The following is a 62,454-nucleotide window of genomic DNA, read 5'->3' on the forward strand; positions in this document are numbered from 1 at the left end:
TGGAGTGCATTTGCATTGTTCTATTTTTTATTAAGGCACTGTAAGTTTTATGATGATTAAATGGCCTGCTAAGAATCAGACTCTCTGGCATCTTGAGGTAGAGCTGAGAAAGAACCCATCTGAAATTCTGGGAAGCCAGTATCAGTCACTAATGTAGGCAATGAAAGGGACCAAAACTCTGTTGCAGCAACTTCAATAGGAGTGTGCAAGCAGGTACTTTCAGATCACACAAAGCAACAGTGAGACCCAAAAGCGTGACCAGTGCCTTGCATGAACTGAGCGTGCACTTAAGAATACATGCCAGAATCCTCTCTGCAGTGCACACGAGTTCCATGACAAACAAGTCAATATGAAAAGACGACTCCAAAAAGAGAAAGTTTGAAAACCAGTCGACTAAAGGATACAGGACAGGACTAGTACCTTTGGGGTTAGTGCCTTAACAAAGGAAAGATGGGGGGGGGGGTAGAGAAGCCTTCAAATATTGCAACACTGTATTCTACAAAATGTAAATGTGATTTTGCTTCTCTTTTAAATCAGAATTATAACAGGCCATTCTATCCGCTTCCCCTCCTCCACCTCCCCTGCCTGCCCCAACATTTGCAAAATTAATTTGGCAGAATCAGGATATACCTTACATAGATTAGTGATAAATCTTGTATTTTTAATGAATATCAATAGGAGAAACCCCATGACATAGCCTGCTATCTAATTTGATTAAACTGTGCTTAAGGCAAACCTACCTCTCTGGCTAGGGAATACCCCCATAATGACTTTGTGAGGATTATTGCAGGCAGTTTTAATGATTTAATGAACTGCCTCTATATTTAGTTCAATAGCCTTAAAATGATTAGTGTTTCAGAAAAAATTAGCTCACTTTGATTTTGATTCTGTTTGATGGTAAGTTTAAATAACCCAACCCTTCTTAGCACAGTGGAAAGGAAGAATAAGATCCTGGAATTACAGCCAGCTAATGGCAGGGAAATTGTTGGAGCAACTGGGAACAACAGTTTATTAATGTTGATACAGTAGGAGTACACCAGCCTGGCCATTCTTTGTGTGCTTTGGGCTAATGGCCAGAATGAGAAGTGGCAAGGCCAGTCTTCTATATATATATTTTTTTAAACTGAGCACCTTAGGTAAGTAACCTATTCAGGATCAGGGCATGAATTACAGGGGCCCAACCCCAGACTAGTCCCTCACCTACCTACCTACCTACCTACCTACCTACCTTTCATTACAATACTGAAATATACAATACTTTTGTATTAATTTTGTATGTAATACAAAATTACAATACTGAAATATAACATCTGAATTCTCTCTCTCTCTCTCTCTCTCTCTCTCTCTCTCTCTCTCTCTCTCTCTCACACACACACACACACACACACACACACACACACACACACACACAAAGAGGCAGAGACTGTAGCTTTTCTAATCCTGGAAAAATATTAGCATATACAGGTGCAACCTATTTATCCACGGATTTTTAATCTGCGGATTTGTCTCAGCAAGAATAGGGTGGGGGTACTGAAAGTCACACACACCTTTGCCTCCTTTGCCCTGCGCTGGCGTCTTGCTCTGTTTCCAGGTAGCACAAAACACTGCAAAAAGGCTCTGCCTCGCCTAGGCAGGGAAATAGCCCTGGAGCCCTGGAAGAGGTTCCCCTTGCAAAGGAACAGTAACACTCCTGGATCCCCTGAGCCAGCAAAGAGGTGGAAGGGGGGGCAGAAAACCTCTGTAGCCAGACCATGTGCAGCAAGGTGGAGCTCTCTCTCTCTCTCACTCATGCACACACAGGGGCAGGTGTGGTAGCAACAGAGGGGATTGCTTTAAAAAAACCCAGGAAGTGTTTGCCCAATCCCCCCCCCCCCCGTGGTGCAGGCAATCACTGACACAAGCAAGCCTTCCCACAAAGCAAAGCATGAGATTTAGCCTACAATCCTCTCCACACCTTCCTGGGAGTTAGCCCCATTGACTGGAATGGGGCTTACTTCTGAGTAGAAATGCATAGGGCTGGACTCTTAAAAGATCAGCATTCCAACTGTGAATGAAACCAGCAGCGGGCAGCCAGCGACTGGGAGGGCTGAGTACGGAGCAGAGGGGAGGGGACTGAGAACAACTGCCTTAGTTTCCTTCCATCCGGAAGCCTATTTGCGTAACTCTATGCAATTTAGTACGACGTGTTTTTTGTTAATTGCGCCGAGTCATGGAACAGAACTAACATGCATAAATAGGCTCTACCTGTAAAATAATGCAGGTTGGAGTACCACTATCATAAAGATATGCAAAATTTAAAAAAGAAAAAGAATGTAAACTGTGACTCTTCTGAATCACCTCCCTACATCCTTCCATAGGAGTTTGTGGGATTGTCTTGCAGTAGTTTAAAATATAACAAGAAATAACTTGGGAGTAAAGGAAAAGGGGAACAAATAGAGAAAACTTTATTCTCTCGGTGTTGACCTATTTTGTTCAGGTCTAACAACTCAGATGCTCCCAATTCCTTGAAACATGGATTGTAAAGCTATAACACTCCTCAATTACTTCTTGTTGGCCAGACAAGCTAAACCTGTTATTTGACAATGCATCATGATCTAAGGCAGTAAACTTTATCTCACAGGGGTCATGAGAAAATGGCCGCAGGTACTGCTTGGTAACCTTTGTGAGATAATTTTTCACAGTTATCATCCAAGCACTTTAAAAGCATGAAAAGATATGTTATCTGCACGCTCGGTTTATTATAAGGTGTGGGTGAGAATCCCCTATAAAGCCACTTAGAAGTAACTGTTGCGTGGTGTTCCTTTACAAAGAGGCAATTCCGCAAAATGTCTTCTTGACAGTGTGAGTACCAAGAATGAAAGGGCAGGCTCCAGTCAAGGAGCTAACATATTTTCAGTCCACCCATGCATTTTTCTCTCTTTCCTGCTGTTACCCTCATAGGAACAGGATGTTTATTTCTTATCTTCTAATATTATATTGCTTAATTGATGGGGGGAAACAAAATTTTGACTGACTAAAATGGTGCCTCAATGGTGCCTTAGACAGCAGGCTAAGGCAGCAGGTTAAAAATATTTTTTTAATGCACATACTTATAAAAACTGCAGGTGGCAGACCACCATCTTTGAAGAGGCACCCATCACTTCCCAAAGACCTGGTCTAAATGATACTTCAGGCATGTGAGTTTTGTCAATGTAATCACTTTTATTTCCTTGCCATTCCACCTGAGGTATCTACCTCAACTCATCCATGATTTATTTGCGCAATTTGTCAAGTGACATTTGTATAGTTTAGACCCAGTCTCAGACAAAAGAGGAAATGCCTGCTTCTATAAGGAAGCAAACTATGACTCTCTCTCTCTCTCTCTCTCTCTCTCTCTCTCTCTCTCTCTCTCTCTCTCTCTCGCTCTAAGGAAAAGTGACAGCTGCAGAGTTAGGGTGCAAGACTCCCCAAATCCGCTGCCCCCTCAAACCCTCTTAATGCACTGCTGCAACCACCATAAGATGGCCTCATGGATGGGCCGGCAGTGATTATAGCAGCTAAACTAGTTGCAGTTTCCAAACAGACTTCAAAGGCAACACTACATACAACATGTTATAGTAGTTAATCCTCTTAACATAGTTCTCTTCACTTCTATTTACATAGAAAACTAGATGTCAGGGGCAAGGGCTCCAATGGAGTCTTGTCTCTGACACAGCAACCCTTGTCAGACCTTTATGGCAGCCCTGTTTGGCTGTTATATAGGTGGACCCTGTCTGTGATCAGTTACAAATGCCTGACAAGCCTTGCTGTTGTGCTTCCCACCCAGACCATTTCCCATTATCTGGAGTGCTTGGGGCCAAATGGGGAGAAGGATAACAGAATCAGGTCAAATCCACAAGCAGCTTGGGCACATGCTTGGGTATGTATGCATGTGAAAAAAACACTAAGCACACAGTGCTCTCGCCACATGATCAGGATCGCTAAAAAAGCAGGATTCCCAAACTTGGGAAGAGAACCTTCTCCAGCCAGACCATTGTACATGTGTAGGCTCTGAGCAGCCCAAAGGAATGTGTGGATGTTGGAAACGGAGACAGCAGGCATGGTCCCGCCATTCCCTCCCCACCATGTGTTCATCATCTGAAGGGGCTGTTGGTATTCTGTGCATGGTGATTTTTAATTTTTCCCCACGAGGGAATGTTCCGACACGCTACTTCCTACTAGCTCCCCCTGTACTCTGAAGCAGTCCAGTCTCACCTTGCCTGCTGTTCCTGTAGGCTGAGCCTGTATTCACAAAACCAGGCTGGGGAATGCCTGGCACTGCTGAATCCGTCCTCTCACTCCCTTCAGTGTTAAGTATTTTACAGTTGGGTCCTTGGCTGATGCAATACAGAAAAGCATCAATGATCTGGCCTTTCATCCACTGTTTTATTAGTTGCCCTCTCGTTACACCTTCCAACTCCTGCTGCTTCTTATGCTAACCCCCTCTCCAGTGCTCCTAATCACATTCTGAAATGTAAATAACAGAGTCCAAACACTGGGAGAAGGGCCTCCGTCAGAACTGCCCATTATAGAAATTAAAAAGTGACTACTTCTTCGGAAGGCATCTCATTTTCATTTGTTCATGTTGACTTTCTCTTACAGGGCTTTTCTTTTTTCCCCAACAAGATGTTCTATTGTAGCGTTGCCATCATGAATACTGCAGCAACGTTCTCCAATGAATGGCAGCATTACTAGCCAAAAGTTTTCACAGCTTCATTTTAAAGATGACTCTTATTTATCTGCAATCCTATAAACAATTTTCTGAGAGTCAGCCTCACTGAACGGTACTTATTAGGATATTAGCATCCTGGTCAATGGTATTCTTGTCACTGTTTCCTGGTCATTGGCATCCCTGGACATGTGTGTCTATTTTTATTTATTTATACAGGTATTTATATACCGCCTTTCTTTGGCCATCAGATTTCTCCTCAGATTTTTAATCCAAGGCGGTTTACATAGGCAGGCTGTTCTAAACCCCCGTAGGGATTTTTACAATTGAATAGTTCAAGTCTTTCATAGAACTCCTTGTTCCAGCTGGATTCCTTCCCTCAGCTCATCAGTATATCAGCATGTCATCAGTTCCCAGGTACTTCCGGTTGTTTTGAACTGGCAGCCTCAGATCTTCAGGCATACAAGGTGGCAGCTCTACCAACTGAGCCAGACCTCCTGTGTCTAGGTTTGTTTGTGTGTCCTGGTCATTTACCCAGCATAACTGGGCAACAAACAAACTATAACTGGGCAACCAACTCCATGTTATATATTCTAAGCCTCTTATCTCAGCCCTAACCATAACCCTATCTTTTGGTTTTCAAAATAAAATGTACACTTATATATGTATACATACATTGGGACACAAATGTCCAAGAAAAAGGGATGCAAATGTTCAGTAGTGGAACTCATTTGACTGCGACACAGTTGTCCAATCCTGTCATTCCACTGAACATCATAGAATTTAGTTCTGAGTAGACATGCCTAAGATTGCACTGTTAGTATATTTCTTGACTTTTGCAAGTGAGGAGAACATACAGTTTCCTTTGACTAAGCAAGGAGCAAGACTAGATTCAATTATGTGGTAGCCTTTGAGCTGTAAGGGCATGAAAAACTGTCATGTTGGATGGAGCAAATCAATAGTCCACCTTGCCAGTGGCATAGCTAAGGGGGGCTGGGGAGAACTGCCCCAGGTACCACACCTTGGGGGTGTCAGGTGATACCTTCCAGAGGCGTTCTGAAGTCCAGGGAGGCTGTGCTTGGCCTTCCTGAGCTTTGGAAGGCCTGCCAGAGGCCTTAGAAAGGTACTTCAAGTTTTCAGTTTACTGGTTTTTGGTTTACCTTCTGAGGCTCAGGGGGATCTCCCTGTGCCTCAGACCATCTCCTGGGCACCTGGGGGGTGTTCTGGGCATCTGGACCGTATGGGGTGTTAAAAAATTTTCTTCCTGTGGGGTGCCAGATCCCTTAGCTATGCAATTGCACCTCACTCAGCAGTGTGAGTTTTTCCACATTTGACTATTCTCCTTACTTTGTTTCTGACCAGACTTTTGTCTCTTGGATACCTTTCAGCTGAGCCGGTCTTTTTCTTTCCAGCACCCTCACTCCAGTGCAGCAGGTGGCTCCTAATTAGTTTAATAGCTAGAGATGCTTCTTTAATGGGTGTTGATGGCTAGAAGATGCTTGCTTCAATAAATATTGATGTCTGCTAGCTACTAGGTGCATGCTATGTGTGGAGGTAAGAGCTGAAAAAATCCCACATACAGTTTGGAGCAGTTGAAATGTAGCCAGTGAAGGAGACATAAGTCTGATTGACATTGCAGACTGAGGAAAAAGTGGAAGGTATGTAGGTAATCTGTCTCCACCAAAAGTCTTGGGTCTTCAAAAAGGGATATTATATCTGGCTGGATATTTAATGTATCGGGACTTAAACCTGCAGTATGCCTTGAACCTGTGAATTGAGATAGCGACTTAAACTGTCCACAGCCACTCAGCTCTGGCTAAAAGAAGCTACAAAGGTTAAGAATGGCCAGCCAAGTAAGCTGTTTTGCTCTGGTGGGCTGCAGCAGGTCAGGTCATAGTCTGTGGCCTCTATAAGAACATCAAACTTGTTCACTGGTGAGAGCAACTTGGATATCTGCTCTGACTATAGCAGGGGTCAGCAACTTATGGCCCATGGGCTGGACCTAGCCTAGCACCCAAAGTTATCTGGCCCACGTGGCACAGGAACTCAGCAAGCTTGGCAGGTGGCTCTGCCATGCCCTGTCTGGTGCATGACAAATTGAGTGAGAGGATTTGCCTCCCCAGCAAAGCTCTGCACAGCTGCTTCCAGAAGCTCTGGAAGAATGGCGATGACATGATGATGTCATTACCTAATGGCTGGGCCCATTGTCCAAAAAGGTTGCCAAAGCCTGGCTTACAGGCTCATCTTTGCCACCTCCTGCCTGGATTGGGATCTGGACCTAGAACAAGTCAGTTTGCTAGGGTGGAAGAAAACAACCCCGTCCTGCTCTAGGGTTGGAAAAACGAAGTGCTGTTGTGTCTTTCATCCCTAAGAAAGCGGAGCTATTCTTTTGGTTGTTGGCTGTTTCCCCCTGTTATGCCAGAAGAGGGAGCAGTCTAGGTATATTCATTGGAAAACATGCTCTTGTTCGTTTGGTGCTTCCAGTTAAGGCAAATATTTTTTTAAAAAAGGACTTTAATTACTTATGTCACTAAAGAGGAGTCACCCACTGGGTTAAAGCAGACTCCAGAGCAATTACAGAATAGGTGCAATGAAAACAAAATAAGAGTCAGGAAGGATTATGCTGTAAAGATTATACTTTAATTAATGAACTGGCATTTGCCTTGGCAGAACTGTAGATTTTTGTAAGTTAATGGCCTGCAATAAGAATTTGTATATTTATTAGTTGAGTTTCCACCCCACTCTTCCTCCAAGGAGCTCAGGCCAATGTACAAGGTTCTACCCCCATTATAAGGTTGTTCAGCTTTGAAAGTACTGGATGGGTCAAGGTCATCCCGTGAGGTTCATGACTGGGTAGGAAATGAAGCTGGGTATTCACAATCCATATCCAAAACAATAACCATTGCAACATGTTGGCTGGCAAGAGTGCCCAAAGTTCCCAAAGAAGGGATGTGGATGAATGTATCTGGCAGGGATGATAAACAATATAATAGACCTTAATTTAACAATTTAAGAATTGTCTTTTGCAGGATCAGGTCAAAAGCCAACCTAGTTCAGCATCTCTTGCCCACAGTGGCCAGCCTGATGTCTCTCGGGGGCTCACAAGAAGGGTATGAAAGCTACAACCCTCCCCTGGCAGTATGATACCGGAGTTTTTCAGCTAGACTTATCTATTTCTTTTACAATTTGTACACAGATAGACACATAAGCATACACAGGGGTGAAAGCAGAGCTGTAGTCAGGAGGCACACGATACAGCAGTTTGCCTCTGAATAGCAGTTAGAAGGGAAGAAGGTTGTTATTGAATGTGCAACATCTGTAATTATTTGCAAAACTTTTCTTGGACTTTGCTTCTTGTTGGGGTCTTCTATCTGAGGAGGGAAGATGATTGTTATGTATGTTAATTGTGCCCATGTAAAGCTTCAGCTGGGTTTCACAGACTAGCTGTATATGCTAAATCTGCTGTTCTACTATCATTCTATATTCTATTAGCTTTATATACTGTGTTTGTTACTCAATAAAATGCCAAGTCATGAACCCAGCTTCATGTGTGTATGCCCACCCTCTGGGTTGCTTGTAAGATTTCCAGCATCTTACAAAGAGAAGGAGAAGGGTATTGTCTTCATCTCCTAATTGTTGGCTTCCCAGAGGCTTTTGGTTGACCCCTGTGGGCAACAGGATGTTGGGATAGATCAGTGCTTCTCAATCATCTCTATGACCCACTTTGGCTTCCAGACAGCACCCCAGAATGCCTTGTGGCTTCTGGGTAGCACTGGCCCAACACACTTCATTGGCCATGTTGCACCCCAGAATGCCTTGCTGCACCACAGCCACCTTATCAAGCAGGGTCTTCTTAAGCACTTATCTTTGCTGAAGATAAACAGATTTGTATCTGGTCAGTGGATGGAATTCTACCTGGAAACCCTATGTATATTGATGAGTTTCATCTTGGAAGAAAAGTGGGATTTATCAGTAAGTTTATATATATTCAGGATTCCTATGGAAATTTCTCCGCCCAGTTTGAGGATGATTACTGTGTGTAGAGGGACAACTTCCACTTTTATCCTCCACAATCTGAGGTTAGTTCAAATTTGTGAAACTTGATGACCAACATCATTCCATGTGGCTTAGCTTGCTCCCTCCCTATACCCAAAATTTCATATTACATGTTTTAACCTATTAGGCATAAAATGCCTCAGTTTCTAACATCGCATTGACACTGTCTTGGATAGTGGAAAGAGCCTAGTAACTGTGATACCAGCCACCTTTCTAAGTATGGTGGGGACTGGCCAGGACCTCCCAGGTGTCACGTGCTCCTCCCCCCCACCTGGTGATGTGCCAGCCACTGTTATTCCCATTCCCTGAATTGGAAAGAAAAGGGGGTGGAGAAGAAGTAGAAGTGTGGAGGAAAGTGGCTGGGGATGTTCTAGATCACTGCTGTCCTTCCCTCCACACTTCCCCTTCTGCTCCTCCACCCCTCTTTCTTTTCTAATTCAGGGACGGAGAGGAGGACCACTAGCAGCAGCAGCAGCAGCAGCAGCAACAGAAGCAAGTGGGCTGGCATATATGGCGGTTTGACACCTGAAGTGACCGACTGGGAGTTTGTGCCTGTGTGTGCATTATTTACAGGGGTAGTGCAACCCTGAATGCAGCCTGATGCTGGCTCAGGACCATGGCCTCAGCGCTACCAGCGCTCACCCAAAGCCCTTCCCACGTGCCTCATGACAAAACCAAAATTCTTACCATGCCCCTTGCATGCTACCATGAAACCTGGAAGTGCGGGACTTCTGGTTTCACAGCGTAAGCATGGTAGGAGGGGAACGATCTGCTTCCTGCTTGAGCAAGGGGGAAGCCGATCATTGTGGCTTGTCTTGGTGGCAGTTTGGAGGGAGGCGGTGGCAGCACAGCCAGGGTGAAAGACACCCTGAGTCTGCTGCCTCATCAGACCCTTCACAATCTGCTGCTGATGCAACTCTCTTCAGATGGCTGTAGGGATGGGCTGGTCATGATTGTTTATGCCTCCGTTTGTACATAGATTTCTAGCTACTTGCACATTTTTCAATGCTTTCTTCTAACCTTGTGGAAAGAAGTCTTCACCTTTCCTGTCACAAATATCACTAACATTTATTTCTGTTTTGTTTCTAAGGACAGTAAAATCAGACCTTCGTTCAGCAATGGCAATCAAGATAAGTTTCTTAAAAAAAATTAATTTAAATCCTTTCCGCGTATTCCCTTCTCTAGCAAAGGCATCCACTGCTCTGCTTATCTGACCACTATTTTCATTATTAAGACGCTTAGGGATAGATTACTCTTTGACTCCGGGAATATTATATTGGCAGTGAGTTCTGAAGTGATCCTCACTTTTTATATTCAGTGCGTTCTGCATTGACTATCAGCCCTGGGATTTACAGTGAACTCAGAAAAGTCTCTCTCATTCTTTGTCAAAGATTAGAAATTCTAGGGGTATGTTTCCCTACAGTCACAAGAATTGGTTTCTAGCAATCCCTTTATCATGAACGAACTCCGCTTGGTTAAAATTAGACTTAGCTTATCATTATTTGAGCATTTTTCTCAGCCTCATCCAGCCAGTATCAAAAAGGTTATCAATGAAAGCTAACTTTTTAAAAAATGCCCTACTATTCTCTCCCTTCTCTCCTCTCCCCTCCCCTTCCCTCCCCTCCCCTCTCCTCAACTGAGCCTTATCTACAGTCATGGCTAGCAAATAGCATAAAAACTAGACATTTTTGGAATAATTAGGTCAACTGTCAATGTAGAATCCAAATTCATTTTTTTTGCGTAGCATGCTAATTATTTTCAAATGAAGATAACTTGTACTACTGTATTGGGTAGCATTGTTTGTTTTTTAAAAATAAATGCTTACCATGGCTAGTTTTCACAGAACATTTTGGTAAACAGTCTGTGTCCAGGGCACACTGGATTTTGTGGATATTGCCTTATAAAAGCCCAGTTTTGAGTTCTGTTTTATTTAGATTGGTTCCATTTACATAATTCAAGAATGAAGTGTCACCTGTTTTCAAAAAGGGATAGGTGCATTCATGGTGGATACGTCTATAAACAGCAATGTTAGTTAAATAGTGTATCCATGTTCCAAAGCAGTATTCCTCACAGGGATGTGCAGTCACTGAAGACAGGAGAGGCTCTGCATCATCTGATCCTGACTGCACCCCCCTGATGTGGTCATGTTCCAAGGGTCTTCCAAGAAGCTCTTCTAATGCCTCCAGAATGCCTTTCTAAGGCATTCCAGAAGCCTTCCAAGGTCTGGAGAGGCTGCGCACAGCCTTTGTGGCCCTCGGAAGGCCTTCTAAGACCTCCAGAAGGTCTCTGGTACCTAGAAAGGTACTTAGAAGGTCTCAGGTACTTAGAAACGTACTTCCAGTTTTTCTGAAATACTAAGACCTCTCTGGCCTGCCTGGCCCTTGGAACACCTCTGGACATGACTGAGTGGAGCCTCTCTGGTCCTCTGAACACCTCCAGACACAACTATAAGGGTGGCATCTGGAGGTGACTCAGGAGTGATGTTACCTCCAGAAGTGAGGTGAATTCTGGGTCACAGGGCACCAAGACTTCATGTGCCTCACTGGCACAAGACATCACAGCATGTCTCTGCAAATTCCTCTGAATACTTATTGCTAGGGTGCAATAACAAGAGAGGAATTGTGCATCTGTGTTGTTTGTGGATCTCGTGGATGCATCTGGCTGGTCATTATGAGAAGCAAGATGATGAACTAGATGGATCCTCGGTCTAAATCAGACGGGACTTTTCTTATATTTCTTTACTTTTTAAACTGGGTGTTTAATCATTCTGAGCATACTGATATGGTTAGGTATTCTCCACTTCTGCAGGTAGTGTAACGTTCCAGGTCAGTTTTAATTACAAGATTGGTTTTCCTGACAAGAAAAGTACTGGAGACTTATGGTGTTCTCATATTATGTGTTTATTTGTTAATCTACAGGTTGAGCAAATGGGAATCAAGTAGCTACATTGGCAGGCTTTGCCAGTCCAAAGGCAGGCCAGCCCTACAAAACTCTAAGAAGCCTACCAGAAACCTCTTGGCATCCTTTTTCAGCCAGTTTCTGATGTATTCTTTATCAGAAAAATTCAAATTCCAGACCTCTTGATGTATTCCCCACAGTTGCACAGATGGGATGAGCTGACCATCCAAAAGACCACAGCTTCTGCTTTGAGTATCCATGACATTGCATTATACACACATGTTGGAGAAACTGCTGTGGCTGAGGGTTCTACATTCCAGTTTACAGAAATATCCCAGAGATCTTCACCTCCTTCCAGAGAGAAAGAGCAATTCACTTTGTGTTCAGCATGAAAGAATGAAGGCAGGGCTTTATTCTACACAGACATTTTTACCTGGGCTTGGACTGGTCTCCAGTATTCAGATCACCCTACCTCAGGGGTGCCCAAACCCCGGCCCTGGGGCCACTTCTGACCCTCGAGGACTCCCAATCTGGCCCGCAGGGAGCCCCCAGTCTCCAATGAACCTCTGGCCTTCCGGAGACTTGCTGTTAATCTGCTATCCCTTTTGTACTTCCAGTCACTTCCCTTTTGCACTTCTAGTCACAGCTATAAGAGGGCAGACTTTTCTGTTCCCTGCTTATTTGCCAGCCCTTTCGCACGTCCAGTCACAGCCACAAGAGGGCAGACTTTTCTGTTCCCTGTTTATCTGCCAGCCCTTTCCCACTTCCAGTCGCAGCCACAAGAGGGCAGACTTTTCTGTTCCCTGTTTACTGCCAGCCTTTCAGCATGTCCAGTTGCAGCCACAAGAGGGCAGACTTTTCTGTTCCCTGTTTATTTGCCAGCCCTTTTGCACGTCTGTTTACAGCCACAAGAGGGTAGACTTTTCTGTTCCCTGTTTATTTGCCAGCCCTTTTGCACGTCCGTTCACAGCCACAAGAGGGTAGACTTTTCTGTTTTCCCACTCCACCAGATCCAGAGCATTCGTGCAGGGCTCGGCACCGGGCTACACGAATGCTTTTACCATTGCGGGGCAACTTCTCTTACCCTTACCTGGGTAGGGTAAGTTGAAAGTCCCCTTCTCCCAAAGTGCCACCTGCGGTAGCCCGAGGTGTGTAGGATGCGGCAGCAGCCGTTTGCAGTGCCACCGAAGCTGCGCGCCACAGGAACTCAGGATTGGGCTGTTACTCAGCAGCTGCCCCTTAATGAGCAGCACTGATGGCTGCTGCCTTAATGAAGATCTGCTTCCCAGGCTCTCTGATGCAATACTTCATCCCAGCCCAGCCCAGCCCAATCTTGACGGGACTTGCATCTTCTGCTCTTTACCTGCATAGTTTTTCTAGCGCTAATATTATTTTATTATTTTCTTCTTGATGCTGATTTCCATGTTTGTGTAAACAGGTAGAATACAGAACAGAAAGAGAACTCTGCATATTCCTTCATTTTCATGCCTCTGGCTGTGTTGTTGTCTCATCAGAATTTGTCCCTTGCTGAGTGACTTGTAGTTTTACTTTGGGAAACTGCCTTCAGTTCTGTAGAAGAAAAGCTTGGTCATTTTCTCAGGGTATTTGATGAAGCTAAAAGAACGGAGAAAAGCAAAATGCTAAACACAGACTTTTTGAACTCCTACTCATCCCAAGCCTCACTGCCAACAATAAACAGATCCCCAAAGCTTACTAAGAGAAGGGCATAATTAAAAGCAACCCAGTACCAATTAATTAGTGCTGTTTTCTAAATAAATGGCAAAGAATGAAATATGGCTTCATAAAATAGTTGAGCGCTGAGTTGTTAGCCACTTGCCTTTGAAGAGCAAACTGAGCCACCCCAAGGGGCTTTAGCCTATCTAATTCTCATCGATTAAACAAGAGCTCCTCCAGGAAAACAGAACGCTTCAGGAGTGGAAAACCTTATCTACAGACACATTCCAACCATTTTCAATGGTTTATTGGAAAGAATAAGAGCAATTCAGACTGTTTGAAAGCAAGGTACAAGCATTCACAATAGAAAGTGAACACTTCCCCTTTGATTGTGCTATCACAGGTAGCAGTTGGACTAAGGGGAATACTTTTGGATTTTTTTTTTTAATATCTAAAATCCAGGTGTCATGGAATCTGCATGGTTAAAATCATACAGAAGAATCTGAACTCTTGCTGCTGCTGGAGAACCTGAAGAATCTGAGCAGCTGATAGTCTAGTCCTTCTTATTTGCAGAGAACATCTTTAAATCACTTGGGGAAAACACAAGTAGGAAGAATCTGTGTGGAGCTCCTGGAAGAAAGGCATTCAAAGATCTCCATCACATACGTGGAGGACCCAGTGGAGGGACCTGACCAACATATGTAGAAGAATGCACTTGTAGTTCAGTGGCCCTGGTAAATAGATTTTGACTCTTTTTGTATGATTACCTTCTATAACTGGTATCACATCTTGTTATGGAGGGAGTTTCCTTGTGGAGCTTTTTACAGAGCACATGAGACTTGACTTTGCAAGTGATGTAGGACATCCATTCATGCTTATGGCTCCTGTGATAAACTAAACATGGTTGCCAACATGATGCTGCACATGCCACCTACAAACCAAGTCAGAATAGTGCCTGCTTATAATTGTTTTAATACTACATCAGGGGTTCTTAACCTATAGCAGGGGTCGGCAACCCGCAGCTCTGGAGCCGCATGTGGCTCTTTCAGCCGTCTGCTGCGGCTCCAGAGTCTGGGTGAAAGTGCACCTTTTTGATGGGCTTCCCCCGCAACAAGCAGTCGCCACTTTCAGTTCCACCTCCCAGCCCGGCGCCTGCCTCCCTCCCTCCCCTCGAAAGTGCAGCCACTGAACGAGGGTCCCCCCAGCCTCCCCCGCCCAGCCCAGCGCAGCACAACCCCCCATAGGGCTCCTCTTCTCCCCCCACCACATCCTTTCCCAGGCAGGCTTCCTCCTGCACCAGGCAACTCTGGCTGACAAGTGCGAGGGCGCAGTGAGCCCCATTGACTCTAATGGGACTTACTTCTGAGGAGACAGGCAGAGGAGGGGCTCTGAGGATGCAGTCCTCTCCACACTTTCCTGGGAGGAAGCCCCATTGACTCTAATGGGACTGACTTCTGAGTAGACAGGCACAGGATGGGGCTCTTAGGCTGCAATCCTAGGCACTTTCCTGGGAGTAAGCTCCATTGACTAGAATGAGACTTACTTCAGAGTAGACATACCTAGGATTGGGCTCTTAATTCTGGCAGAGATATAGATCTGCACCCATTTTCACATGCTAAGGGCAGGTGAAAAGGGATTCTATGTGTGTACAATGTGCTGTCCAGCCTTGCCAGAGATCCTCCTCATCCTTCTCCCACAAGCATGCCCTCTGCCAGCCAGCATTTGCAGCTCCTCTCCAGAAATGCACAGCAGCTGCTCAGGGCAGCAGAGAAGATAAAAAAACTATATATGCAGTGTTATCTTCATTTTAGATGTCAAAAGGGTTTTGTGGCTCCCGAGGTTTTCTTTTCTCCGGAAAAAGGCTCCAAATGGCTCTTTGAATGTTTAAGGTTGCCTACCTCTGACCTATAGGAACTGCACCCCTAAGGACAGTGGTTCACAAATTCCCAAGGAGCACGAGAACTGCTGTAAGTGCATGCTGGGGAGTGGGGAAGGCAGCAGGGGCGGGGGGAAGGCAGCGATGCAATCCCCAGGATCACATTGCTAACGGGGTGCAAGGGCTGGCATGTACTTACCAGTCCCTACAGTAGCCTCCTGGGGGTGCGGGGAGCCCTGTGCGACCCTCCACAGGGCTCCCCAACATTCAGAAAATGAAAGTGGTGTAATTGCGCCCCACCTCCAGTTTGCGATCACAAATCGGAAGTGGGGTGCGATTGCTCCACTTTCAATTTCACTTTCAATTGCACACAAGACAACAAGAGACCTGCATCCTGGTGCCCTCCCTTGCATCTGGCATTCTGACATAGCCTGTTTCTAGAATCAGGAGGTTGCTCATACATATCATGGCTTGTAACCCATAGAATCGGCCTTCTTCACTGCCACCACACATTGGGTCGACAATTTCACCGAGCTGTCCACCACCACCCCAAGATCTCTCTCCTGATCTCTCCTGATCTGTCTCAGACAGCTCAGAACCCATTAGCCTTTATGTGAAGTTTTGATTTTTTGTGAGACAGCAGGGCACAGTTCCTAGGCAAGTGAACCTTACATTGAGTACAAATTGTTGTTGTTATTCTTAATAAGAATACGAATATTTATATACAACAGCAATACTGGTAATTAACAAAGCTGAATACATAATAAAATAAATTAATAAATGGTTCCCTGTCCCCCAAAGGCTCACAATCTGAAAAAAACATTGCACATCTCCACCTTACTGGCCCAACATCCCGGGCAGGTCTTCAGTGAAGAACAGGCCTAGATTAGGTTCCACCACCCTTTTAACATCCAGTCCTCCAAGTAAGGGGAAGCTGAAGTCTTACAGGATTTGTGGATTTGCTGCAGTTCACTATGCTTTCTCAGGATGGCTCCCAGCTTGAATGACCATAGGAGATTGAGCTCCTGTACTTTTAGCAAAGTAGAACAAGGGATATTGATGTGCAGATTGTTGGACAAGAGTGAGAAAATCTTCATTTGCTGATATTTCTTCATCTACATAACCATTTAAGTTGCAGAACGCCCATCTTCCACTACAACTGTTCACCCTAAATCTCAGCAACATAGCACAAGTTTGCTATTCCAATGACTGAGGACCCAATCCTATCCAATTTTCCAGTGCCGGTGCTGCAATGCCCATGGGGTATGCACTGCTTCTTGTGTTGGGGAGGCAGTCACAGAGGCCTCCTCAAGGTATGGGAACTTTTGTTCCCTTACCTCGGGGTTGTGTTATGGCTGCACCAGTGCTGGAAAGTTGGATAGGATTGGGCCCTAAATCTCCTCTCTCTAGTGCTCTTTACACACACACACAGAGAGAGAGAGAGAGAGAGAGAGAGAGAGAGTAGTTTAGGGTGCTCAGATAATTATCAGCCACTTTTGCCCTTCAAGTTTCTCTGCAAGCAGCAATCAGAATTACATGCAATCCCTGCATGGAACTAATGAATTCATGACCAAGGCTACTACTAGGCATGTTAACAAGATTCTTGATCGGGATATTACTGTCCAACTTTAATGCTGAACAGCAGGCCTTTGGCCATGCCTGAACTATAATGGAATAGACAGGCTAGTGTTGCAAGGTAAGTAAGATGGCACACAAGTAAGTAAGATGGCACACTTGTTAAACATTTCTCATTATGAAAAAAAAATTACTGTTCCTGATTGCAAACATTAAAAATGGTGATTTTACTACTTTCCTATCAGTAAGCAGCCAAGTGAGCAAAATGTGGGGCCTCTTTTTCTGCAGCATGTTGGGGATCAGGTTTGCTACTGAGTTGGAGTCAAAACACTATATTGCTAGGGGAAAGGCATGGGATGCCACTGGACCTTGTTTTATGACTGCTGGTCATCATGAGGACTAGAATCTCATTTTATATGAGAAAACTAATTCTCACAGTGCAAAGTGCAGTGCTCTACACCAGGTTCAGCACCAGTTTAAATACAGACAACAATTTCTCTTTAGGAAATGTGACCAGAGATTTATTATATTCCAATAATAACTTCCTATGCTTGTTGCTAGTAAAAAAAGAAGATATGTAAATGGATTAATAAAGTTTGCTTTCTGTGCCACAGTTATGTCAGAGAAGTGGCCCAAACCTATGCTTCTATCGAACCTATGGAACACATGTTCTGCCATTGCGCATTGGGGCAAAAGTGGTGTAAAGTGCTTTGCAACAGCATAACTAGCTGGAGCGTGATGGGAAGGTGGAATTTGCCTGTGCACATCAGCAGAAGCACAGGGGTGGCGTGGAACAGGGTGGGGGAGGGTGGCGATGAGGTGGGGTGGATGGATCAAGCTCTGGAAGGGGTGAGATGGTGGCCTTGGCACATGCTTATACTATATTCCTTCAGAGGGCGCAATCCAAACCTGCAGATCAACAGAGGGCGCAATCCAAACCTGCGCTGGAACAGGCAAGCCAGGAGGCTTGCACTGCATCCAACGTGGGTTTGTGGGCAGCAGTGCCTCAGCCAGAGGCAAGGGGAAACTCTTCCCCTTACCCCTGGGTAAGGGCTGCTGGCCCCAATGGGTCTCATCAGACCTGCATCACCTCTGGAGGTAGTGCAAATTCAAGGAGAGCGGAGCGGCTTGAAGCCGCTCTGTTTTCCGCGGGGACGGGGATTGGGATGCCGGCATAACTGCCGGATCCCAGCCCCACCTCCGGCTCCCCACACACTCGCCCCCGGGACCGCCCATTGTCCGCCTGCCCTCCCTCCCTCCCCCCGCCAAGGAACGCCTCTCTCCCTCCTCCTGCCCGCCCGCCCACGCCTACCTTTGCTGCTTATGTCGGTGCGGGCAGGCTGATACAAACTGCTGCTCAGAAGCTGGTGCGGAGGCTTGTCAGCCAATGCAGCTACCTCATTAGGAGGCACAAACATGCTTCATGGCACGTTTGCAACCCTCCCGGGTCGGCCCAAGGGACTTGGGCCAGCCCAAGTCAATGTTAGGATTGCACCCTAAGACTTGCACCAGCTATATTTCTGGCACAGGTCTGAGTTGACCCATTGCTAGGACTTACCCTGGGCAAGGGGACAAATGTCCCCTTACCCTGAGGAGACCTCCAGCAGCCAAAATAACCCTGCGGGATGCAGCATAGTCCATTGCATCACCACATGGACATTTAATTAGGACTGGACTGTCAGTCCTATAGCAATTATTTGTGCTTACTTTGAGTAAACATCTCAGGCATAGAGTGTAAGGCACACCCTGTGACATAGTGAAAACCACATCCCAGTGCAGGAGCATAGCTTCACTGTGTTAATGGTTAGTTTCTGTTCCTGAACTGTTTTGAGAGCTCACCAGTACCACAATTAATCTGTCTTCAATAAGTTGTGTGCATTCTGATGGTTCATTGTCTAACTACCATGCCAAGAACAACAGATGTCATTGGAAAATAAACAAATATAATAAAGCATTCCTTAACTGCATAATTTATTTGGATCATAGAACTTGGCATATTGCTGGTGCAAAGTTTGGTCTGTTTTTGACATATCATCTCTAGACATTCTTGCTCCATATCATGTCTAAGAGTAGTACCCATTCATAATTTTTGTGACTTGCTCATCTCTCAGAAATGCTGTCCATAATAAATACAACACCTACAATGGACAGAGTGTGTTCGTGTTTTTATGAATGCAGTGTTTGTGTTCAAACTATCTTTAATCAGTTCTGGCACCCATTTCAAGAGTGTGTATTTGCAAAGAAAAGGGGCTTCTAAAGGCCACAATGACCATTAGCGAGGAGAATGAAAAAAAAATCTAACCCAATAAGGGCAACTAAAGAAGAAAAGAAAGCATAGTGTTTGTCATATTTACTGAGAAAATGAAAATTGTTGTGTAGGAACAATAAAAGTCTCTAGTGATCATTAGGCATCAAAACCTCATCTCCCCACTTCATGTTTAATAATGAAACCAGTTAAAATATTACCAATATCCATGTTTACAGATATGGGTAATAAAAACCGTGATTTGTTCTACTGGTTCATAGTGGAACATGCTGTCCATAATTTGTCGATACTTATCCACATCCAAAAGTCAGATGACTGTAAATAGGTTACATAGGTTACACACTTGGCAGAAATGTAGGACAGTAACACATCTCAAGAGATTATCCTGCCTTCTCCCACATATCGCACCTATGTGCTTTTTGTATTCCTTTGGGTTTCTGTGTTGTCTTGCTCTGCATAGAAGAAACATTCTCTTTCTTACTTACTTTTTTTTGTAGATAACTGGCTCAGATAATAAAAGACAAAAAACCAGGGAGCATGATACTACTGAGCTATCAGAACAGGTCTGGTTGTAAATTTAAACACCACTTTTATTCATTAATCTCCAGCAGCTAAAGACAAACTAAAAGCAAAATTAACATGATTGCAATGGAAGCACTCTTGTACCCTGGGGCTATTTTGGGGCCTGCTGAGAAAGAGTGAGCTGATCAAAGAAAGAGACCGCATCAAGGGTAGTGTGATTAGCATAGCTTCACTGTGTTAATGGTTAGTTTCTGTTCCTAAACTGTTTTGAGAGCTCGCCAGTACCACAATTAATCTGGGCTTCAATTTGGAGTGAAATAGCGCAGTGGCCTGTCCAGTCTAATGACAATATTTCACTGGGACTTAACGCAAGCAATCATAGCCAGAATATAGCTAGTAGGAGCCCTGGGGCTGTAATCATTTGTTGTCGGGTAGGGTGGGGTGGTGGTCTCAGGGTAGAATGTGCTCTTTTTGCATCATATAGATGCATAGTTACAAAAGAACATAAGTGTACATTTTGCATATTATTAACTCATTGTTACCAAAACAAGACTTAAGGGCAGTGATTGCTGAACATTTTTTGAAACAAAGGAACAAGAAACCAATGTTGGTGCAGTGGATAAGAGCAGCCGCAAATTTTAAATGGCAGTTGTGTTTGCTACAGTTGGTGTTAAATTCAACAACTGATTTCATTTATTTATTCAGGTCAAATTCAAAAAAATTTTCAGCCTAGTTTACCAATAAAAGCACTAAAAACACACATCCAACAATGCAATGTTAAAAGTGTAGTTAGAAACAGTAGCAGTTAAAACATTGGAAGGTCTGGGGGAATAGAACAGTATTGGCCTGACACCAAAGAAAGCAGTGTAGGCATCAGACGAGCTTCTTTTAACAGAAACTTCTACCAAAGAGTCACCATAACCAAAAGCTCCTCTCCCCAGTTGCCATTTCTCCTGAATGGCTAGGAACCGCTCCCCCCTCCACCTTCTCCTCTTCATCAGTTCCTTCAGAGATGGACAAGAGAGCCCCTTCCCGCACCCCCTCCACTCAATGCAAAAGCAAAACATTAATCCTTCCCTGCCTCTGGGCTGGAACCTTCTTGCTGCTTTCTCGGTCTGAATGATGGCTGTACAGCGCAAAAAAAGTAAGCCAGCACACCCAGACACAGGCAGACTTGAGTCTGCATGTGTGGGGACTCAGTGCCAAGTCAGTGCCAGAGTCATTGACCCCCCTGTACATGAATCAGCAAAAAACATGTGTTTTTGCAATTCGAACTCAAGTCACCTGACTTGAATTTTTATTCCTGGTTGCTGTCAAGCCAGGTTTCCCTCCTCCTGTCCTTGTACCTTGAAGGATTTTTCTTTCCTTCATGGAGAACTTTACATGACCCTACATTGAACTTCATCTTGTTGGTATGAGCGTACTAGTGGAGTCTGTCAAGATCATTTTGAATACGAGTTGATTTTTCCAGGGTGTTAGCTCTTCCTCCCCCAGCTTTGTGTCATCTACAAATTTGACAAGCATCCCCTCTCTACCCCATCATTTATAAAAATGCCAAATGCATGTTTACTCAGAACAAAAGCTTCAATCCTATACAGACTTTCCTAGGAGTAAGCCCTGCTGAACACAATGGGACTTATTTCTGAGTGGACACACATAGGAGTATGGTGTAAGTATCTCTGTCTCAGACAGGGTTCACTCGCTAGTACAGTGATTTTAAACTTTTTTCATCTCAGGGCACACCATCAGTTTTTTGATAATTGGCAAGACACACCATGGTGCTGGTGGGGGGCTCACATCCCCCAATGGTCCTACTAATAAATGACTTTCTCCCAAATTACCGTGGCACACCTTCAGACCATTCGCAGCACAGCAATGTGCCATGGCACACTGTCTGAAAATCACTGCTCTAGTAGGTGTACTTAGAATAGCTCACTTCACCAGAGTAAAACCCAGTGAAGACATCAGAGTTTCCTCCCTAGTAAGGGCCCAATCCTATCCAACTTTCTAGCACCGGTGCAACTGAAATGCTCCCATACCTTGAGGAGGCCTCTGTGACTGCCTCCCCACCACAGCATGCAGTGCACGCCCCACTGGCATGGCTACACCGGCCCTAGAAAATTGGATAGGATTGGGCCCTAAACTGGCATTAACTTGAGCAGTAAGTCTGTGTGAGACTTACTTCATGTCATGTCATGAGAATGGATGATGGCCGGATCCCAAAGGATCTCCTCTATGGTGAACTCGTGCAAGGAAAGCGCCCTACAGGTAGACCACAGCTGTGATACAAGGACATCTGCAAGAGGGATCTGAAGGCCTTAGGAGTGGACCTCAACAGGTGGGAAACCCTGGCCTCTGAGCGGCCCGCTTGGAGGCAGGCTGTGCAACATGGCCTTTCCCAGTTTGAAGAGACACTTGGCCAACAGACTGAGGCAAAGAGGCAAAGAAGGAAGGTGCATAGCCAGGGAGACAGACCAGGGACAGACTGCACTTGCTCCCAGTGTGGAAGGGACTGTCACTCCCAAATCGGCCTTTTCAACCACACTAGACGCTGTTCCAGAACCACCATTCAGAGCGCGATACCATAGTCTTTTGAGACTGAAGGTTGCCAACATGATGAAGTCTGTGTGGAATTAAGAACAATTTAGATCATGTGGTTGCCTTTTTTGGTGTACACTGAGGCTGCAAGCCTATCCACTTTCCTCTGAGGAAGTTCCATTGACTATAATGGGACTTACTTCTAAGTAGACAAGCATAGGTTTAGGCTCTGAGTACACAATCCTGTGCACGTCTACTCAAAAGTAAGTCCTATTCAGCTGAATGGGACCCAGAGCCCACTCCAAGGCATGTCTAGCTAGAAGTAAGTACCATTGTGTTCAGTGGTGCTTACTTCCAGAAAAGTGTGGATAGGATTGCAGCCTCAGGCACCATTGCCTAATTGCGTCTTCGCTAACAGCCCAATCCTATGCATGTCAACTCAGAAGTCCCATTAGAGTCAATGGAGTAAGTGTGGATAGGATTGCAGTCTAACAGTCCAATCCTATGCCTGTCTACTCAGAAGTAAGTCCCATTAGAGTCAATGGGGCTTACTCTCAGGAAAGTGTGGGTAGGATTGGGCTGATAGGCTGCAATCCTATAAACACTTTCCTGGAAGTAAGCCCTATTGAACACAAATGGGACTTACTTCTGAGTAGACATGCATAGGATTGCGCTGTAAGGGCCCAATCCTATCCAACTTTCCAGCACTCGTGCAGCCACAATGCAGCCCCAAGGTAGGGGAACAAATGTTCCCATATGTTGAGGAAGCCTCTGAGACTGCCTCCCCACCACAGGATGCACCCCATTGGCACGGCTGCACTGGCACTGGAAAACTGGGTAGGACTGGACCCTCTGGCTACAGTTAACTGGCTCTTGACAGCTGTCCGAGAGTGGCTCTGAGGACCCCTCACCCATGACAGACCACTAGTCAGGGAATGGCACCCCAGATGCTCGTGGAGGTCCTTAACCATGATGGAGCCTGAAGGAGCCCCTCATGAAGCTTGTGGGAACTGGCCCAGATAGTGACTTTCAGTCAGGTGGAATAAAAACGACTGTGGTCCTGCTTGATCAGGGTGACCAGAGACAATGGAGGACAGTACCTGTGCCTTGAACCATTGTGCAGGAGAGGGGATTGGGGCAGGTACAGCTCAACATGGAAGGGTTTAGGCTGCACCTGCCCACATGCCCCCTCCTGTACAGTCGTTAAAGGCACAGGCGCCATCCTCCATTGCATCTGGTCACCCTGTATGTGGTGCCCGTTTGCGTGCTTCATTTTTAACAGCATGACGTTAAACGTGCTTCTTTGGGGGTAGGGGTGGTGTTTGGGGATTGACAACCCAGCTCTGTGCATGTCTGCTCAGAAGTAAGGGCCATGAGAGTCAGTGGGGCTCACTCCCAGGACTGAGCTGACATTAGCACTTCTGCTTGCGCAAAACGCTTTGTGGTAAAAAGGCGGGAAAAGCCGTTAGGAGGCTCTGACAGCGCGCCAAGGCTCACATTCTCCCGCAAAGGCTGCTGGGAAAAGCAGAGGGGGTGGGGTAACACCTGATCTTTTAAAAGGCGGGCGGGCCGCCATCAACGGCACTGAGATCTCCGCGCCCCGCGTGCTCTTTATATAGGGGCGGAGGGAGGGGGCGTGGCTTGTTCTAGGTTCTGCGAGCGCGTCGGAGGCGCGTGGAGGAGCTCGTGTTAGAGGTGGCCATGAAGGAGATGAGCGAGTAAGGCGGGCAGGGGGCGGGGCTTGCATGGAACGCGAGTGCTGGGGCGGTGGTGCGCTGTGCAGGCATCTGCTGAGGGCGGTTGGGTGCAGTGTTGCAAAGGCGTTGGGAAGGGCATGGGGAGCACAGGAGCTGTCCAGATAATTGCACTCTGAGAATTCTCAGTGCTCTTTGGTTGCAGGAAGGGGTCACCCTGTTTGGAAGCATGGAGCTGTGCTTGCATTTATTTGCATCTTTATTACATGTCTATCCTTAGCCTGGGACTCACTGTTGGGACCCACTGGAAGTGGTGTCGTGGCCAGAAGTGATGTCATCAAGCAGGAAAATTTTTAACAATCCTAGGCTGCCATCCTATCTGCACTTACCCAGGAGTAAGCCCCATTGTAACCTGTTAAAAATACAGATCTCCCCAAATGCAGTTGCAATACTATGTTGGCATCAAGTCTAGTATACTAAAAACAAAATATTGGAATGAATGGGGACACATGAAATTGTGTGGGTCACCTAGTGGGTCCCAACCCACAGTTTGAGAAACAATGCTCCATGCCAGTGGTTCTTGCACATTTAGCATCAGGACCCACTTTTTAGAAAAATAAACTTGTCGGGACCCACCAGAAGTGATGTCATGACCAAAGTGACATCATCAAGCAGGATAATTTTTAACAATCTTAGGCTGTGGTTCTACCCACACTTAACCAGGATTAAGTCCCATTTACTATCATTGTTAAAAACATACATAGTAGCTTGTTAAAAGTACAGGTCTGCAACATTTCCCCAAATGCAGTCACATGCTATGATAGCATCAAGTCTAATATATTAAAAATAAAACATTGAAATGAATGGGGACCCACCTGAAATTGGCTTGTGACCCACCTAGTGGGTCCTGACCCACAGTTTGAGAAACACTGCCCTAGAGGGCTGCTTTGAGACTTGAGGTGAGGGAGGAGGTTTGCCAAGTCCCCACCTTTCAAAAGGGTTCACTGTGGTATTTTCAATCCTTGTTTGGCTGCTGAAAGGCTGGGTGGTAGCATTCAGAGGGTTAGATTAGACCAGAGCCCTCCATTTGCACTGTAATGTAAGCAAATAAGTCTCTGCCCCAAAGAGCTTTCAATCTAAACCTATACTAGAGAGGGGGATGTGAGAGGAAAGGAATTCTCTATCTTTTGTCCTCAGCTCTTGGTCTGGGGCTAATTTTGGCAAGCTTTTTCTACTCTGTTCTTTCTCTTGTAGCCTTGTTCCTATGTGGTTATTTAGAAATGAATCATGTCTGAGTTCAAGAAGCACTGAGATGCTTTCCAGTGTGATGGTGGGATATAAATATAAAATTGATTACCTTTCAGAAAAACTGCATAGGATTTCTGTACTGTATTGTTGGAGCACAGGTAGCACTTGTATATGCTTTTGTACAAAAATTTTCCTTTCAAGGAAACGTTGAAAGCTCTTTTGTCTTTTGGTCTCTTTGGTCTTTTTAAGTACTTCTATCTCCTTGGATGAGATGGTCACCACCTGTGGACCCGTCTTACTAAGAGGGAGCTGCAAGGTGGTTCTATCTTCCCACTTTGCCAATTCATCTTCCTTTGTAGTTACTGTTGGAAAGAGTTTAGCCTATGTTTCTGAGCTACTTTAGCCTATAATGCTGTCACTGTCTTCTCCTCCATTCTTGTCCTTTAAAGATGCATTTATTGCCTGGGAAGTGGTGGCATGGAGGAAGGAGATTTGTGTTTACTTTCCTTCAGCCCTTTAAACTTTCAGATGTGTTTTTACAGAGACCACATAAATGAGTGCAAAATTACCTCTGCTTGTAGCATTTCCTCTACATGAAAGCATGTTGCAAGTCTTCCAAGGCCAGGCTGGTGGGGGGAGGAACTGTTAACATTTGGAATAGAAATTAACAGAGGAGAACTAAATAGGAAGACTAGACATAACTTTAAACGCACTGTTTGGCCCTATATGGCTTTTTTATTCCTGTAAATAGCAGCCATGGGGGGTGGAAACCAGTCTGGATCAGGACCATTGGAGAAGCATGCTTCTGATCATTGTCCAGTTATTGGGGACCCCTGGTCCCTGGGGATTGCCACTAGCTTTCCCTCCTCTAGCTCTCCTTCCAAATTTCTTCTTGTTAAAAGGGTTGTTGGCTTCTAAGGAAGAAGTTACTTAATCACCAGTGTTGAGTGATGAAGCCCATATGCTTTGGCATGAGTTCACTACAGCAGGGGCCTCCAGACTTTTCAGTAGGAGGGCCACATCATATTTTACACATTTTTGTGGACTGAAAAAAAATCAGTTTAATATAGAGTCGAGGCAAGCAATGCATAGCACACTCTGTCTGATCTGTTTCAAAACCCAGTTTGTTATGATCTGCATGTGCAAAAATGATGCTGTTTCCTCACTGCAGTCGTTTTACCGTGTTGTTGAAATGTTAACATTTGGAAACTTGTTTTGTTTTCTTGGGAGGGGTGAGCTTAACATTGAATAGTTATGGTTTGAGGGCATATGGCTCAGGTGACTGAAAATGAGGGTTAGCCAGGATGACACTGGCCATATTGAAAGGAGTGTGATGGACAGAACAGCACATGTTAACTATCTGACTGCATGGTTGAGAAAACAACATTTTAAGCTGCTGAGGGTCAGATAAAAACTTGTGGTGGGCTGGTTGTGGCCCTCGGGCCATAGTTTAGAGATCTCTGCACTAGAGAAGAGAATATTGAATTAGCTGATCAAACCCACTCTCCATCTCATTCTTACTGTAAACCTCTTGGCTGTCTCCTGCTTCCTTCAGTCCAAATACACATGTGCCCCAGTATTCACTGGGGTTCTGTTCCGGACTCCCCTGTGCATACCTGAAGCTGTGGATACTGAGGATGCCTTTAAAAAGAAAGGGAAAGTTTTAAAAATCTTGGTAAAACAAGATTTTAAAAAAATGATCCCCTATCTTTTTAAGAGGTGTCCCTTGTTCATGGTATCCGTGGATAATTCAAAACCATGGATCCCAAATCCATGGATACAGGGGCAAGCCTGTATTTCCATCTTGTGCCCTGATTTTTACGAGGCTATTTAGTTGTTCCGTTTAAAGTTAACAAAAGGTGGTGGGCCGGCCCCTGGTGTAGAGAGATATTACTATTCTTTGATGCATTCTGAATTTCTCTGCTTACTTTGGAGTGGTGTTAAAAGGAGCTGTACCTCAAAAACGTCAGCTAATATCCTAGCATATACTAGTGCTTTTTATAAGACAATGTTAGGTTTTCCCCTGTAATGAAACTGTTCTGTAGTCCTTCAGGTGCCATGTCAGAGAATTGTATGCTATTATTTTTCCTAGAAGGTTAGGTTTCATTACAGTATAAAACTGCTTTGTGAGTTAACTTTTCCTAGGAATATTATTTTGGATGGATATGTTAATTGACTCTATTAATAGTATATGTCTGTTTATAAAGCAGGAAGGTAGTTCTGCTTATGTGCAGTAGAATGGGGGAGGGGATCTCTCATCCTAATCCATATTTAATTCAACTTCCTGGTACAGAAATTTGTTGGAGAATCAGCCGCAAAGGCACTATGGAGTTACTTCTCCACTTAGTTTGGCTCTTCCACGTGACACCGATTACCGCTACACCCAGAAGCTGATTGAAGCCATGAAGCCTTTTGGTGTATTCGAAAGTGAGGAGGAGCTAAATCACAGGTAACAATGAGTTTGACTAGTATAGCTAGCCCAAAGTGGAAGAACCATTTTGATCAGGGGTGGCAACCTTCTTCATAGGAATCAGACATTGGGTCTTTTAGTAGTAAAAACACATGTGTGTTCAATACCCATGCATGCATCTCATGATTACACTGTAGAATTAAGAAAAAAGAGGTGGGCACAGCACAGAGAAACAAATGCCCAAACAAAGGATTATGCTTAAAGTTTCTGCCCTTAGTTTGCTTCCACTGCAATCCTTTCAGAGAATTACAATTTTGAATTCTTTTTTAGGACCCTCATGGGTCTCCTTTACATATTCTATAGAAGACTAGTAAGACAGTAACCCCACATCTATCCTGTGACACTGAACATTCTTCTTTGTAAATTGAGTTTTCTTGACTTATGGAAAGGATGCACAAGTAATGTACATGGATGGTTTCTGTTCTCTAGACCAGTGTTCTCAAATGGTCTGCTACTGTGGACTGGTGATTTTTTTCCCCTGTGTGTATATACATATAGAGGCAGGGCCTCTGAGAGAAATTTTAGGGGGGGGGGTGGTACAAAGTTTCTTCTGGGCCACTTTGTAAAGGGGGAGGGGTGATACAGAGCAGGGGAGGGTGGTGACAGGCAAGCAGAATAGGGGCAGGGAGGGTAGAGACAGCTGGAAAAGTCTTTGAAGCCCAGGTCTACCAACACATGTGGCATCAGTAGTGTCCCCAGCATCCCCAATTGTGGTAGTGTTGCTAGCATCCTGTGCGGGCAACAAGTCTGAGTAGATAGGAAAATGTAAGGTCCCAGAAACTTTCTGGGGCCCCCTCCTTTGGCTGCTGGGACCCTCTTTTGACGCTGGGCCTGGGTACAAATGACCCCCTTTACTCCCTCTCCTAAGCCCTGTATAGAGGCACTGAGAAGCTGGAAGAAAGAAGCAGGAAAGGCAAGTGCTGGTCCATGGCAAGTAGGCTTCCGGTTTCCTCCTTCTGACTTCTTAGAGCCTCTTGCGAGGCTTTTTGTGCTTCCTAAGTTGCTTGGCAAGTCTCGGGAGACTCGAGAAGCTGGAAGAAGGAAACTCCAGGAGACATGCCGACTGGCAACTGGTCTGTAAACCACACTTTGAGAAGCACTGCTCTAGACAATCTGCAGAGAATGTATGTAATGTGAAGTTGGTGCTATTCAGACATCTGTTGGTATAGTACAGACACCTGTTGAAAAAAGTTGCTTAGTGCACTCCTGTGTAAGTGAAATATTTTTAAAATAAAATGTTAAAAATAGTGATAGTGATATTAAAATCAGAGGTTATGGAGCAAACATCTTAAACCACAGTTTGTGTGTTAGCACCACTTTAAAAACACGTATTGATGATTTTTAAAATTTCTCTATTTTAGGTTTCTTGTTCTTGGTAAACTAAATAATTTGGTCAAAGAGTGGATTACAGAAGTTGGTGAAAGTAAGGTAAGAAGCTTGCCAAAGTTCCACTCTCCTTAGGAAACACAGTCCTGCTTGTGTTGCTTTGTACAGAATTCTATTTACTGCTAGATTCTAGCAGTTTCTGTACTTTAAAAGATAATTTACATTAACACAGTGGGCTTGGCTGTTGTCATGAGGCAGTTATCTTCCACTATGGCAGAAGGGTAGATATGTATTTATTTGAACAATTTTTATTCTTCCTAGCCCCCTGCAATGGGGTGGCCAAGGTGTCTTAACAATATTTAATATAGTTAATATATATTTATATATTTAATAAGATATTTATTAAATAATATATTTAATAAGACATTATTAGTGCAATAAAATAAGATTTAAAAGCAGCATAAAATTCAAAGAACAGTGCTTATGGAAACAGTCAAATAGTAGTATAAACCCCCCCATGCACGCACCTCTAAAAAGGAAAGATTTCAAACCTTGCTGGAAAACCCTCACGGAGGGCACAGACCTCAATTCAATAGAAGGAGCTCATAATTGTAATGCTGCCCTACTGCTTGTTGCCACCCATTTGTTTCAATCATAGGCAGCATATGTCGGATAATCCCTCCCCATATGAACTTCAAGGGCAAGCCACTTTATATGGTAGGTGGAGATCCCTTGGACCCAAGCTATAAAGGGCTTTAACGGCAGTTTGAATTGCCTAGAAACAAGTGTTCAGTCAGTGTAGCCACAGGAGCTGTGGTCAGGCAGAACTGAGCCCCTGTGACCCACATGCCGCCACCACAGTCTGCATTAATTGCATTGTCCAGACTCTCTGGACCAGACAGTCTTCAAGAGCAGCCCCACGTAGAGCATATTGCAGTAATCAACTCTTGATGTCACCAAGGCAGGGGATAAATTTTTTCCTGTGCTAATGGAGCCCTATTATTCTCCCCCATCCCTCACTTTGATGATGATTGAAATGACTTTTCAAAACCTTAGCAGTTTCTTTGACAGCTGCAATCTCTGGTGGTGCTTGATAGTCATACTTACCCAAAAGTTGTCGTCCCCAAAAATAGCCTCCTTCAGGGGCCTTAATTTGATTCTGTAAATGCATGTAAAATAGAAGTTGCCATAAATTTAAGCACTGATGCTTTTGCCAATCAGAAACTTTGGCTTTTGTAATTGCAATTAAAGTTGCACACTGGTTGTTCCAAATCCTAATTAAAGAGAGAAAAGGGCCAGTGTAGTACAGTATTTCTATTTTGTTTTTATATTTATATACTGTTTCTCTGCTAATGTACAGAAACCAATTCACATACAACCACTTTCAAGATGTTGGTTCTTGATACATATTTGTCGCTTGAGTTTACTTGTAGTACAGAAGCTCTCCTGCTTAAGGTTAGGTTCCAGGTGTCTGCTTATAAGTTGTCATTCTTAAGTCCAATATTATTATTAGTGAGCATATTGTGAAATATGGAAAATATATATTTACAGTGGAGTACTGTATATGGTCTTACCTAGAAAAGCAGACTAATGGGGTGGGACTGGCTGGAATAATATGGGGAATATTCAGGAAAGCTGGAGATGGGTATTAATGCTATCTATGAACATATGTTTGTATCTTGAAAGTTCTTAAGTCGGATGTTCTTAAGTAGGGGAGTTTCTATATGTGGCTTTGTTAAGGAGTTACCCATATAATTTAATATTATATAATTTCCCTTGATAGAATTCATTTAAACAAAGGGACAAAAGGGGATGGAAGTAGAAAAAATAAGTACATTTGGATACTACGGCCATATAAGAGACAGTTTTAGAAGGAAGAATCCAGCCACGCCAATGGCAGGGAGGTATCAGTCTTGCATCTTCCTTGGGAGCAGCTAGGTAGAATGACTGCTGATAGAAATAGTCCTCAGAGCATGGATGTTGACTCCATCTATGTGTCCCCTTAAATCTTAGCAGGTGCATAAATATTGATGCTTTATGATACAGGAGTTTGGCTGTTGTGTAGCATCTATGCAGATCTGAGAAATTTGGAACTTTTGGTGTGCAAGCACACTTGATACAACCACATCCTTCTGAGAAGTAGACTGCTTTTGCCAAGAACCAGTGCTGATGAACTGCTTTCTCATCATTCTGCATTTGCTCATCATGCAAATCAAACTGCATTTCTCATCATGCATTGTATTAGCGGACTTCTGTGTTAAAATATTTGCAACTCTTCTTTAACAGAACCTCCCATCTTCACTCTTGGCAAGCTCTCTTGGTAAAATATTCACATTTGGTTCCTATCGGCTTGGAGTTCACACAAAAGGTATGGTAATAAGTCCTCACTCGTGAATTGGCTGGTCTTGAGTGACTAACTGCTACCAATTCTTGTGATGACTCTTTTCTCTGTAGGTGCTGATATAGATGCTCTTTGCGTTGCCCCTAGACATGTGGAAAGATCAGACTTCTTCCAGTCATTCTTTGAAAAACTAAAGCTCCAAGATGGTATCAGAAACTTGAGAGTAAGTCTCTTGTGTCACTTGGATCTGTTTGTATGTATGCAACTGTATTACTCCAACCCAGTGTTTTCAACCAGTAGTATGGGTACCACCAGTAGTACTTGAGGTGGGATCTGGTGGTACTTGCTGGACCCCTGGACACCTTCTGCCCGGCAGTGAGACCAGGAATGCCACACAACAAACAGTGGTAGGAGGCTCCAAAGCATGCTTTTCTGCGCTCTAAAAAGCCTTCCCTCTTGAGCCTCTTGCTGCTGTTTGTTGTGTCGCACCTGGCCTCCCAACTCAGATGTAACTGGCAGTTATGTCATTGCCAGTTACTTCTGGTGGTACTTTGAATAGGTAGACCATGTAAAGTGGTGCGGTGGAGGAAGAACATTGAGAAACACTGCTCTAATCTTATGCCAAGGCTGCAGCTCTCCAAGGTGTTGGCCTGAGTTTCTTGGTTACCAGAAGTGCTTTTTAGAACACTCATGTGCACTTTGAGGAAATCTGTTGCATGTGCAGGGACCAAGTGCAGTGGCCAATGGCACAGCTAAGTAGCTCAGCAGATAAGAAGATTGGGTTATTTCTGTAAAATAAACCTTTTTCCATCCTTTCTGCAGGCAGTAGAAGATGCTTATGTCCCAGTAATCAAATTTGAATTCGATGGTATTGAGGTAAAAAGATAATATCTTTGTTAAAAACAGTGTGTAACTTGTGGATCTCATAGCCACAAGGTCTGATGGCATTAAAGGGTTTTAGACGGGAATTAGACAAAATCATGACCGTCTGTCTGTTGGTCATGGTGCTTATATGGAGCCTTCATGTTTAGAAGCAGGATCCACTGGATACCAGTTGCTGGTGTGTGTGTTGGCCGGGGGACTGTTGCATTCATATATTAGCACAACTGGGTGGGACAAATATTCTTATGAATGTGAATAGCAAGTGCTCATGTTGGTGGTACGCATTCCTGTGTGGAGCATTCATATGTGCAAGATAGGTCATAACTGAGAGCCCATTCCTATCCCACTTTCCAGCACTGTTGGAGCCAAAGAGCAGCACTGTGATAAGAAAACCTTGAAGAGGCCTCCATGATTGATTCCCCCCACTACAGGATGTAGTGCATGCCCTGTTGGCATGGCTACCTTGGTACTAGAAAGTTGGATAGGATTAGGCCCTAAGAGATGCACAGGAAATAGTACTGTGGTATGTCTGTGGGGTTTCCAAAGGCATTTCTTCTAACCTAGATCAGGTTACCTAGGCTTGCCTGATGTTTGGTAAGCTGTTAGAAAAGGTCACTGTTGAGATAATGTCATTTCTTACCTCTTTAGATCGATGTTGTGTTTGCACGACTAGCACTACAGACTATTTCTGATAACCTTGATCTTCGGGATGATTCGTGCCTGAGGAGTCTCGATATAAGATGTATTCGGAGCTTAAATGGTAACCTTTTATTTCTCCAAGGCCTAAGTGTGATGTCCCCATCAGCATTTTATCTTTGAACTAAGCTGTTAGGTAGATTAAACCAAGAGGAGGTGATTGGCCTAAGATCAAGTGTCTTGCTATTTAAATAATTGGTACCTAGAGATGTGTGCTGTTGAATGCACATTTATTAATGCTTAAAATAGTTCTTGGTCATACAAGGCTTTGCTTTTTGTTTGTATAGAGGTAGTTCAGAGAGACTAGTCTAAATGTAGCATTTCCACTTAAGCATAGTGCTTAAGATTGTGCCGTGAATTGGGACTTCCTTAATTTTGGGTCTTGCCTCTGCCTTGAATGCAATAGGCGACCTTAGGCAGTCCACTCCTTCTCGGCCTTGGTCTTCCCCACCTGCTAAATGGGGATAATATCTTACAGCAGTGGTCCCCTGCGGCATCATGAGGCACTTGCCAAGGTGTTGCAGGCTGGCTGATAGGGAGATTGCAACGTGAGCCTCCAAACAGTGGCAAGAGGCTCAGCACGGCGGGCAGAGATGTAGTGCATGAAAACAGCATGCTGGGAAAGCCCTCCTGTTCACTCAACCCTCTTACCACTATGGGCTTACTTCTGAGTAAAATACCACTGTTTTCAAACACCATTATTAATCAGTTTTTTTATACCTTTCACTTATCTGTCTTGTATCAATTGTCTGAAGAATAAGTGTGCCAGATCCAAACACCTTTAGATATATTTGATGACTTTTTAAGAAATTGGAAGTTGGAGGCCTGTATGCCAAATTACACTTTTATCTTGAGCTCTTTCTAGGCAGCTTATAGAAGCATACATAGTTCTTCCTCTCCCTCCCCATCAGCATTTTATCTTTGAAACAATCCTGTGTACTGCAATCCTAAGCATGACCTGTGAGGTAGATCAGACTAAGAGAAGGTGACTGACCTATGATCATCATGTGAAACTGACTGGAGATCTCAACCTGGGTTGTCACAGTCCTGGTCTTTGAATCACATATCAATCTGCTTCTGAAACTTCTGCAATTTCAAAAGTAGCTTGCCATGTAGAAATGTATCTATTGAGCACATGGAATTGATTGGATGGCTAATTTGGCACAGTGTAGTCCAGATAGGTCTAGTATTTCTTCTTGATTGTCTGTCCAAACCATGCTGTGCAGGATGAGTTCCTCATACAAAATGAGAGCCTCATTCTGCACCATGTCTGTCTGTGTGTAAAGCTTGCTGCCACTTGATAGGCTGGTGCCTTTAGCTGTTTAATGTGAAGGCTTAACATTTGCTGGCAGGTTGCAGAGTCACTGATGAAATACTTCATTTAGTACCAAACAAGGAGAACTTCAGGCTGACGCTCAGAGCAATTAAACTGTGGGCAAAACGTAAGTACTTAATACATCAAATTTTGTGGTATAGGCCTCTAAGCTTAATAGTCCTTGAAATGACTCTTTAGGCTGAACCAAGTGAGCTTGTCACATATGCATGTTGCCTTAGACTGCATAATGGCGATTATGCTTCTAATTCTAGGGATCTGTCTTTTTCTAAACAAGTGTGTCTAATGGCTGAAGAGAAATGCCTGAAAGTATAAGCATTATTCATGCAAAGTGCTCAAAACCAAATCTGGGATCTTGTGGCCAGGTAGTGGAGCATCTGTATGCAGCATGTCTGTATGTAGCATGTCCTTTTCTCACTCCCATCTCCCCGTCGTTCAGAGTCATAGTTTGATCCTTTTGTAGGGATGGGGATGCAAAACCAAACCAAATGCACAGTAGTTGTTCCCACCTTAAACTTCAGCGGGCACCAAGCTTTTTGCAATTATCAAGAAGTAGATTTCTTCTTCAACTTGGCTTCTACAAAATATCAATAGCTCTAAAATTTTCTAGACTCCCCCCTTGCCTCACTTGTAGCAATGTAAGCTGTCCCTGTAGATAGTAGTTTAATAAAAATATCTTGATAACAGCCAAGAACATGGCAGGATAATGCTTTTATAACACAGCAGATACGTTCAGAGAATAGGACTATTAACTGCTTTTGGAACAAGTAACTAATTGGACCTTGGAGGACAGAGTCAGCGCACCTTTAAACTTGATACTGGGGACATAAAGCAGGTAAGGAAGGTCAGCATCTCTGTACCCTGCCTGTGAGCACTTGGAAGCTTTTGTCTGGTCAGTATTGGAAACAGTGCTGAATTAGATGGACCTTGATTTGATGTAACCAAGTAATTCTTAGGTTCTTTTTAGTTTAATAAATGGAGTATATAGGGGATGATTTGAAGGGTCTTGACTTCAGGGTTACCAATGAGATTCCTGACCAAAACCGAGGTTTATTCTTCACTTTGGAGCAGTGGCAGCAGTTGCAAGGAGGGAGGATGACTATTGTCTGACATTAGTATTGCTAGGGCTGTGTGAATAACTCAGGAGTATAATTATGGGTGCAGGCATGATCTTAAGAATAGCATGTTTGGTGAAATATGACTGATTTGGTATTGTGCCATAGTGTCTTATTGTGAGAATGAAAGTAGTTGCATGGTGGATAGAAATTATCTGAAGATGCACAGTTCTTCCGAATTACTTTTTTCTTATGGAAGACCTGGAGATGTGCCAGAACTACCCACACACTACATCCCTGGCCTAGCTCTTCAGTCAAAAGTGCCATCTTGTCTGCTTGTCCATTTTCCTTGCAGGGATGTTTGCATATCAACAGCATTGAGCCTTCAAGTTTTCCTTATGCTTGTGCATGAGTATGTGTATGTTACAGAGATTCATATCTTCTGGCCTTCACTGACTGAGCAGAGGAAAGTAATGTGGAATGCAGCTCAATTCTTTGTAGAGAGAAAGAAAATGGGAGCCACAAGGGGGAGCCATTTGAAAAGTAATGTGTATCTGAATCCAAGCCTGGATGCCAATTACCATGTTAGTTTTAAAGTTAAACAGTACTTGAAATTTATTTAGATATTTTCTAAGTGTCTGGTTCAGTTTCATATAGGTATTTGGGGTTCTCCTAAGAATTAAGAAAAAAACTGAATAAGTTTTTTTTTTAAATGGAACTAATGTGTGGTGCTGATAAGTTCTCAAGTTGTATTTTGTGGCAGGAGGTAGGGAGAATGGGGGCTAACGTGAAATAAAAGGACTTTAAATGCAGAGGAAGAAACCTGAATGTCAAATGTTTACCCTAGGACGTGGGATTTATTCCAATGTGCTGGGATTTCTTGGTGGTGTTTCCTGGGCCATGCTGGTGGCAAGAACATGCCAATTATATCCAAATGCTTTGGCATCAACACTAGTTCACAAATTCTTCCTAATTTTTTCCAAGTGGTAAGTATTTGATGGACTGTTATGATTGATAGATCATATAAAACCAGCATAATTGGGTCTGTGGCCTGCAGAATATTACCACTAAATTACTTCTAGCAAGTAAAGTAACCATGAAATTATACATTTCATGATGCAGTATTCCTGTCTTAAACCTTGGAGCCGATTGTGGTAAATGTAGTGTTCTGCTGTTGTCTGAATTGATTCTGTAAAGATGTTTGTTTGGACTGGCATGTCCATTGAGAAACCTGCTGATCTTGATTGGAAACTTCTTAGTGACTTATTATGCTTTGCCTTTGCCTTCATGCACAAATTTTTCAAATAAGAAGTATACTTTCTATTGCCATATAGGCATCTCCCTAAAATAAACATTTGTAGGACAATGGAGGGTTGATCAAGTTAACTCACATGACAGCTAAATAAAGGATGTATTTGACAGTTTCATTTTATCGCCCATCTTGTGCTTGAGGCAGCATAATAGAAAGGGAATGGACAGTTTAAAATGGGGTAATTAAACACAGTGCCTACTTTAAAACTTGATTGGCTGACTCAAAGCCTTGGAAAATGGGGGGGAGAGGTTTTATACAACATTATCCTGGGATCCTGTGGCTCTCATCCTTAGGAACCCTAACTAACCCTGGTCAGTCTCAGGTTTCCTAGCCCTCTCCTATCACGAGAGAGTGTTCCACCCAAACACAAATCTCAGGCCAAAAATTGGGGGTCTCATTTTAGCACGAAAAGAGGATCTCTTGTAGCATTGGCAAGGATTTTGATTTTTTTTTTGTTCTTCCCTTGGGAAGACGATCAGGAGCACACTTCAGTCTTGTGCACTCCCTGGACCTCCCTCCACTGTCCTTTCTATAATAGAGGAGAATGTTTGAATTGGGAGAGCCTTTAGTTTATTAAATGTGGGATCTTGTTAACTCAGGAGGTGAAACCTCTTTAAAGTCATGCATAATTTAGTCTTAACTTTCACAGTGTGATTTAATTAGTATCATTTGAATCTGGTTTTTGTGGTATAAAACTACCATTCCCACCAAACCATATAGTCTAGTTTCCTGCATGTGTGATAATGCAGTCATCTGCAGCTAGTGACCGAAATGCTAAGACATGCAACTTTCTAGGCTTTAATAGACAACATGTATCTGAAGAAGGAACAAGAATGGCACCTACATGGGCTACCTTAGCTCTATATCTTCTACAGCATTTTGTCATTGGTCTTTCTCTTGCAGGGAATGGCCAAATCCAGTCTTGCTGAAACAACCTGAGGAGAGCAATCTCAATCTGCCAGTCTGGGACCCCAGGGTTTGTACAGCGCACGGTTTTGAAGTGGGTCTGTCTTTGCAGTTCTGTCCAAGAACTGCTACCTTGAGGGAGGAAGCAAGAAAAGACTTGCCCAATGCTCAGCTTGAGAGACCTGTTGCCACACTCCTTCCCCAGAATAGCAATGGCAGCCCTGCCAAACCTACCCAAAACGGAGAGATCCTTATGCAAACACAAACCAGCCACATCCATTGCCTGTGGTAGAGGCAAAACCTTCCCTTGCTGTGTTCCCTGACCTTGGTTAGATAGTGGAGGGGACAGAGTTCAGGGATGTTGTTGCTTGCAATAGGAGGATGTTCCTGTTTCACCATGTGCTAAGTACTTAACATTTCATAGTACTTATTGGGCATTCTTCTGAAGTGCTCAAAGCATATTGTGTGCATTGTCCTGGCAAACCTTTTTCCAGTTTTGTCAGTCAAGCCTGTATTCACTCTATTATAAATTGGGTTGGGCAATTAAGGTGGCTAGTGGCTTGCCTAGGGCCAACAAGTCAGTTCATAGATGAAGTAGGATTTGAGAGTGAACTGGTCCCAGTTCACATTCTTCCCCTTCATGCTACACTAGCACTCTGTTGAATGTAACTTTTCAAGTATTGCAGGTAAATCCATCTGACAGATATCACTTGATGCCCATCATCACACCAGCCTATCCGCAACAGAACTCCACATATAATGTGTCTACATCAACCCGAACAATAATGTTAGAAGAATTCAAACAAGGTGGGCCATTTATGATCTTCCAGCATTCTCTATCCTCTACCTTACCCACTCTACCCCTGGCAGCCGCTAGTCGGAGTAATGGTACGATAAGAGATGGTGTAGTACAGCGGCTAAGAGAGTGAGCTGGAAATTAGGGCTTCTTTGGTTGGAATCTTGTTTCTGCCCTCAATAGGAGGCCTTATGCAAGCCTCACCTCAGGTTCCATATGGGGAACTTTTGCCTTGCAGGATAGTTCTAAGAATTGCATCAAGGTAATGTGTATGGGACAGGCCTGCTATACATGCATACAACTGGCCTGCTACTGAGGTGTGGCAAAATGATTGCCTTGAGTTGCAGACTGACTGGGTTCCCTCCAACTACTACCTCTGCCAGCCTCCACCCATCCTCCTGTACCAGCAGTACTTCAGCCACACCCACTGTGCTGCTTCTCCTCTTGCTCCCACAAATTTGTTCTGTTCATATTCCAGTGGATACTATGGACTTGGAGTGACTTGTAACTTTTTCTGTATGTTCATAATCCTCCCCAAGGGACTCTGTCTAAAATAAATAGTTTGGAAGAATAAAAGTAGCTAAATGAACTGAAAATGACTTTGTAAACAAAGTATTTAAAGAGGAAAAAAGCTCATTCCTAAAGCACAGTGACACTGTTGCAACATCTACTTGCCTCCTAGCCAGAGCTCTAAACTCCAGGTCCTGGAATGCTGCTCCTCTTCCAGCACCAGCATTGATTGTAGGAGTGTAAAGTAGTGGTCTAGAACATCATCTTGGGGATCATACACTTCTAAAAGTTCCAGAAAGAGGAGGCAACAGTGCTAAGGTGGAACAGGGGTGTCATCTGGTAGACCAGGTCAGATCAGGCTGAGGGCCCACCTGTCCAGGCCACTTGTAAAACCTCAGTTACAGCAACAGTGTTGGTGTCCAGTGTACCATCAGGAGATGGGGATTGCCATGGAGAGCCCAGTGCATGGATTTGCCCAAGTTCCCACAACCTGGTGCCAACATTGGGCAGGGGAGCGGTTGTGTGCATTCCTGCTTCCTCTTCTGGCTAAACTCCACGGAGGACAGTATGGCACTACACAGTGGGGTGGGGGATGACTACAAACTAGGACATGCAACTTGCTGAGCTTTCTTACGTTCAGGAATGTCAGCCACTACTTGAATGAGTTCTGTACATTTGAAGTGTGTTCTGTTAAGGTGCCATACAAATGCATTCTTATTTTGTGAACTTGTGGGTTGGCAGGCCTCTTTAAAAATGCTTTAGATATGCAAATAATATCCTGATGTGACAGTAATTAAATGAACACGCATGTATGAACTTGCCTTGTAGGAGGTGGTAGGAACAAGGAAGTAAGTGTTTCACCTCCAGAATAGCAAGGTGTGTTGTATCAAAACTGTTTTTAAACACAAACACCTCATCTTTTTCTGTCGGCTGGACAGCTGAAGGTGGCTTTCAATCAAAATGGTAAAATCAGTGATGGAACTAAACATTGGCAGAGAGCCAGGCAATGCATCAAATACAAGTAACAGCTGGATGTGGGCAAGAGACAGGGTGGCCACGTCTGGCACTCCATCTTAATATTCCCACTAACATCCAGTATAATGCAGCAGCCAATGTGATTTTTACTGTGTATTTCTCAGTGCCTTTCCCATTCTTCCCTGTCAGGGGTAGAGAAGTACACAGCATACTAAAGTAATGCATGATATGACAGTTGTAGATGTAAGCAGGAAGAAAGATGGAGACCAGTGATCATTGAGAGTTCGGTGTCTTTCCTACTATCTAGTTGGCATAAAGAGGAAGATGTAAATTGACTAGGTTAAATTAGTGAGAAATAGTGGTTCTTCTCTGTCCCACACTATCTAGTTAAGGACAGTGAAGACCAAGGCATGTGTGCCTGTCGCTTTTGATTATATGTGTATCTCTGGTTTGGAATGCCTGTATTTCTGGTTCCTCTCTTGGTGCTACAAGTTACACTGTGATGCCTGTGTCCCTTTCCAGTCCTGCAAACTTGATAATCTGAAAGTGCTCAAGGAAGAAATGAATTTGCTCTAACTGGAAGATCTCCAGAAGCACTCATAGTGGTTTTTTTTATATTAAAACAGGTCTTATGGTCACAGATGAGATTCTCCAAGGAAAATCAGACTGGTCAAAGCTGCTTGAACAACCTAATTTTTTCCAAAAGTACAAGTATGTGAGATTACTTGAATTTTCAGAATCTTATGCTCTTTGTTGAAAAGGAAAACCATTTTATCTCCTTTCTTCAATCTCTATTTTCTTTCCTGTGGTCTTTTAATGAGCTCCTCATAAGAAGAAATCTTCAAATATGGCAGTTGTCTATCAACTGAAAAGAACTGTACTAGAGCATGCTAGCTTGCCTAAAATCTAAGATGTAAAACTGTAGATTTAGTGCTTCTGTTAAAAATAAATAAATACCAAACTAGCTAATCTTTACTGTTAATGTGTCTAAACAGAGAATCTACTTTTCTGTCATTTTTCAGATTGCCTCTAGTGATGAACATAGTATATTTGGGTGGCCATAAGATTAATGTACAGGCCATTGCCACTAGCTGTATATATCTAAGCATCAATTTAAAAAATATACTGCACGTTGCCCTCCTGCCCAGTAAACTTTGTGAAAAACTGCAACCCTGTTTCTGAAGTTCACAGGCATGGCTGCCACTGCAACTTGTACTAGTTAGTGGCAACCTGGTGCTAGCTGATGTACAGAGGCAGGGTGGCCCCTGCACTAGAACCTTTCCAATCCAGTCAATGAGGACAGAAAGAAAAAGAGATTCATAAAGCAACTTCTTTGGGAAGGAAAGCTAACTGCTGATTTTGCAGCTAAGAAAGACTTTAAAGAAGTCATGGGTATGAAGGAAGTGTTCAAGCAGAGATGGAAGTTGATAGCATGTGGGAATATTTTATATTATGGTGCTGATATTAGAGTCATTTTAACAATTAACATTCTTTACAGGCATTACATTGTACTAACTGCCCATTCCTCCACTGAAAAGCACCATGTGGAATGGTAAGTCTTTATAAATACTGATATAATCCTGAAGTTGGAATTAACATTTCAGAATTTTTTTAAAAATGTGTTTGGGAGGGAAGATGTCTAGAGTACTCCTTCCTTGTTCACTGCTTGTTAATGATGGAATAATTGGCATCCACACAGATGTGTGGTTAACTTGCTTAATTTAATGATGTGGTGTGTTGGTCCATTCATAAGTAAGTTGTAAGTGAAGCTGTGTGTACGGTACACTTAAAATACTTCACCCAAGTTATCCAAATTCTGTGCCAAAAAGGGCTTCTACAACCTGCATACATCATGGAACTCAAGCAAACATGCCAGTAAAGGTATTCTGAATTTGTAACTCAAGCAAACTAATTCTACAACTTTCACTCTTTCTTGACTTGCTCTAACTTTGTTTGTCATGAAGAAGGAAAAAGTTTTGCATGGCATTGAAGCTCTGCTTTCGACCCCTGGAAAACTTGCCTGGCCATCCCTCTGATTTCAGATACTTAGCAAAAGACTGACTAAATACAGGTGTTCCCCCCATATTCATGGGGGTTCTGTTCTGGAACCCCCAACAGATACATGAATCTGCGGATATGGGGGATGCCTCCCCTTCACCCTGCAGAGGTGAGGGGATCTCTAATCTCCTTGCCACTGGAGGGTCTTCTGAGCCCAGCAGAGAGCGAATCTGTCCACCCATGGCCTCCGCTGGCCTCAGAATGACTATAGGAGATGAAAAAACACCACTTTTTCAGCGCATGGCCTCTGATGGAATCAGGAGATCCTCCAAAGGTGAGGGGAGCAGAACTCCCTTGCCTTGAAAGGGGGCACTTGCGGGAGGACATGGGAGACGTAGATACAATCTGTGGTTAACTGAACCCACAGATTTTTTATACAGGTATTTGACTCAACACGAATGACACCTGCAAATGAGAAGGAATGTACTGATCCCTGGAGAAGGGGAAAAATGCACCCCTTTAAAATAAGTTTAAAAAACTGCTTTTTACTGTTGCAGAGAGTCATACAAGTAATTACATGTGTAACCTAAGTACCCACAGATTTTTCTATCTCAAAGCTGATGAGAAGGACCCTTTAAATTAAAGGAAAACAGTCATTTAATAAAGCCAGAGAGGGCAGCTGGCTGACAATCCATCAATCATTCTCTCTGCAGACTTCCCTCCTCCCTTCCCCCTGAGCACCTGAAAGAAGGCTAAATGGCAGTGATTATCACCATTCTTTCCCCCTTGCTGGGGCTCCTGGTGAAGGGAGGGATTGCTGCCTCCTAGTGAAGCCTGAGTGCCTGGAGAAAGACTGATTGCCTCTGTGTGCATTTCAAAAGGTCAGCAAGGCTGTTTTAAATCACCAGAGCAAAGAAACTTTTTTTTAATTGATTTGCTGTAGTGTGTTTTTTGCCATACATGTGAGTTCTTGGAACGGAACCCTCAGAAATAATGAGTCTCTACCTGTACTATCTTTTAATTTGTCAGTTTATCTTAACATGGCTTATAAAGTTTTGCTGGTTTTTTAAACCATTTGGTATTTGTTGGCATAGTCTTGTGAATTTGCCAGTATAGTTTCTGCTATATACCATAAGACCATATGATGTCATTTTATTTCTTAGCTGTCAGAAGTGCTTGACTGATCTTGTGCAAAATTAACTGAGTCTTTTTGTTTTTTGTTAGGGTTGGCTTAGTAGAATCAAAAATCCGTGTGCTTGTTGGAAACTTGGAGCGAAATGAATTTATTACTATTGCACATGTAAATCCACAGTCTTTCCCTGGGGCCCGGGAGCAGTATGAAGAGTGAGTTAAGCACATGACTGCCTGTTTGTGAATGCAGAAGTAGAATGGGAGGTCATTTGCACCTTTGGTAGGTGGAAAGGGAAGTAGTGCAGATACAAAATCTCCTCTGCCAATCCCCCTCACCCTGAATTCTTTCCTTGTAGCCTGGCCACTTCTAGTCTGCACCTCTGGAGGTCCTCGGAGCTCAGCAGAGGCCACATGCATCTGCTCGCAGCCTCTGCCAGGCTCAGATTGACTGGAACTTGCGAAAAAAGTCACTTCTTGTCTTTCAGGCAAAATCAGAAGGGACCTTGTTATGCCTTTAAAAGCCATTATGAGGGCCATAATGCCTTTTAAAAACATAAAAATGTCACTTCTGATTTTGCAAAAAAAAAAATGGAATTGACACTTTTACTAGTTCAAGTCAGTCTGAGCCTGGCAGAGGCCATGGGCGGATACACGTGGCCTCTGCTGAGCTCCAAAGACGCCCAGAGGTGAGGGGAGCAGAGCATGGGGGGGCGGGTTTTCACGCATAAGTGAAACTATGGATATGGCCCCACTGTACTGTGAGAGACACTGGGTTGCAAACTTTGCCTTCCAATACATTTAAAGCTCTTGTCTGTCCTGTTGTGGACACCAGCATTATACATAAGTAACACAGCTCCTGACATTGCATTAAATAGAATTGCTTTTCTAGAACTAGAATGCTGACATCTTACCTCTGTAATTCTTAGTTAATATGTTGTCCTGGACTGTCTTTCTCTTCAGGAGTGCCTATGTGTCTATGTGGTTTCTTGGAATAATTTTTAAGAAAGCAGAGAATGCAGAGAGTGTGAACATCGATCTAACATATGATATCCAGTCCTTCACAGATACAGGTAAGCCTGTCTTTCTCTTGAAGGGGCTGTTTGAATGGGCCACAGGCTCTCCATCTTTGCATATGCACCAATATTTTATTGAAATAAAAACATAGGCATACCTCTGTATCTGTGGTGAATACATTCCTGCTGTTGCCTTGGATGCCTGAAACTGTAGATAGTAACAAACTGTACTTGAATCCCCCCATTGTGCTCACAAATCACGTCTTTGTAAATGCTTTGCAAATGAAAACTTTTTGGGAAGTAGTAGGCTAGATTGGTAGCTGCTAAACAAACGCTAGATGAGGCAACTGCGAAAATGGTAGCAGGAAGTGGACAGTAGAGAAAGGAGACAGTGAGAATGCAAGAGTCCACTTCCTCTTAGCATTCTCATTGTTTTCTCTAGTACAGGGTTGGTTGAACCATGGAACTGGATCTGGCATTTGCTCTGATCCACCCACCTGGTGAGCGGTTCTTTCTGTTCCACCAGTAGTGTAGCTAGTGGGGGGTGGTCCGCCCCAGGTACCACCGTTGGGGGTGGTGACACCGTAAATGCTCCAACATCGCTAACATCGCGGAGGTTATGAGTAACCCCATCATGCTATATATCATTGGATGCGGAATTTCCAGCAGAATGTAGTGCAAAAAATCAGATTGAAATATCTCCTTTTCATCAAAAGTTATGGCCAAAAAACCAGAGACCAAAAAATGCCTGGAACCCTATGGAAAATGAAACTGAGCTATATCGTGTGTTTACTCATGAGTAGGCGAACATGCCATGGTTCGTTGGAAAGGGCAGGCTGAGAGGAATCCAATGACACCGGAATGGTTCCTATCCAATGAAAGCAGCCCCCAAAAAACACCCAAGCAGGAAGTCTCTCCCTCCAAGCAGAGGAATGTATTGAGCCCTATGGAAAGCGAAAGTAAGCCACATTATCATGTTTACTTGCGAGTAAGCAAATGTGCCCTGGCTCCTGGTCAAGTCAGGCAAAGGGGAATGCAAGGCTGGCTGCATGGTCCCCATCTGTTGAAAGTGGAGCTCAACAAATGCTCTAGAAGGCAGCACCCCCCCCCCCCAAATAATGAAACCGAGGCTTGAGCTGGTAAGGTGGGCACTGGGGAGGGCTGAAAATCTCACTGACTTTTTGTGGGGCGTTGTGTTATTGCAGGCATGCGACAGAGAAAATTCACTTGGCAAAACAGGGCTGGTTTCCCCTTATTTATCTGTTTTTCTTTAATTATTTATAATTTTACTTTGATGATGTCACTTCCAGCCGTGACATCACTTCTGGTGGGTCCTGGACAGATTGACATTCTAAAAAGTGGGTTAAGAGTTTGAGAACCACTGCCTTAACTAAAAACAGGCCAATGAGACATGGGAGGGTGACACCCTTGTGAGCAAAGTTCTGGAAATTGTGGCTTTTAGGAATAATAATATCATGCTATATACCATTTGATGCAAAATTTCATCCATTGCTTATGGGGAAATATTCACTGCATTTATTTTTCTGGCCATTATTATTATTCATTCCATGTCATGACTATTATTATCCCTGTCTCACCTACCTCACAGGGTTGTTGTGAGGACAAAATAAGGGGAGGAACCATGTACACCACCCTGAGCTGCTTAGAGGAAAAGTGATATAAAAATGTGAATTAATCAATATAATTATTAATTATGTCATATGGGGTGACAAAAATTTATGGGCCCCGGGTGTTAAATGACCTAGCTACACCACTGGGTTCCACCCAGGGCGTTATGTAATGTCCTCCATGATTGGGGGACATTGTGTGACACCCTGGGTGGAATGGAAGGAAGCAGTCTGAAAGGGGATTGTTTTTCTATAATGCAGCGGCCACAAATTTGGGTGCTTCTACTTTAGTAGCTACAAGTCTATCTTTTAGCTGTGTGCTTCCTTTTCCAAAAAGCTTCTCTTTGTAAATTAAGAAAGGTGAGTCATGAGCATGATAGGGGTGGGGGTTGGGATCGGAAAACTGTGGGTATGGGACCTGGGTTTGATTGAGAACTGTGGGTATGAGTTGACACCCAGAACACTTGTACTTTATATTCCCCCTCACCCACAAAGTTCTGCTGGGAAGCAGAATTCCCAATGTGTCCAGTTTTAAAGTCCAACACAACAAACTTTCCCTAGAATGCCATGCACCAGTCTCATAAACGCTGAGGATGAGGATTGCTTGCTAATGAACACCATTGCAAACAGTTGATTTTGTATGATCATCAGCTGAGCTTGAATGAGTTTACGCCTTTGTCTTAAAAGAAAATACCCTTGAGGATCATTTATTGTAACAAGTTTGAGTGATGCAACCTCTGATTTATTCTCTATTGCTGATATTTCCTTAGAGTTAAGGCATTTTCAATCTGAGCTGAGCATGTCCTGTTACAAATACATCTGCTTCCTGTGGTATTGGGACAGTTGAAGGTGGTGGGGAAAGTTAAGCGTACTTGATTCAAGTTTTCTAATTCACAGGGCTTAAATACCTTGTTTTTAGGCTATAGAATTGCATCGTTGTGCAAAAATGGCAAGTTCTACTGCTGGGACTTGGCAGGCTACCACCTTAAAATTCTAAATGATTACACAAACTGCAGGACTGTTGAGAACTTAGCTTCTCTCCTTTCCCCTACCCAGCCTGAGTGACCTTAGTATTTTGAGTTTTTTTAATATTGTTTGAATTGATCTGTGCAAAGATCACTTAGTGTGGTGGATACAGGGATTTAAACCTGCTGGCTGTGACTATAAAGATTTGCTAACTATTGAACTGTGTGTATGTGTGTTTTCACACTCCAGTATAAAAATGTCTTAAAGTCTAGGACAGTGGTTTTCAAACTTTGCAACCCACCTTCAGCACAGAGCTTGGCAATCTGGTAGTTTTGGCAGTGTCATGATATCATCATACCACTGCCAAAACTTCAAGGTTGCCAAGCTTTTGCATTTTTTATGCACAAAGCCTGCTGCTGGAGCATCTGCATGCAGTGTTCAGTTAGATTTTGGACTCATTGTGTTCTTACTGACAACCATGTTGTCATTGAGAACAAGGCATGGAGCACATCAAAGACTGCCATGCACATTAAAAAAGTAAAAGTTGGGCAACCCAGAAGTTTTGGCAGGTCAGCAGGTGGCATTATGTGCCCCACCAAAAATTGTGTCACGACCCACAGTTTAAGAACATAAGAACAGCCCCACTGGATCAGGCCATAAGCCCATCTAGTCCAGCTTCCTGTATCTCACAGCGGCCCACCAAATGCCCCAGGGAGCACACCAGATAACAAGAGACCTCATCCTGGTGCTCTCCCCTACACCTGGCATTCTGACTTAACCCATTCCTAAAATCAGGAGGTTGCGCATACACATCATGGCTTGTACCCCATAATGGATTTTTCCTCCAGAAACTCGTCCAATCCCCTTTTAAAGGCGTCTAGGCTAGACGCCAGCACCACATCCTGTGGCAAGGAGTTCCACAGACCGACCACGCGCTGAGTAAAGAAATATTTTCTTTTGTCTGTCCTAACCCGCCCAACACTCAATTTTAGTGGATGTCCCCTGGTTCTGGTATTATGTGAGAGTGTAAAGAGCATCTCCCTATCCACTCTGTCCATCCCCTGCATAATTTTGTATGTCTCAATCATGTCCCCCCTCAAGCGTCTCTTTTCTAGGCTGAAGAGGCCCAAACGCCGTAGCCTTTCCTCATAAGGAAGGTGCCCCAGCCCCGTAATCATCTTAGTCGCTCTCTTTTGCACCTTTTCCATTTCCACTATGTCTTTTTTGAGATGCGGCGACCAGAACTGGACACAATACTCCAGGTGTGGCCTTACCATAGATTTGTAGAACGGCATTATAATACTAGCCGTTTTGTTCTCAATACCCTTCCTAATGATCCCAAGCATAGAATTGGCCTTCTTCACTGCTGCCGCACATTGGGTCGACACTTTCATCGACCTGTCCACCACCACCCCGAGATCTCTCTCCTGATCTGTCACAGACAGCTCAGAACCCATCAGCCTATATCTAAAGTTTTGATTTTTTGCCCCAATGTGCATGACCTTACACTTACTGACATTGAAGCGCATCTGCCATTTTGCTGCCCATTCTGCCAGTCTGGAGAGATCCTTCTGGAGCTCCTCACAATCACTTCTGGTCTTTACCACTCGGAAAAGTTTGGTGTCATCTGCAAACTTAGCCACTTCACTGCTCAACCCTGTCTCCAGGTCATTTATGAAGAGGTTGAAAAGCACTGGTCCCAGGACAGATCCTTGGGGCACACCGCTTTTCACCTCTCTCCATTGTGAAAATTGCCCATTGACACCCACTCTCTGCTTCCTGGCCTCCAACCAGTTCTCAATCCAGGAGAGGACCTGTCCTCTAATTCCCTGACTGTGGAGTTTTTTCAGTAGCCTTTGGTGAGGGACCGTGTCAAACGCCTTCTGAAAGTCCAGATATATAATGTCCACGGGTTCTCCCGCATCCACATGCCTGTTGACCTTTTCAAAGAATTCTATAAGGTTTGTGAGGCAAGACTTACCCTTACAGAAGCCATGCTGACTCTCCCTCAGCAAGGCCTGTTCGTCTATGTGTTTTGAGATCCTATCTTTGATGAGGCATTCCACCATCTTACCCGGTATAGATGTTAGGCTGACCGGCCTATAGTTTCCCGGGTCCCCCCTCTTTCCCTTTTTAAAAATAGGCGTGACATTTGCTATCCTCCAATCTTCTGGCACCGTGGCCGTTTTGAGGGACAAGTTGCATACCTTAGTCAAGAGATCTGCAACTTCATTCTTCAATTCCTTAATAACCCTTGGGTGTATGCCATCAGGGCCCGGTGACTTATTGATCTTTAATTTATCAATGAGGTCTGAAACATCTTCTCTTTTAACCTCTATCTGACTTAACTCCTTGGTCAGGAGGGGCCGTTCGGGCAGCGGTATCTGCCCGAGGTCTTCTGCCGTGAAGACAGATGCAAAGAACTCATTTAATTTCTCTGCCATCTCTAAGTCTCCTTTTATCTCCCCTTTCCCTCCCTCACCATCCAGAGGGCCAACCGCTTCTCTGGCGGATTTCCTGCTTCTAACATATTTGAAGAAGCTTTTATTATTCCCCTTAATGTTGCTGGCCATGCGTTCCTCATAGTCTCGCTTGGCCTCCCCTATCACCTTCTTACATTTCTTTTGCCACAGTTTATGTTCCTTTTTATTCTCTTCATTAGGGCAAGACTTCCATTTACGGAAGGAAGCTTCCTTGCCCTTCACAGCCTCTCTAACTTGGCTGGTTAGCCATGCGGGCACTCTCCTGGATTTAGTGGAACCCTTCTTTCTTTGCGGTATACACCTCTGCTGGGCCTCTATTACTGTTGTTTTAAGCAGCCTCCATGCACTCTGGAGAGACTGGACTCTTTTTACCCTCCCTTTCAACCTCCTTCTAACCAGCCTCCTCATTTGAGGGAAGTCCGCCCGTCGGAAGTCAAGGGTTTTTGTTAGAGATTTGCCTGGTATTCTTCCCCCAACGTGCACGTCAAAACGGATCGCAGCATGATCACTGTTCCCCAATGGCTCAGTAACGTTTACATCTCTAACCAGGTCCTGCGTACCGCACAAAATTAAATCCAGAGTCATCTGTCCTCTGGTGGGCTCTGTGACTAGCTGATCTAAGCCACAGTCATTTAGCACGTCAAGAAATCCGGTTTCCTTATCGTGACCAGAACACAAATTGACCCAGTCAATATGAGGATAATTGAAGTCCCCCATGATTACAACCCTGTCCTTCCTTGTCACCTCCCTGATCTGTTTCCTCATTTCAAGGTCCCCATCAGATTTCTGGTCTGGAGGACGATAGCACGCCCCCAGTATTACATTGCTGCACAAGCCTGGTAATTTAACCCACAGAGATTCTACGGTGGAGTCGGACCCACCTTCAATCTCTACTTTGCTGGATTCTATCCCTTCCTTAACATAAAGGGCCACCCCACCTCCAACACGCCCCTGCCTGTCCCTCCTGTAGAGTTTATAGCCCGGGATTGCGGTATCCCACTGATTCTCCGCATTCCACCAGGTTTCCGTTATGCCCACTATGTCAATATTTTCCCTTGTCACCAGACATTCCAGTTCTCCCACCTTTGCTCGTAGACTTCGGGCATTCGCATAAAAGCAATTATACACGGAATGCCCCAGGATGGGCTGCTTATTCGCTCCTTTGTCCCCGCATCCTCTCATTGTGCCAAACTGTCTATCACATCCCATCTCCCTACCTTTCCCAATTTCTTCTCCTACCCTGCCTTTGTCTTGTTGTTCTCTAACCTCCCCATCCTCATCCCATAGGGATGAGGAGTCCCGAACCGGATGCCCCTCGGCTCCTGTCGGCCTTCCCCCAGGGATCAGTTTAAAAGCTGCTCTGCCACCTTTTTAATGTTATGCGCCAGCAGTCTGGTTCCATTCTGGTTCAAATGGAGCCCGTCCCTCTTGTACAGGCCCCGCTTGTCCCAAAACGTTCCACAGTGCCTAACGAATCTAAACCCCTCCTCCCTACACCACCGTCTCATCCACGCATTGAGACCCCTGATCTCCGCCTGCCTAGCTGGCCCTGCACGTGGAACAGGTAGCACTTCAGAGAACGCTACCTTTGAGGTCCTGGCTTTCAGCTTCCTGCCTAAAAGCCTAAATTTGGCCTCCAGGACCTCCCAGCTACACTTGCCCACGTCATTGGTGCCGACATGCACCACAGCCGCTACCTCTCCCCCAGCACTGTCTACTAGCTTGTCTAGACGAGAAGTGATGTCCGCAACCTTTGCACCAGGCAGGCAAGTCACCATGCGGTCCTCACATCCGTCGCAAACCCCCCTCTCTATGTTTCTAATAATTGAATCCCCCACTACAAGAAGCCCCCGACCCCCCTCCCGCCGAGGAGTATCCCGAGTGTGCTCGGATACGGGCCCATCCCCTGGAGAAGGGATCCCCCCTAGGGGATTGTTTCCCTCCTCTCCAGGATGACGTCCTCCAGTCCCGAAACTTCCCACCCGGGCAGCCGAGGAGCTGCACGCCTGAGGTTGGGACGAAGCCTGATTGTCCCCAGAAGTCTCCCCACGGTCCTCCTCTGGCTGCCTGCGCTTCTCCAGGTCGGCCACCAAGGCTTCAAGGGAGCGGATGCGTTGAAACGCTGGCCTAGGAGATTTAAGGTGCTAATATCTCTAAGGTGTTGCTATTTTTGTGTCACAGACTTTACCATTCCACTTCTCTAGCATCTGAACCTCCAACATCAAGAAAGAGAATCAAGTAGGACACCTCTTAACCGTTTGTCCACTCAGTAATACTAGGAGTGTTCAATTAATATATAAAAAGTGTATGAATAGAATTGTCCTGCTGGATCAGACCAAAAGGCTATCTAGTTCCTGTCTGTCACAGTGACCAATAAAATGTATCCAGGAAACCCACAAGCAGGTCATGAAGGCCACAAACCTTATCCTGCTGTTCTCCTTCCCCCAGCAACTGGAAATTAGTGAAATACTTCCCCAGAAAATAGAAGTTTAATTTGAATGGTCTGGAGACCTCCTCCAGAGAATGTCTCTCTTCCCCCCCGCTTCTAAAGGACTCTTGAGATAATGGCTGTTTCCATTTTTCCATGGGAAAACATAGCAATGGAAGACTTTTTTATAATCTTTCATTCCACATCACTGAGGACAGGACAGTGTAGCATCTTAAGAGCCAGTGGAGCAGCTCACAAGTCAACCTATTAGCACACATTCACCTGTGAGAGGGTGGGGTTACAGCACAGAATGTTCTTTTCTTTTCCCCAAAGCAATGGGACAACTGCATGGCCTTTGCTCTGCAAATGCTGGGCATAGCATGCTGCTGGAGAATGAGTAGCAGCAACACCTCTTGCTCTACAGGTTTGCTTTATCTGTAACTGAGCTACTTGACTCTTCTTGTTCTCTGGTGTTAAGTTTATAGGCAGGCAAGTAATATCAGCATGTTGAAAGAAGGCATGAAGATTGAAGCTACTCATGTGAAGAAGAAACAGCTCCATTATTACTTGCCTATAGACTTGCTGCAGAAAAGGAAGAAGGTATGGAGCAATGTTGGGGGCCGGAGGGGGTGTGTGTTAAACATCTCTAAGTGAGTGAACCGAAGTCAAACTCTTCTTTTTCAGCAGAGCATGCCAGATATTGGTCGAAGCACTTGTGGACTTGTGCTGAAAAGAACCTCTGTGGATGATGGCTACTTGGATGGTCACAGGGGTACAGATACTGGGATGCAATGCAGAGCTGTCCCCTCCTTTAGCGAGAGGGCTAAATTCTGCAGTAGTTCTGCTTTTCAAGAAACTGAACGGTACGCATTCTCAGACATGCTATACAGTGGTTTTGAAAGGTCTTGCTGTGACCTTCAAAAATTGTGCCACTCTAGAAGCTGTTTTCAGACACTGTTCCATTCATTTTGTCTCAAAGTCTAGTTGTCTGGCTCTTTTTCTTTCCTTCTCAGATGTTAGTGAGGACTAATTCTCCTTACAGGAATGCAGTTTACTGCTCTTCCATTCCACTTTGCTTCAACAGCATTGGAAGTGGGGCTAGCGTGAGAAGAGCTGATGACATGGCTGTTTAATGCCAGGATCTTCATGCTGACATAGAAAAGCATGGCCACTGGCCACTTTCTCCCTCACTCCAATCTCATTATTGGAGTGACTTATTAGCAAATGAAGGGGACTCAATCCCAACTGGTATAATTCCTGTTTACAATGCAAGCACTCGAAGGCTCAAGCCCCAATATGGGCAGACTGTACCTTGTTGGGGAAATTGACATAACTCAATGGTAAGTACATGCTTTGCATACATATAGTCTTGAGTTCAGTTCCTACTATCTTTTGTTAAGCGGTATTTTTGATAAAAAGTGGAGAGAAAGATCCTTGTGCCTGTGAGAGATCAATGGTATGACTTGGCATAAAGTTGCTTCAGATGTTGGTAGGATTGGGAGAAGTAGCCAGAGGCTGAGTTCTTTTTCTAAACATTTCTGACACAAGTTGGATGCACAGAGAAACTTGAATATTATGTACATATAATGTGTTTTGACTTTTCTTAGTCTATTTCAGCACTGTAAAGGCTACTCTGACTGTCTGCAGCCTTCATGGTTTAAGTTTTCACACTAGTGGCACATATTTTAATTGCAGTTTGTGATTTCATTTTGTAGTTCATTAAAAAAACCTCAGTTTTTTTGAAGTGCTTAGAACACTGCATAAAACCATTCAAGTTAGTTTAATAGCATAAACTTTATCTGCACTCTAGCGTTAATGAATGTTTTATAGTATCATTGCACAAGTTCTGTAGGCCAACAAAATATCATTCCATAAATCAACACTTCCCACTGTGTGGGTCGCACTGGTGGGTCGCAAGCCCAAGCACAGTGGATTGCTGTTTGACTCCAAATAGGAGCCATTCCTGGAGCTGCATTACTTACCAAGGCTTCCAGAGCCCTCTTCTAGCCCAGCGACCCACTCTACAGGTTTCTGTGGGCCTCAGACTGGCCTTCAGAAGCCACTTCTGATTTTTGGAAGCAAAACCAGAAATGGCTTCCAGAGGCTTCTATGAGCCATTCTGAGACTCAGAGACCTGTAGAGTGGGTCACTGGGCTGGAAGAGGCCTCCAAGGCCACCAAGAACATTGTGACCTACTGCAGAGGACAAAGTGGGTTGTGGCGCTGCAAAGTTTGGGAAGTCATGCCATAAATGTGTTTATCTTGCTATGTGCTGTCCTTGGCAGGAGAACTGTCCTTCAAAGAACCACCATCTTTACAAGTAGAGAGAAGCCCCCTAGTGTCACCCAACCTTTGCCTGTCCAAAGTCCATCGATACCAGTTAGTTCAGGTATGTATGAAAATAAGAGTAAATTCTTCCTTGGAAGTCTAGAAATAAAATTTAGGGCTGTTGCTCTATGCAGAGCTGGATTTCACAGTTGTGATAAAAATGGTTCCCTCACCTCTAGGTGCCTGCAGTATCCCCATGGTTGTGGGGCAAAATATGATTCCTACAATTATTGCACCGGTTCATTCCCAGCAGCCTCTTGATGGAATAGCATCTATAAATGTGAAAAATGCTTCTGCACATAAGAGAGAGCACTCTCCTTCCACAGAAGAATGTTTTAAAAGGCTGAAAGATGTTGGAGAAGTAAGAATTTTTCATGTTAAGAATTTCAACAGTACTTTAAAACTTGGGGTTGGCTGATTTTTAGAGACATTTGCTTACATGGCCAATGGAGTAGCTGTGCCTATGATTGCAGCTTGAAACTGAGTGGATTTTATTTCTGAGTAACCATACATGGGGTCCTTTCAACACATTCCTATCTTATGAAATAATTCAGTTCAACTGTTTAATCTTGAGTAATAGTGGTGCCTTTGTAGCAATGCCTCTAGAGTTGGGGTATGCCCAGTTTGGTCTGTGGGCTTCTAAGCCCATTCTAAAGTGATATTATTGCACACATGCAACATATACACTTCATTATACTTCTCTAGGAAGACTGCAGGAACCAGGTCTAACCTGTGTTCTCTGGAAATGACCCCTTAGCCTATGGAACTGAACAGAGGACTAAATCAAAAGCTAGTTTGGGGTCAGATTAGATTTGGGGTCAGATTAGATTGGGAATTAGAGGACAGGTCCTCTCCTGGATTGAGACCTGGTTGAAGACCAGGAAACAGAGAGTGGGTGTCAATGGGCAGTTTTCACAATGGAGAGAGATGAAAAGTGGTGTGCCCCAAGGATCTGTCATGGGACCGGTGCTTTTCAACCTCTTCATAAATGACCTGGAGACAGGGGTGAGCAGTGAGGTGGCAAAGTTTGCAGATGACACCAAACTTTTCCGAGCAGTGAAGACCAGGTGTGATTGTGAGGAGCTCCAGAAGGATCTCTCCAAACTGGCAGAATGGGCAGCAAAATGGCAGATGCGTTTCAGTGTCAGTAAGTGTAAAGTCCTGCACATTGGGGCAAAAAATCAAAACTTCACATATAGGCTAATGGGTTCTGAGCTGTCTGTGACAGATCAGGAGAGAGATCTTGGAGTGGTGGGGGACAGGTCGATGAAAGTGTCGACCCAATGTTCGGTGGCAGTAAAGAAGGCCAATTCTATGCTTGGGATCATTAGAAAAGGTATTGAGAACAAAACGGCTAATATTATAATGCCGTTGTACAAATCGATGGTAAGGCCACACCTGGAGTACTGTGTCCAGTTCTGGTCGCCACATCTCAAAAAGGACATAGTGGAAATGGAAAAGGTGCAGAAAAGAGCGACTAAGATGATTACTGGGCTGGGACACCTTCCTTATGAGGAAAGGCTATTGCGTTTGGGCCTCTTCAGCCTAGAAAAGAGTCCCCTGAGGAGGGACATGACTGAGACATACAAAATTATGCAGGGGAATGATAAAGTGGATAGTGATTTACACTTTACACTCTCACATAACACCAGAACCAGGGGACATCCACTAAAATTGAGTGTTGGGAGAGTTAGGACAGACAAAAGAAAATATTTCTTTACTCAGCGTGTGGTCAGTCTGTGGAACTCCTTGCCACAGGATGTGGTGATGGCATCTGGCCTGGATGCCTTTAAAAGGGGACTGGACAAGTTTTTGGAGGAAAAATCCATTATGGGTTACCAGCCATGATGTGTATGTGCAACCTCCTGATTTTAGAAATGGGTTATGTCAGAATGCCAGTGCAAGGGAGGGCACTAGGATGAGGTCTCTTGTTGTCTGCTGTGCTCCCTGGGGCGTTTGGTGGGCTGCTGTGAGATACAAGAAGCTGGACTAGATGGGCCTATGGCTTGATCCAGTGGGGCTTTTCTTATGTTCAGATTCCAAGATGTTTGTATGATTAAAGGAAGATGCTTATGTTTGTGAGTAGTCTTAAATATAGAGAAGGAAAACACCACTTCATATGGCTTCAACCCCAGTTGTTACACTTTCCGTTGTCCTGCTGGGCCTCTTGATGCTGTGAGGCTCCTGTCCTGTGCACACTTGGGGAATACGTTTTGGTGAATGCTACTAATGTCTTCAGAGTAGGCTTGTGGAGAATTGTTTGCAAGACTTGGCAAAAATACTGTTGCCATAAACAGGGCCCCTGCATCTGTGTATTGGGTCCGCAGGGGCCCCCGCACATGCCCCCTAAAGAGGCAAAGGGAGCTCTGCTCCCCTCTCCTTGGAGGATCCTCTGACATCCGTCCGCAGGCTCTGCTGGGCTCAGACTGAGCCTTAAGGTAAAAACCAGAAGTCATATTTTGGGCTTAGAGTACCCTCTGGAGGCAATCTGCTGGAGCTCTGGAGGGTAGGGGGAGGTGTTTGCCCATATTCGTGGTTTCACTTAAATGCGAGGGTTTCCAGAACAGAACCCCTGCAGATACAGGAGTACGCCTGTATCTCTTAATATTGGTCCATCTTTCTGACAGTAATCCAGTTCTTGCTTTTTGATTGCAAACTAGCATCTTTAGTGTGGCTCTCTTTTCTTCTCTAGTGTAGCCTTGGAGGAGGCACCATGCCTTTGGCAGCTTTTGACACAATAAGATCACAGGTACTATTTGAGCCTTTGTTTTTTTAATGGGGAGATGTTTTATCTAAGTCATGGTATCATGACTAAGTCATGGTGTCAAAAGGAGTTTTAGTATTTACTTGGTTATACCACCTCTTCTGTTTCCATGAGATTTTCTACAGCCAAATGTTTGTTTCAGTGAAAAGGTAGGCATATTTGTATTCTGCTGGTTTTTTTAAAAGTGAAACATGAGGGGGAGCGGGAGGGGGTGCAGCTTCAGCGCCCCTCCCCAGGCTGCCTGGCCTTAGCGCCTGAGGCTTTTGGCCCCTTGGCCCCATAGCCAGGCCCGCCAGTGCTTGTACTCAAATTCTTGTCAGCTTGGCTCACAAAGCTAACATCTGTTTTTCTTTTGCAGCGACTTTCCAGTAAAGAATTGCCAGACTCATCCTCTCCAATTCCAGCAAGTAGTATTCGTGTTGTTAAAAACTCCATCAGACTGACCCTGAACCGATGATAATGATTCTTCAGGAAATGGTAAATATGTTGTAGTATTTTTGATGGCTTGTGCATATTACTTCACATATAATCCTGGGAAAATGTTGCTGTATATATACTAAATAGTGTGAATCTACAAGCTGAATTTCACAGTGCATGCCTTGCATGACAGTCCCTGACATCTCTAGTTTAGAGGTATACTGGTAAAGACCCTTCCTGCCAGTTTGGGTAGACAATACTGGAACTGAGAGTTGGTACAGTACAAAGCACCTCCTTGTTCAAAGTGGTTTAATCTTCTGTAATCCTTACTCTGCAGGTGCTGCACTGTCTTAATTGTTGGAAAACTTTCCAGGCTCCCTCTCCACATGAAATCATGGCCCTTTGGATATATCTCTGATTTAGATGCTTGTGCCCTTGGATTGGGTCTACTTTATTTTCACTGTGCAGATGCAGAGCTTTATTTTAAGTCTTGTGTTCAAATTGTCTTACGTGGAAAATGTTTTGTTATGGAAAATGCAAAATTTATCTTGTCCCTATTTTTTCCTAAAGGGGGCAGCACACAGACTACTTAGCATTGCCGTACATCTGCTGAGATCAGTGGGACTACAGCATTGCAGCAGTCTGAATGCTTCTCTTAAATGCATTCTCACAGGTGCTTTAACCAGGAAATCGACAACCTGTCTTAGGCTGATCTGCAAAACTGATTGTTGTAGATCAGGGGTGGTGAACCTTTCAACTTCAGGGCTCTTCTACAATGGTGTAGAAGAGGGTATTTCAGCAGGTTTCTCACAGATGACAAGCTGTACCTGCTGAAATTCCCTCGTCTGCACAATTGTTAAAGGTCCATGAGCCCTTAAGTTGAAATGTTGGCCACCCCTGTTGTAAATGGACTTGTTAGGTGGCTCTTGTGAACTTGATTGCAATAACTTGTGCACAGAAAGTTGTGTGCTGCTTTCTCCTGCCAAAGGCAACCCCATAACAGAATTTAGCACACATTTCTGCACTTTGTAAATATCTCTAAAAGGCTTCCTCCTGTGGCGGTCCACACAAAATATACCTTGGCCACAATCTAGCCATAGCTGAGCACTACAATCTCATCACTTTTATTGAAAGTTAAGCATGTGCTAATCTGCTTCTTGTTTCCCCCTTGAAATCAGTGATGTTAAATGTGCTTAAATTTAGCTGGATTGCACTCTGGGTTTTAAAAATAACTCAAATCTGGCACAATACTGAAATGCAAAGAACAATGACTACAATATCACTTGAATTTTGAAACTGTAAAGGCTTCTTTGAGGCCTTAAACTTACAATTCATACTACTAATCTTGCTTGAAAAATCTAAATTTCCCCCACCTTGTCCAGAGTACATAGAATTTCTCAGCTGGTTATGCTGGTCTAATTGCGCTTAGAAAATGCTTACATCCTTACATCGTCCAACTGTGATGTCTTAAACTCTCCAAAATCTTCAGGAAAAAGTGTGATTTACAAATCTTAGATTATGTATTGTTGTGCGTCTTTGTACAAAACATGTATTTAGAATATTTTTGTATATATTATAAGATTATCTTTTCAGAAAAATGTAAACTTTGGTCTCTTGCCCACTTTATTGCTGATGTGGTGGTAGGCTGTTAGAAGACTTTCTAACACAAACGTCTTTCTGGAGGTAAATTAATCAGGTATTCTAACCTTCACTGGATAAGTGTAAAAAATTACGGCAAGTTGCAACTTATATTGGAAGGCTTTTTAATGTGTATGTTTTAGCTCATAATTCTGAAACAAATTCTTCACTAATTTCTTAAATAAGATGATTATCCAGGCTAAATGACTTGTGTATCTATTCAAAATATGCAGTTTAGTACAGAATGTCATTGATACCAGATTCCCTTTCTCATCTAAACTGTAAGCATAGTATGCTTCTGCCTGCTTATGATACTAGCTGCTATAGTTTACATTCTGTAGATGTCAGATGCTATGACAGATCCCCAAACCCTATCTTTTTAGTGATAAGTAGAATGCCTATTGCTTATATTCTTCTACCTCACTTCAGAAGATAGAGTGCATAAGGATTTGACTATTGAAGCACACTGAGTAAGTAGTCCTTCAGATAAATAATCTGAAACATTTTAGCGCTGTAATAACACCAGCTCCTTGAACAAGTTCTAGAAACAAAGTGAAGATGTATTGGAGTCTGTTTGCGTATTATGCTCTGGACTACAGAATACCTGTACCTAGTTGACATTCCATGTAAATGATTCTGCCTGGATTCATTTTATCTTTCAACAATGTGTGTATGTAGATTGTGCCTGTATCGAACAGAACGTGTAAATAACTATACACAGGTATACCAATGTATCTTGCTACTGTGTAATGTGACAAGGTCTGTAGTAGCAAATTATTTATGCTATATAGCAGACTCCAGTTAAGTCTGATTGCTGCATTGTGGGTCAACGGAAGTTTGGGTAGCTTCCTTTCGAGCATATAACCTTAATATATACTTTAAACCTACTGGTCTTAAGGTAGAGTAACAGTCTCCTGGAACCTCTTCCCCAAGAATAACTGAAGCCACAGAATGACATATCAAAGTCCACCACTAGGTGCTGGTCAGTTGGCAGTGTCACATGTCCTCTGTTGGTCATGAGGATGACTAAGGGCCCAATGCGGAGCCCTGTGCCAGCGCATGCTTACCACCGGCACACACTGTCGTAAACGTGCCATAAGACAGACCTATAAGAACAGCCCCACTGGATCAGGCCGTAGGCCCATCTAGTCCACTAGATGCCCCAGGGAGCACACCAGATAGCACCTCATCCTGGTACCCTCCCTTGCATCTGGCATTCTGACATAGCCCATTTCTAAAATCAGGAGGTTGCACATATGTTTTGCCACATCAACTAGGATGGACTATGATGTTCTGGACCATGTATACTCAAACACAGCTGAACTAGAGTCCTGTAACTGGTGTACCTAACTCAGAGACACCTCCTGAACAGCCTTAAAATGAACTTTTAACAAGCTTGTAAACAAACAAGCTCTTAAAGATGGAGCCTAGAGCAGTGGTTTTCACACATTTAGCACCGGGACCCACTTTTTATCTGTCAGAATCTGCCAGGACCCACTGGAAGTGATGTCATGTCCAGAAATGACATCAAGCAGGAAAATTTAACAATCCTAGGCTGCAGTCCTACTCACACTTACCCAAGAGTCCCATTTACTATCGTTGTTAAAATAATATATATAGTAGCTTGTTAAAAGTACAAGTCTGTAACATTTCCCCAAATGCAGTCACATACCATGGTAGCATATTAAAAATAAAATATTGAAAAGAATGGGGACCCACCATAGTTTGAGAAACACTGGCCAAGAGGATAATTGTGGTGGAGGACAGTGCCTAAGGCAACCCAGTAATTCCTTAGCTGTCAGGATTTGAATCTAGGTCCAACATATATTCAAACCCAAATTGATCTTTAATATGGAAGGGTCTTTCAAGAATGTGAAATAATCTAACCACCAAATCCTATGCATTCTCAAATCCAAACTGAGAAGCAGGTCAAGCTCTGTTCAGTGGGGTTAATACAGCTATAGAGGTTGTTTACGGCAGCTATGTGCCCTAAATACAGGTTCCAAGCATGTTCTGTTTAGGCTTAGCCCAGCCTGACTTCCCGTTGCCAGTAATGAAGGGCCTTATGACTTCAGGAGGTTAACAGAGAATGCATGTAGGCTGGGGAAAATGAAAGCTATGCCACATGTGCCTTTAAATATTAACTTGTGACATCATTGTAATTAAGGTGGCAGCATTGTCTATTGAATAAATATGGCATTTCCATCATGAAGGTACAACTAGTGAGTTTAAGGCAGACTTGTCTGTTCATTTCGTTCAAAGGGGAAATGTACAAAAGTCTTATCAACTCGGCTCCAGATTTCTTCCTGGGGTAGGGCAAGGGCCAGTGTGGCAACTTTGAGAAATGTTTTATAAAACAAGAACACATCCAGGCATCAGCAGTTCCCTCTACTGCTTATTATGGGATTTAAGTCCTAAACTGGAAGTCGGAACCATTTTTTCACAAGAAAGGGAACGCTGTGGAGTACACTGAGGTAGAATTTGGGTCAGGAAAACATGGATTTGAATCTCTGCTCAGCCAAGAAGCTTGTTCAGTGACTTTGGGAAGCGTGCTTGCTCAGTCTAACCAAGCCCTGCAAGATTATTGAGGCTATTTATATAGCACTTCTCATTTTTAAAAGTTTACATAGCTAAATAAATTTTCCTGTCCTGAATTGTTGGTAACTTGATGATTTTTATTATTGTGAACACTTATATTCTGCTTTCTTTAGAAAAAATTCAAGGTGACTGAGTAATAAAGTAATAAAATAATGAAAGTCTTCAAGTAAAGTCATTAAAAAATATAACAGAGCAGCAGTAAATGCAATCAGCCATCACCAAAAGCCTTCCCAAAAAATCCACATCTTCACAATGTGACAAAATGTAAACCATGGTGAAGCTGGGTGTGCTTCCCTAGAAAGGCCATAGTTAAAAAACCTTGTCTTCTGTACCTACTTGCTCACCATTAGGTTCAGTGGTAAGAGTGGGACAGAGATGGTGGTCTGACTGAAAGGGAGAACACCTACAAGAGGTGGTAGTCCTAAGATGACCAAGTCTTAGGCCATTCAGGACTTTAAAAGAAAGTTCAAGCACCTTGAATGGAGCCCAGAAACAAATAAATAACCAGAGCAAAATGAGACAATATCAGAGAAATATGCTCTGTATTCCCAATTAAAATTCTGGCAGCAGCACATTGGACCAACTTCAGTCTTTAGTTACTTTTCAAAGGCATAACATATTACAATTATTTATTTACTGAATTTCTACCCCGCCTCTTTCCCTGAATGGACTCAAGCCAACAATCAAATGTTATTAATAACATGAAAATTGAAGGGAGGGAAAACTGCTGTAGCTCCTAGATGTGCCCTCTCACGAAAATGGAGGCATAGGTGGCAGATTAACAAAGTAAACAGCAATGAAGGGTGCTGTATAACAGTTACTCGTGTGGGCACAGAAAGAACTTGGCTAATCCAGTACCATGGGAACCAGAACTTCCTTTGTAGATTGTGGGTGTGTTGAATTGATACCCTAGATGCCCAGAGTATCCTCCATCTCAAAGTGTTGAGAGATGTTATGACTACATGATACTTGTAAACAATCCAGTGCTGTTGCTTTGAGGTTTGCCAAGGGACTAAGTGAGCTGGGAGTCAATTAGAGAGTTAGCTCTTCCTTAAAAACGACCATGTACTGTGCTTACATTTCCCTCTTTATTCCAAGGAATGGGGGGTTCCCAGAAATATTATCCACTGCCTAGAAATTCAGTTTCTAGATTACTGTGGTGAAGTAATCGCCTAGGAAAAAAGACTTTAGTGAGAAGAGAGAGCTCTCCACCCTGGAGAGAAAGTTTCTCCCAATGGAGTCATGAATCCTCATCCAGTAGAAATCTTGTCCAAGTGATAGCAATGCAAAAATGTATTGAGAGATTATTGCAGACCAGTGGCTTGGAACCTCTGTTATCAAAAATAGCTAAAAACCAACACCAAATGAGTACAGGCAGGAACAGGATACAGGGCTAAATGATTCAATTTAGCCTGGCAGCATTTGTG

The 62,454-nt window shown here is 43.8% G+C and overlaps 1 protein-coding gene across 1 annotated transcript; it reads left to right on the top strand.

The window, feature by feature from the left end:
- The first annotated feature begins 27,421 nt into the window (after positions 1-27,421).
- PAPOLG (poly(A) polymerase gamma) lies at positions 27,422-56,831 on the top strand. Its single transcript, XM_066611930.1, has 21 exons — positions 27,422-27,483; positions 28,866-28,932; positions 31,117-31,198; positions 31,285-31,394; positions 31,994-32,047; positions 32,702-32,813; positions 34,102-34,191; positions 35,985-36,123; positions 37,353-37,425; positions 38,042-38,162; positions 40,263-40,347; positions 41,135-41,188; positions 42,859-42,978; positions 43,726-43,835; positions 51,762-51,883; positions 51,971-52,146; positions 53,568-53,671; positions 53,745-53,962; positions 54,487-54,505; positions 56,316-56,359; positions 56,733-56,831. Exons 1-21 carry the CDS (start codon positions 27,437-27,439, stop codon positions 56,829-56,831), a joined length of 2,046 nt encoding a protein of 681 aa, XP_066468027.1. The 5' UTR covers positions 27,422-27,436.
- The last annotated feature ends 5,623 nt before the right edge of the window (positions 56,832-62,454 follow it).

The sequence above is a fragment of the Tiliqua scincoides genome, chromosome 1, assembly GCF_035046505.1.
Source record: "Tiliqua scincoides isolate rTilSci1 chromosome 1, rTilSci1.hap2, whole genome shotgun sequence".
Classification (NCBI taxonomy): domain Eukaryota; kingdom Metazoa; phylum Chordata; class Lepidosauria; order Squamata; family Scincidae; genus Tiliqua; species Tiliqua scincoides.

Excerpts from the sequence above, each read along its gene's own strand:
- PAPOLG (XM_066611930.1), top strand. The coding sequence starts at position 27,437 with ATGAAGCCTTTTGGTGTATTCGAAAGTGAGGAGGAGCTAAATCACAG. Across the intron at positions 32,814-34,101 it reads ATGTATTCGGAGCTTAAATG|GTTGCAGAGTCACTGATGAA; the intron begins GTAACCTTTTAT and ends ATTTGCTGGCAG. Across the intron at positions 34,192-35,984 it reads AATTAAACTGTGGGCAAAAC|GACGTGGGATTTATTCCAAT; the intron begins GTAAGTACTTAA and ends TGTTTACCCTAG.